The 69,286-nt window shown below is 50.0% G+C and overlaps 4 protein-coding genes and 1 pseudogene across 6 annotated transcripts in view; 2 read left to right on the forward strand and 3 right to left on the reverse strand.

The window, feature by feature from the left end:
• Positions 1–7,980: 7,980 nt before the first annotated feature.
• AEN (apoptosis enhancing nuclease) lies at positions 7,981–19,233 on the forward strand. 2 transcript variants are annotated; one of them, XM_055556124.1, is made up of 4 exons: positions 7,981–8,111; positions 12,389–12,992; positions 15,846–16,046; positions 16,873–19,233. In XM_055556124.1, the coding sequence occupies exons 2-4, from the start codon at positions 12,447–12,449 to the stop codon at positions 17,107–17,109; spliced, it is 984 nt and encodes a 327-aa protein (XP_055412099.1). In that variant the 5' UTR covers positions 7,981–8,111; positions 12,389–12,446; the 3' UTR covers positions 17,110–19,233. The 2 variants fall into 2 exon arrangements, with proteins under 2 accessions (XP_055412099.1, XP_055412098.1); XM_055556123.1 differs by lacking the exon at positions 7,981–8,111 and adding an exon at positions 9,467–9,601.
• A 4,160-nt stretch (positions 19,234–23,393) lies between these two features.
• ISG20 (interferon stimulated exonuclease gene 20) lies at positions 23,394–40,524 on the forward strand. Its single transcript, XM_055556188.1, has 4 exons — positions 23,394–23,533; positions 23,829–24,080; positions 38,841–39,041; positions 40,232–40,524. The coding sequence occupies exons 2-4, from the start codon at positions 23,853–23,855 to the stop codon at positions 40,307–40,309; spliced, it is 507 nt and encodes a 168-aa protein (XP_055412163.1). The 5' UTR covers positions 23,394–23,533; positions 23,829–23,852; the 3' UTR covers positions 40,310–40,524.
• Positions 40,525–47,259: 6,735 nt separating this feature from the next.
• LOC129634313 (myeloid-associated differentiation marker-like) lies at positions 47,260–48,152 on the reverse strand (annotated as a pseudogene).
• Positions 48,153–52,992: 4,840 nt separating this feature from the next.
• Positions 52,993–60,578, reverse strand: LOC129633746 (myeloid-associated differentiation marker-like). The gene is made up of 2 exons (XM_055555662.1): positions 57,831–60,578; positions 52,993–54,075 (listed from the first exon to the last, which is right to left on the reverse strand). The coding sequence occupies exon 1, from the start codon at positions 59,890–59,892 to the stop codon at positions 58,924–58,926; it is 969 nt and encodes a 322-aa protein (XP_055411637.1). The 5' UTR covers positions 59,893–60,578; the 3' UTR covers positions 52,993–54,075; positions 57,831–58,923.
• Positions 60,579–62,203: 1,625 nt separating this feature from the next.
• LOC129634273 (myeloid-associated differentiation marker-like) overlaps positions 62,204–69,286 on the reverse strand; it is a 15,814-nt gene continuing 8,731 nt past the window's right edge. Inside the window, exons 2-4 of one of the 2 annotated variants that reach the window (XR_008705503.1) lie at positions 67,890–68,339; positions 63,535–63,589; positions 62,204–62,338 (exon numbers count right to left, since the gene is read on the reverse strand). The gene's annotated coding sequence lies outside the window, so the exon portion shown is untranslated. Of the gene's footprint in view, positions 62,339–63,534; positions 63,590–67,889; positions 68,340–68,968 lie in introns of those variants that run through there. The other variant, XM_055556379.1, reaches the window with a different exon arrangement.

Consider the following 69,286-nt stretch of genomic DNA (forward strand, 5'->3'; position numbering starts at 1 on the left):
TTGGGAGGCAAAAAGACTCTTGCAAAGTCTTTTTTTTTTTTTTTTTTTTTTAAGAATACTAACACATCTTGCCAATTTAAATTGGGTTCCTTAAATCCTTTAAGGAACCCTAAAATTGCAACCACTGCTGAGCTCACGTTTGCCTCTGCCACATGCCAGCTGTGTGACCTTTGGCCAGGCACTGGACCTCTCTGAACCAATTAGCCCTTCACGTCCATCCAGAGCTCGCTGTCTCAGCTCCTTTGAACTGGCTCTCCTAGTGCCCATTTCCTGCCTCTTAAATTCTCTTTATTCCAATCCTGCCTGAAGCAGGTGGGCAGCCAGTCCTATTAGAAATCTCATTCACACTTGGGAAGGCTGCAAATTGTTGTCACTCAGCAGGTGCGTGCCCTTCACTGGAGGAAAGGGGGCTGGACTGAGTAGAAGGGGACAGAAGTGGAGAACCGGGAGAGGAGGGGGATCAATCTCTCCCAGGCAGTCTTCAGTATCCAGGGCTGCTCTGGAGACAGATGGGAGAGAGATCCTGCCTCTGTGAAACAAACATCTGGCAGGGTGGGTCATGGGTGCTTTCCTGATTTGAGAGATGGACAAGAGTGCTGCTGTTGCTACGGGCAAGGTGCAAAGCAGGGAGCGAGGCACTCCTAGGGGGGTGGGTAGGGATGCCTGGCTTCCAATTCACACACACCCCAGTTCCAATCCTGGATGCATCACTTAGTAGCTGTGTGACTTTGAGGCATCAAAGAGATGTGTGACTTAACATCTCTGAGCCTTAGATGTCTTAATTATAAAATGGAACTGATCATATCCACCTTTTTAGGTTATGATAATTAATCAATAGAGGTGTCATAGGCACATGTAAATACTCAACAGTAGTCTCTTGGCCTCTTGTTTCATAGTTTTTCTCTTCTGGTATCTGAGGGTACCCACAGGTCCCCTTCCTTGAACTAGGAACGAATTAGATCCACCATGTGTTGAAAGTGTAAGTCGCATCTGACTCTTTGTGACCCCATGGACTGTAACCCACCAGGCTCCTCTGTCCATGGGATTTCCCAGGCAAGAATACTGGAGTGGGTTGCCATTTCCTTCTCCAGGGGATCTTCCCAACCCAGGGATCCCATTTAAATGTTTATCCTTCCCCCCAGATCAGTATTTTGCCCACTTCAGGAGGCTCAATATATATCTAAAGAACGACTATAGACCAAGTCTCCCACCTCCCTTTCCCTTCCCCCACTTTCCCGTTTTAAAAATGCAGAAACCAAGACTTGGGTTGTCAGACTTACCTCTAAGTTACTCAGAAAAACAGACAGCTTATTACTTCTTAAGGTAACTTTCTAGGAGTCTCAGAACACAAAATGGTTCTTAATCCAAGGATCAGGTATCTGGGGTCCCTTACCTTAACTGCATCACCCGGGTTTTTTGTAGCTAGCAGCCCGATGAGCGCGCACGTTTCCAAGGATGAGCAGGGAGGCAGCGCCCTCTGCTGGGTCCTTCAGGTATCTGCGCTTTAGCCCCCATTCTCAGTCTTGGCTGCAAACTAGAACCACTTGGTGAGCTTTAAAAAATCGCCAAAGTTCAGTTCACATTGCGGGCTAGTCACATCGGAATCTTGGGGGTGTCACCCAAGTGCCAACATTTTTTAAAACTCCGCAGGCAATTCCAATGTTCAGCCAAAACTGAGGAATAATTACAGGTGAATTTTCTAAGCGAAGAAAATGTAGCCTAGAATGGAAAAACTTATGGTGGAGAGTAAAATTCCCCTGGATCAAACCTTGCCAGTTTTCTATTAAAAATCAGTCATGTGGGGGCTTCCCTGGGGGCTCAGTGGTAAAGAATCCACCTGCCAACGCAGGAGACAGAGGTTCGATCTCCGATTCTGAAAGATCCCACATGCCATGGAGCAACTAAGCCCCTGTACCACCACTACTGAGTCTGTGCTCTGGAGCCGAGAGCCGCAACTACTGAAGCCTGAACACCTTAGAGCCTGTGCTTCACACGAGGGAAGCCACTGCAAGAGGCCTGCGCACCTCAGCTAGAGAGTAGTCCCCGCTTGCCGCAAGTAGAGGAAAGCCGCCACAGCAGCAAAGACGCAGCACTGCCCGAGGTACATAGATAAATGAAAAATCAGTCATGTGAAACTTGACACGGTCCTAAAAATACTGGAAAATCTCAGGAGTTGGGGGTGAGGTAGGAGATAGATGGGCTTCAGGTTGGGAAATTCCAAATCAGCCAGCCTCCTCTTTGCATTTCCTGAGATAGGTGGGCTCCAGTAGAGGAATTTACAATCAGCTCCCCGTTTGCTCTTGGAAATGGAAGTAACAACAGAAACAGGGTAAATAGCCAGTCCTTGTCTCTTGTAAACACCTCCAGGGAATAATCATGGCAAGGATAAAGAGAAGCAAAAACTCTGAGTAAAGGATAAAGGAAATACTACACATGGGCAGAAAGGTTCCTTGGAGTCAAAAGTCAGAGGATAATTCCAGGCCACAATGAGTCTTGCTCCTCCCAGAAACCTTCACTTTGAGATCCATCTTAGTAAGGTGTGCATGTGCACCCCAGGGGAGGGTCCTGAGACAAATTAACCAGAGTGGGGCGGGTGGTACAAAGCAAGATGATTGGCCTGAGGGAAGACAAAGACCTAGAAAACTGTCCCCTTATTTATAAAAGATTCAAACTTCAAAGGTTCGGCTGTCTTTCCGAGGTCGCCCAGGTGTCTTTCCACATGTACTTTTCTTTTCAATAAACTTTTTACTTTACCCTTTACCTTCTGTCTCCTTGCCTGAATTCATTCTTGAGTGACAGGCAAGACTAGGGGCCTAGCCCTAACTGCTGGCTCCTGTGGTCCAGTGGTTAGGACTCCCAGTCTGGAAAACGAAAGACCTTGCTTCCAGCTCCCACTTGCTGCCACTTACCGCTGCACGCCTCTGAAATCAGGGGAAGATACAGGTACCACAGATAGGTCCAAAGTCACTGTTGGATCAAGAATGCTAGTAGAGCAGGAGTGTGCTTGAATAGAATGAGTACGATACTTACATTGGCTCCCAGAGTTGTGCCAGCTTCATACCCTCTAACACATCAGATTTTAAACCTGAGGATGCATCAGGAAGCTGTCAATCAGGTTGTTAAAACAGACCACCTGGGCCCCACCCACCCCTGAATTTCTAAGTCAGTGGGTCCAACCTGTTTGCAGGCGATGCCTAGGCTGCTGGTTGAGGACCACCCTTAGACCACTGCTGCAAACAATGGCTGGGTGGACACCCACCCTCCTGTCTACACCGGGTCCAGCCACATGGGAATCCCCATAGCATCCCGGATAGTCCTCAAAACAGGCATGAGGGATTTCCCTGGTGGTCCAGTGATTAAGACTTTGCCTTCCAACGCAGACGGGCGTGGGTTCAATCCCTGGTTGGGGAACTGAGATCCCCAAGGACTTGCAGCCAAAAAACCAAACCATAAAATGGAAGCAATATTGTAACAAATTCAATAAAGACTCTAAAGATGGTCCACATAAAAAAAGAAAAAAAAGTCTTAAAAATAGGCACACAAGGAAGGCAGAATGGTGCTTCGAGAGTGTGGCTTGATGGTTTGTAAGGGCAAAACACAAGTCAAGTCACAGGTCTCAAGTGCTGCTTGATTGAGAAGGTAGAGGGAGAAAGGGCAGGACTTGGATCATGGGCTTTCCCTCATCAAGCCCAGCTCAAAGGGGTTTGTTATAGAGGAGCCCCACTCTTTGTGGAAGGAGGAGGTAGTTTCATTTAAGGAATGGGAGGGTGAGAGCCCTAAAGTTTGGAGTTCACAGACAAGATATGCCAGTATTGGGCCATCCATATTGTATACTTGTGGACTTCCAACTTTTTTGCTTGATAATGTTTTGTCATAACCCGTGATAGTTACAAAAGATGTATTGGAAATATTGACATCTTTTTTTTTTTTTTCTTAATGTGTCTGTATTCGTTGGAAGGAGTGATGCTGAAACTGAAGTTCGAATACTTTGGCCACCTGATGTGAAGAGCTGACTCATGGGAAAAGACCCTGACCCTGGGAAAGATGGAACACAAAAGGAGAAGAGGGAGGTAGAAGATGAGATGGTTGGATAGCATCACCGACTCAATGGATATGAGTTTGAGCAAACTCCAAGAGATTATGGAAGACGGAAGCCTGGCATGCTTCTGCGGGGTCCCAAAGCGTCAGATGTGACTGAGAGACTGAACAGCAGGGACTTCCCTGGAGGTCCAGTGGTTAAGACTTAGTCTTCCCGAGCAGGAGGTTTGGGTCTGATCCCTGGCTGGGGAGCTAAAATCCCACATGCTTAGTGGCCAAAAAACCAGAACATAAACAACAGAAGCAATATTGTAAAAAATTTAAGAATTTTCAAATAATCTATGTAAAAAAAAGTCTTTAAAAATTTTTAAAGATTTGTTTCAAACTGCTATATATATCATAGCAGTTTGATACCAACATTAACCATTTTTTTAAATACATGAAAAAAACTCTTATTGACAGTGTTAAATTTTATCTGAGCCCTGTGCTCCTAGAAAACATCAATGGTGAAGAAATTTCCCCTATCCTTTTGTGTTCCAGAAAATAGTTACTGCAAAGAAATATGGTGCCCTATATGACTGCAGTAAGACTCCTGGATTGAGTCCTGGCACCACCACTCCAAATTCCTATTCTTTGCCTCTTTGGTGATTAACTAAACTGTTGGACCTATGGATCAATTGGAATAAAATGCTTATAACCAAACATTGGTTAAGCTTCTTTTCTTCCCTTAGGTCCCTTGAACTTTGACCCACCCAGAGCCAGTTTATTATCCCTCTGGACCCCTCCAGAGAATAAGCTGGCCTCAGGGTAAAACAGAGAAGGCAATGGCAACCCACTCCAGTACTCTTGCCTGGAAAATCCCATGGACAGAGGAGCCTTGTAGGCTGCAGTCCATGGGCTCACTAAGAGTCAGACACGACTGAGCGACTTCACTTTCACTTTTCACTTTCATGCACTGGAGAAGGAAATGGCAACCCACTCCAGTTCTTGCCTTGAGAATCCCAGGAACAGGGGAGCCTGGTGGACTGCCGTCTATGGGGTTGCACAGAGTCAGACACAACTGAAGTGACTTAGCAGCAGCAGCAGGGTAAAACAATCTCCAAATCTAATATCTACTGATATAAAAGGATCTGGTCAGTCTTGCTTCCACAATGTATTCTTTCTGGCCCTGTTTTCTCCTCCCTATAAAAGGAAAGTCTTTTTGCCTAACTCTTAAGAATTAGCAGAGCATTTTCTCTATTGCAATAAATCTCTCCTCCCAATTATCCACCCCACTAATCCTTTCAAATAGTTTCTCCTTACTTAATCTGTATTTGTTTTTTTTATTTATATGCAACATTCTTTGTTCTTCAATTTATATTTCCATTCACCTTCTGCTATGGCGTTTTATCCTAGCATCATCTATTTTCATGTTTGGTAATAGTTTCTGGAGAACCTGATCTCATTTTAATGCCGCAAAATTAGGTACATCCATTTGAACTTGTTAACACTAGAAAAATGTCTTGTGACCCATAAAGTTTCCAAGTGTGATTCTTTTTTCTGTCTTGTGACCCATAGGGGTCTAAGTGTTATATTTTTTCCTTCTGGATTGAGATATTGTTGGAATTATTTGTATTGCAAATGAGCAAATGATAAATACACAGCATTACATTGTCCAAAAATAATCTTTAAACATAAAAAGTAGATTTTCACCAGAAATGCCATTGGAAATGTGTCCCTTTAGGAGATGGATTGAACCAGTTATTTTTTCCATTAAGTTTATAAATCCAGGGATGAATATACTTTTTGCGAGAATGAGAAGGAGTTGGGCCTTCCATTTTGTTTTTATGGATGTAAGCACTAATAAACATTGTTCAGATAAAAGACAGAAGTGGAAGGAAGTTTTCCTAGCAATGTCTCTCAATTCTTTTGATTCCTGATCATTATCCAGCCTCAAAACAATATTTGTAATGACCTATTAGCTGAAAACATGATTAAATCCTCCTTGGATCATAGAGAAAGCAAAGAATCAGAAACCAATAGACTTGTAGAAGGGTTTCTTGCCAGTCCTGGATAATAACCCACTGTTATTGTTGTTCAGTCGCTAAGTCGTGTCCAGCTCTCTTGTGACCCCATGTAGCCTACCAGGTTCCTCTGTCTATAAGATTTCCCAGCAAGAATACTGAAGTGGGTTGCCATTTCTTTCTCCAGGGGATCTTCCTGACCCAGGGATAGAACCCATGTCTTCTGCTTGGCAGATGATTCCTTACTGCTGAGCCACCTGGGAAACCCAATTCATATTCAGAATTGGGAGACTCCTTTATTTCCTAGGGTAATGTTGCAGAGCAAAGTTTAGACTGGGTGTGTGTCTGTGACTTTCCTTTGTAAAGTGGGAGACAGCTGGTTATACAAGGGGAGAGGGAAGCTGGACTTTTAAAGACTCCAGTTCCATTCCCAGGTCTAGTCCCATGGGAGTCAAGGATCTGGTAACTGACTCTATTAAAACCCTTCCTGTCCCCAGAGTTGCCTCTGACAAAGTCACCTTGTCTGAAAACAGCTGCTCTGCATTCCTTCCCTTCTCTGTCTGTCCTCTCAATGTTGCCTCCTAGGGAGCTCAGGAATCTGTCCCAAGCTCTTCATCCTCCCTACCTAGCACTCTGGCTGGTCTTCTCACATGGTGCAGTGGTAAAGAATCTGCCTGCCAAGGCAGGAGACACAGAGATGCAGGTTTGATCTCTGTGCCGGGAAGATCTCTGGAGTTCCTTCTCCAGAGATGGCAACCCACTCCAGTATTCTTGCCTGGGAAACCCCGTGGACAGAGGAGCTGGTGGGTTACAGTCTATGGGGTTGCAAAGAGCCAAACACAACTGAGCAGGCACACACACATGCACCACTCTGGCCATTAGGATCTTATCCTGCCTTAGAGTCCACAGTCACCCTGCTCCCACTCCTCTTTCTCCAGGCATAGTCCATTCCTCTCATACTGCAGCCAGAGTGAGCTCCCTCAAATGTAAATCTGCTGGTGAACCAGCTCTGGCTGAAACTCTTTCAGCTCCCCCAAACCGTCAGGAATCTGAGTAGGAATGCTTATCTCTCTAGCGGCCTTATCCTTTGTCCTGCTTCCCTTAAATCTGTATTCTGGTCAGAAATAGGCCCAGGTACCCCTGAGCCTCTGGTTTCCTTGCGATGGCACTGCTGCTTGCAAAATGGAGCTAGAAGGAATCTGACTTCTTAGGTAAGGGTCTTGGTTTGGATTCGCGCTGTTTTTCCTTAATTTCTTTAAATGTCAATCTCCTTAACTGTGAAACAGAAATAATATCTCAAAGAGTTCATCAGACTAAATGGGTGTATTGCCTGGTATATTGTTAATGCTCAATAATAAATGCAAGCTCTTTATTATTGTTTTTATCATTCACGTTGCGGTAAGTTAGCTGTTAACCTCCGTTACTGTGCCGAACTGTGAGCAACTAGAATCTCCACCAACTGAGCTTATTCTATGTATCCCATTGCGGAGCCCATGGTAGGAACTTACTACTTATGAATAAAGTACTGCAAAAGGATCAGTGAAAAAAATAGCGCCGAAGAAGCAATCCTAATTTTAAAAAATCTTTCTTTAGTGCTTATCAGGTATATTATTATTTCACCCGGTCTCCTCAGCACCGGAGGAGGTAGGAGCCACCTTCTTCAAATGTGGGTGTGTACACAGTAAGTCATTCTGTCTTTAGTGGCACGGAACTCATAAGAGTCCACATCCTCACCCAGGGAGGGGGATGAATTGGAGCCTGGGGACCTAGATGGGAGCGGACCCTGGCGAGAAAAAAGGCCACAGTCCCCTCCAGTCGGCTTTAAAATTTTCCGCGGGCGGGGCCCGCCTGGGCACAAACCACGCCCCTCTGGGAGTCCCCGCCCCTTATGCTCCCAGTGCCAACCGGCAGCGAGCCAGGCTTCCGACCAATCAGAAGAGGCCTTAGGCGGGAGCTGCCGTCCAGCTAGCCAATAGGCGGGCGGGCGCGGCGGGGCTTGCCCGGGCGTGTAGCGGCTGCCGGCTGCTTGGACGCCACGTGCTGGCGTGAGGAGACTCGCGGGGTTTTCAGGTGAGCTCGGGGACCCTGCCGGGGATCTCGGGGTGGGGCGGGCTGGCGCGACATGTCCAGGCCGCGGAGGGGCCCCGCGAGAGGTGTCCGCCCCCGACTTGTGGCCGGGGACTCCTGGCCGGGCAGGCTCCGCTCCCGGGGCCCCGGGAGTGCAGGCCCGGCCCGGGGCGCCTCTTGGCCCGCATCGCGTCCTGCTCTGGGGTCTCGGGTCTGAGTGGGCGGCGCTGGGCAGTGGGCCCGGGCCTGGTGGGCGTTAGCCGGGCAGCCGCGACCCCTGAGTGACCAATGCCTCAGTCCCTCCCTGGTGAGGCCGGGCCGCCCGCAAGTCACTCCCCGGGAACGCCGGCGGCCGGGGGAGACTGAGCAGGCTCTCCTCGAACTTTTTTGTCTCATTTTAACTTTTCAGCAGCACAGGGGATCTCATCGAGCCGGCTTTTCTCAAATTCCGACGATTATTAGTGTCCTGTTGCGGGGGGGGCGGGGCCGCGCAGTCTGAAATACAGGTTCCAGGGCCCTTTTCCCCAAATGGCAGTTAAGGTGTGGGGGTAGGCCTGGAAATCAGACTTTTTAAACAGACGTCTTGATTGTTTCTGATAATGAGCTGCTTTTTGGAGGTGGGTTGCCTGGAGAATCCCAGGGATGGAGGAGCCTGGTGGGCTGCCGTCTTGGGGTAGCACAGAGTCGGTCACGACTGAAGCGACTTAGCAGCAGCAGCAGCAGCAACCTAGTTGACGCTGGGTTTAATAAACCCTAGTTTTAAATTAGGTCAGCCATCCCCAACTTTTTTTGGCACCAGGGACAGGTTTGGAAGACAGATTTTCCCATGGACTGGGAAGGCAGGACGGATGGTTTCTGGACGATTCAAGTGCCTTATGGTTCTTTCTAATCTAATGGGGTTGCTGATCTGACAGGAGGTACCGGTCTGTGGCCCAGAGGTTGGGGACCCCTGAGTTAGGAGACAGTGGACCTAGGTGGGAGTGGTCCTGTTGGTCCTGTTCATCCAGCTCTTTAGTGCCAGAGCAGGGTCTAGAACTGCCCATCTTCCTGATGGCCAGCAAGTTGGTGACCCTGAGGCCACTGGCGATTCTGACTTTGCAGTTCCTTTGCCCAAAGGCCTGGTGGCTGCTGATTCAGATGTTGGTTCTGGGGGGGAGAGAGATTTGTTTGCTTCACTGAAACATGTGTTGTTTGAGCGAAGCTTCTCCTAGCTTCACTGAGCCCAAGAAGAGGACTATGTGCCCTTGATGATTAATTGTTGGTTCTGATGTGTCAGCTAAGTCAGGACATGTAGAAGAGGACTGCTTTCATTTCTTGGAACAAAGAACCCCTGAGACTTTTTTTTCCCCCTCGTCCATGCGACTCTGCGACCCCACGGACCTCCAGGCTCCTCTGTCCATGGGATTTCCCAGGCAAGAATACGGAGTGGGTTGCCGTTTCCTTCTCCAGGAGATCTTCCCGACCCAGGGATCCTGCGTCTCCTGCATTGGCAGGTGAATTCTTTACCACCATGCCACTAATTTCTGGCTTCTTTGAAACTTTGTCAACAGGTTTAGGGAGGCCATCGACCCTAGTCCGGGCCTCGGCTCCTGACCTTGCAGGGTCCTTAGTCATCTCAGAGAAGAACAAGGTCCCTCCTGCCCTACAGAAGGCAGTTATTAGCGGGTCTCTGTCTTCTTAGACCTCATTCTCCCAATTACTGGGCCAGGGCAAGTTGAGGTTCTGTATCTGTCAGCCACAGTAGGTGACTTGTGAATATGAAGAAGTTGATTATAGTTGAGAGCCCCTTTAAAAAGGAGAAGAGTTCTTGCGGGAAGGGATCAGGAAGCAGAGGGAGGATGGGTCACGGAGACTCCCCTCTGGCCCAGGCATCACCGAATGGTAGGTAGTTCATCTCTCTTCCCATTTCTTTTCATCTCTGCTGCCCTTGCACAGACTCCTATGTTCTTTCTCCAGGTCTCTTCCTTTAAGGCAGTGTGATCCTGTCCCCTTCTCCTTAAAACTCTGGAGATTGATGGTTCCCACCCACCTTTGGATGAAGCCCCAACTTTGACTTTTCTCCAAGGACAGTTCTCTCTTACTTTCCCCGTCTCCTCGCTCCTACCTCCTTTCTTTCCGGTTGCTGCACCCAAATCCTTGCTTTCCCACCATGAATCTGTCCTGCCTCTTGGACTTTGTGTCCATGTTTTTTTCTGTCTGCATGCCCTTCCCTTCCTGGGCTGACTGGTAGACCTTTCTGAAACTCTTCACTGTCTCCTCCACTGCCAGGCCTTCTCTATCTTAGTGCGTCTGCTTTTTAAATACCTGGCCTGAATGCAGTTGTGGGTCCTTTCATATATTTATGTGTGTGTGTGGGTGTATGCAGGGAGTTTATAATATATACATATAATAAATATAAATATGTAGCGTAATGGGGATTTGGCCACAATACAAATATATACTAACCAGTGGAAAGCCTAGCATATGGCACTGTGCTGACTCCACAGAAAATCCCTTTGATACTATGAAGAATAGTTGATTTGGGAGTTAAGAATGAGCAGCTCAATTTTAATCAGATGTACTAGAAAATAGAATTTTCATGAACACAGTTGCAACTAAAATTGGTCACCTATAAAGATTTTAAAGGCTACATCAAAGTATACAGTCTAGATGAAAGACGGATTAATGAACCAAGAGACTGAAATAATGGGGTGGGGGAGGGAAGGATTGGGAGTTTGGGATTAGCAAATGCAAATTATTACATATAGGATGGATAAACAAGTATAGTGCTGCTGCTGCTTAGATGCTCAGTCATGTCCAACTCTTTGTGACCCCATGGACTACAGCACGCCAGGTTCCTCTGTCCATGGGATTTTCCTGGCAATAATACTGGAGTGGGTTACCATGCCCTCCTCCAGGGGATCTTCACGACCAAGGGATAGAACCCTCGCCTCCTGCATTGCAGGTGGATATTTTTTTAATCACTGACCCACTGGGGAAGCCCCCTGTATAGCACAGGGAACTATATTCAATATCCTGTGATAAATCATAATGGAAAAGCACATGAAAAGGAATGTGTGTGTGTGTGTGTGTATAACTGATCACTTTGTTATACAGCTGAAATTAATAACACTGTAAATCAGTTATACTCTGGTAACTTTTAAACTAACAATAATTTAAAAAAAATACACATGGATTTTACCATTTCCTCTTCACAAGGGAAGGGTGGGTTTACATGCAAAGAACCTGAATTGGTTAGGTACTTATTCTGAGCTCAGTTAGTCCCTGCTCTGACTGCTTCAAAACGCTGGTTTTCTGGTCTATTCAAAATCTACCAGCTGACTTAGCACAGCAAATGAGATGAGGCTTCCCAAGCTACATCCTTGATGACTGGGAGGATGCCGGTCTTACTGCATGGGGTTTGAAAACCCACGTGAACAAACAGCTATTTCCTGTGACCATGGCGTGTGACAGCATCTCCTGTCACCCAGTGTTCAGGCATGGAGAGCTTGGAGGAGGTACCACGGAAGTCTGCAGCACTGTACATCAGGGCTTTTTTCTGTTTCTCCTTTTTAGATTTGAGCTGGTTTACCAGCACACCTATGCCTCTAGACCTCCCTGATTAAACTACGAGTCCAACTATGTTAAATGTTTGTAGACAGTGTTATGACGAGTGAATTAGAAAGTCATATGTCATTTTGGTTAACACATACCAAAAATACAACTGTTGTGGGCTTCCTATGAAATAGTTTCTCTAGGTTCTACTGTGGGTAGAAAACGTTCTACCTTTACATTGCATAAAGCTTTTGTTTGTTTATCCAAAATGAGATTTCGTATATATGTAACACCTCTGTAATCTTTATTTTTTCTCATTTTGTTTATTTTCTCTTACACCGCTCTAAAAGTTTTTCATAATTTTTAGTTTAAGCTAACAATGTTGGAGGTAGGCTATGGCGTGGAATTTGAAAGCCTGGGTTCTGGGTTCACATCAGCCTTTGTCTGTTTATTAATTGGATAAATTACTAAGCCTTGATGCCTCACTTTTTGGACCTACAATACGGGGATAATAACACCTTTTTGAGTTGTGGGAAAGATTGAGTGATTCCATGTAAAGTACTTAAGACAGTGATTTTGCAGGTGATACTGACTCTGTGAGTGCAGTTATCATTAAAACAGGTCCTTGGCTTTGTCTGGGGTCTTGCACACTGTTCAGCAGTTGCTGGCTGGAGGGAGGGGGTGTGGGGGGCAGGGCTGGCCGGGCCTGCTCCTCACCCCGCCCCTCTGCCCTGTTTCTCTCCCAGGCTGCTGCCCTGTTGGCAGATCACCTCCCAGGTCTCCCTGGCCCCGAGCGGTGCACAGATGGGGATGGTACCCCAGGAAGCTCCTGAGTCAGCGCAGTGCCCGAGCCCTTCCCTGGCCAGCCCGAATGCCAAGGATGTGCTTCGGAGGAAGCACAAGAGGAAGAGCCGACAGCACCAGCGCTTCATGGCCCGGAAGGCCTTGCTGCAGGAGCAGGGGCTGCTGAGCCCACTCCGGGAGCCAGGACACTTCCCTCTGCCTACGCTGCCCGGGGCCCCGCCAGGCACAGAAGCCACCAGCAGTGCCAGGCAGCGTCCGAGGGCTGAATCTGGAGGTGCTGCGTGCAGCAGAAAGCCAGCCCCCAGGGACTCTGCCGGCCCCTTGCCCAGCAAGTGCGTGGCCATCGACTGCGAAATGGTGGGCACAGGACCCCGAGGGCGGGTGAGCGAGCTGGCCCGCTGCTCCGTGGTGAGTTACCACGGCGAGGTCCTCTACGACAAGTACATCCGGCCTGAGATGCCCATCGTGGACTACCGCACGCGCTGGAGCGGCATCACCCGGCAGCACATGCGCAAAGCCATCCCGTTCCAGGTGGCCCAGAAAGAGGTGAGGGCAGGGCGGGGGCTTAGCCCAGGTCTGAGTTAACATGTAGCCACTGGAAGCAGAGAGACCTTGGGAACCTTACTAAGCTTCTTCAAACAGTGGGTTTCCTCTCCATAGGAAGGGGTGAGTAGAAATCCTGCCTTACCTGCATGGAGCGATTGCTGGCCATCCCACATGGTGGTGTGTGTGGAAAGGCTGTACCTTTCCCACAAGATGCGAAACAGCTTATACTCCACATTTTCTTCTTCTGTTATAAAAGTACTATGTGTCTGCATAAAATGTGTAAAGTCCATAGCCTTGTCACCTTCAGGTGTTAATATTTTGGGATTTTTTTATGTTAGTTTTTAATTGCTTTGTTGTTGTTCAGTCAGTAAGTCATATTCCCACTCTTTATGGCCCCATGGACTGCAGCATGCCAGACTTCCCTGTCCTTCACCACCTCCTGGAGTTTACTCAAACTCATGTCCATTGAGTCGGTGATGCCATCCAGCCATCTTATCCTCTGTCGTCCCCTTCTCCTGCCTTCCGTCTTTCCCAGCAGCAGGACTTTTTCCAGTGAGTCAGCTCTTCCTGTCAGGTGGCCAAAGTATTTGAGCTTCAGCTTCAGCATCAGTCCTTCCAATGAATATTCAGGGTTGATTTCCTTTAGGATTGACTGGTTTGATCTCCTTGCTGTCCAACGGACTCATTGCTTTGAGGAAAATTAATTTGTGGTTGGGCCCACACTAACATGCCAGGAACTCCCAAACATCCTTGAGCATAGGAAATATACCTAAATCCTTGTTAACAATCTTGGATTCTTGTCCCAGATCCTCTCCGTAGAGATTCTGATCCTGCAAGTCTCTAGGTCTTGGGAGGGAATTGATGTGTGTTTCTAAAAACCATCATGCCGTACAAACCTGCATGATAAATACCCTAGAGCTGATGGGGAAAATGGGGTTAGAGATACAACACTTAAGCTTTATCAATGACCCCCCAGATAAAAAGATAGAAGCCTAATAACAGTGGAAGCACAGTTTTGCACAGGTTCAGTGGTTAAGGAAAGTGTAAATTTACTGATATGGTGCTTTGTGAGCAAACTCCGGAAGATGGTGAAGGACAAGGGATCCTAATGTGCTGCAGTCCTTGGGGTCGCCAAGAGTCAGACCTGACTTGGCGAGTGAACTGAACTGAACTGAACTTGCCTTGAAAAGACCCAGACATGACTTAGCGACTGAACTGAACTTGCCTTGATAAGACCTGGAGCACTCAGGGAAGTAGCTGTCGAGAGGATGGTGGCTTGTGCTGTGGTGGAGCGGTTAAGGGTGTTACCTGAAGTTAGGAAGTGGGAAGCCAGGTGTGGGAAGCATGCAGGTGAGCTAAGCTGGCTGGTAGACTTCTGAGGTGTGGGCACTTTGTGATTTCCCCGTGGCTCTGCTAAACTGAGTATGGTTTCTGCATTCACTCAGTGTTTATCAAGGGCAAAATTTGCATTATTCTCAAGTCACATCAACCAGGTTGGATCATTCTGCATTTTTAAACCAAGCATTGTAGCAAAGCTATACTTAACATTTCTGATTTGTTCTTGGGATGAGGTACATTTAGGGAATACTGATACAAGTCATCTTGTGTCTTCCTTTTTCACAACAGATACAGTGTAAGCATTTCTTTTAAAAGGATATTTCAGGTGAGCTGATTAGGAACAGAGGCAGCAGGAAGGCAGACGGGTGGTGACCCCCAGCTCCTAGGGACATCTCTTGGCCTGCCAAAAGCAGGCCCACGCTGGATCGGCCCACACTCTGAGCCAGTATGAATGGGGTGTGCTGGGTCCCTTCCCACCATGTGGCTTGTGTGTATGTGTGTGGGGTGTTGGCCTATCCCTACCACTGAAGTCTAAATGTGCCTTATCCATGTGCTATGAAAGCTGAATTTAGTGATAAATCATGCGTCGCCAGCAGAGGTGGCTGTAGGAGGCTGGCAGTGGGTGATAAGGAGATGCGAGCCCAGGGAAGAGGGCTTGAGGGGTTTGCAGGCCCGTGGCCCTGGATGTGGCTTCCCTTGGAAGTCAGGAAAGAGAGGCTCACCCTGTGCAGATGGTCTGAGCTGAGCCAAAGAGCAGGTTCTGAGGGTGAGAGGCGGGAGTCCTGGACGACAGAGGGGCAAAGGGACAGAATCCAGAAGACAGGGATTGCTGCGTTAGTGCTGAAAGAGCTGTCCTTGGTTGCGTGTCTCCAGTGCCTGGCACAGTTCTTTGGCTTCACCTGGCACGTCTCCCCGGACCCCGTCCTGTGAGCTGAGCTGTCACTGGGCACCACTAGTCTAGGCACACATGTCCCTGCATTTTACAATGAGCTTACATTGAGGGGCAGCTGAACAGGCCATGCGGAGCTGAACATGTACTTAGACAACATGGTTAATCCCCCAAAGGAGAGAGCAGCAGGGGTCCTGGTGGCAGCCGGGGCAGACTCCTGATGTTTAAAGCTGAGCCCTGATGTGAGAGGAGCTGGTGGAAGTTGGGAGCAGAAGCAGGTGGGAGGGGGTGGGGGGTGGCTAAGTCTTCCAGGCTGAGAAGAGGCTGGGCCAGGAGGAAATATGCTTGTCTGGGATAACCTACCCATCTAAGAGCTCCTTAGTGCTCACAGCCACCCCACCAATGTGGTTGCCAGCTTTCCCATTTTGCGTGTGTGGGGGAAGCTTAAACAGGCCCCTGGTGATAGTGAGTAATGAGTCAAGGGTCTGCATTCAAACTTTGAGCAGCCTGATTAACTGTGGGGCCCATGGTCACCCCTATCTATGCTGCCTCCCCCGACAGGGGTCCCTGGACCACTGCTCAGGGTGTCAAGATGTGGCCCTTCCTGACTCCTCCTCTGTTCACAGATCCTCAAGCTCTTGAAGGGCAAGGTGGTGGTGGGCCACGCCCTGCACAACGATTTCCAGGCCCTCAAGTACATCCACCCTCGGGGCCAGACCCGGGATACCACTTCCGTCCCCAGCCTCCTCAGCCAGCCAGGGCTCCACGTCCGGAATCGTGTCTCTCTTAAGGACCTGGCCCTGCAGCTGCTGCACAAGAAGATCCAGGTGTGTGGGGCCGGAGGGGAGCGGAGCAGGGAGCCAGGGGCCATGGGCAGGTGGTGCGGGGACTGCCACTTCCCCAGCCTGGTCCTGGGACTCCCAGGTGTACACAGAACCCTGGGCATTTTCTCTCCACCCTCCTCCTCTCCAGTAGGTTGTGACTGGCAGCCACCTGCTCCCAGGCTGCTCTCTTTAGATCCATCTCCCATCCAGTTCCTGATTCTGTCCTCTCGTTCACGTGTAGAATTTCATCTCCTACACCCAGGAGTGGTCAGGGGTACCTGTCACTCTTGGTCCTCCTATATTTCACATTCATTATTCCATCTGCTCCGCAAGCCTTTGAATTGGGTTTAATGTATTTATTTTTTCCATAAGACTGCGTCGAGTAGATCTTTGTTGCTGCCTGCGAACCTTCTCCAGTTGTGACGAGTGGAGGCTGCTCTCTGGTTGCGGTGCTCGGGCTTCTCAATGCAGTGATTTCTCTTGTTGCAGGGCGTGAGTGAAGCCCGCGGCCTATGGGATCTTCCCGGACTAGGGAATGAACCCACATCTCCTGCATTGGCATGCAGATTCTTTACCACTGAGCCACCCGGGAAGCCCAGAATCAGGGATTTTTAAACCAGTTTTTATATTTAAGGAAATAGGCGAAAGAGATGGCTTGTGATACCGCTGGTGTTCCAGCACTCTTCTTTGTGACTGGGTCCCATGTCCTTCTCACAAGGTTGTGCACTCGTGTTCTGAGAGTACACGTCCCTGGGCCTGGACCCAGAGCCCGGGTCACCTGACTTCCCCCCAGGACCGTGGGCAGTGACATGTGGGCTCTCGTCCGCAGGTGGGCCAGCACGGGCACTCGTCAGTAGAAGACGCCATGACAGCCATGGAGCTCTACCGGCTGGTGGAGGTACAGTGGGAGCAGCAGGTGGCCAGCAGCCTCCGGGCGCCGCCTGAGGACAGAGAGCCTGACAGCAGCACGGACATGGAGCAGTACATGGAGGACCAGTACTGGCCAGAGGACCCGGCCCAGGGCACCAGCGGAGACCCAGGGGCGGCGCCGGGCCGAAGGGAGTGAGGGAGGAGAAGCTCCCCTGGGGAGCTGGGACGGGAGAGCACCTGGGGCAGGATGCTTGGCTGCCCCCAGGGTCTGAAGAGTTGGGACCACCTGTCCACAGCACAGCCCTCCCCTCTCCAGGGCTGTTGTCAGCCCTTCCTCCCCAACTCCTGTGGTTTTGCAAATGGCACTTTATAGACCTCGTGAAAATGGCAGGTGGGCTAGAACCCAGCAGAAGTAGGGAATGCACCAACAGACGGCATCAGGCCGCCCCCACCCTCATGCTTGCTCTAAAGGGGTCAGCCTCCTTGGGGGTGCTGGGTGGGGGTGTCAATATTCCAGAGTTCCCTTATCTCCACCCAGTGACCTGGGGCAAAGTTTTCTTCCCTGTTGTCACCAGCTACCTCTTCCTCCAGAGTCACTTTCTAGAGAATAAATATACCCTGAGGCTATACAGTTAAGGCCACTCCAAGGCCATTTTGTCCCTTTCTGAACTGGAACTCTGGCAGCAATGGAACAGCAGAGACCTCAGACCATGGGGAGCTGGGTCCTCACCTGCTTGCAGGGAGGAGTCACTAGGTGCTCTTCTGGGAGGAGGGAAGGCAGATAAGCTCGGGGTGGAGGCTGGCATATGTATCTTGACCCAAGGCAGGCATTCCTCCTGCCCACCCAGTGCTAGTCCCTCAAGTAGAAGTCTGAGAAACAGTAGAGCGGTTTAAATTCTGGGACCCCTCTGCAGAATTGCCCACTGGGATCTTTATTTATTGAGAGCAAGACCACAGGTCTCTAGGGGTGCAGAGTGCAGGTCTGCCAGGGTTAGACTGGGCATTAGCAGCTGTGTAGTTGTGCCCGCACTTGGGTGGGTGCCCCCAGCCACTTGTGGTTGGGTGAGTGGGTGGGTTTTCTCTAAATTACTAAAAATGTTCTCTGTCAGGATTCATCCCCCACACCTCTGTCCTTTTTCCCTAAAGGACCAGTTTTGTGGTATTGGAGTACCTTAGAGCTCAAGTCACACAGAAACTCTGAGCCTTATCTTAGCTCGCCACTTAATAGCTTTGAGACCTAGGTAAGTGTGTGACTTCACTCAAGTCTGATCCCTCATCTGTAAAATGGGGATAAGGGTACCACCTACCTCACAGGATTGTTAGGCTCTGTGAGCTGTGTTTTCTTTAAGGATTAGTGTTAGGTTCTTCCAAGTAACACCTGAACACACCCTGGGGCCATTTGAGGGCTTTGACCCCAGAAATTAATATTTCCAGCCTTATCAGTAAACAGAGGAAGTCACAGTCATCAACAATTGCAGATTGCAGCCCTTAAACAGTGAACTGATGAACCCGGAAGAAACTCAGGGCTGAAAAGAATACCTGCCATCTAGCAGTCATCAGACTAGCCACTCCCTACAGGAGAGCCTTGAGAAAACTCAGGATGTGAAACACAGGATACCAGACCCAGAGAGCTGAGGCGCAAGTCAAAGGAATGATTTCAGCTTGAGCCCAGACTCTTGCATCTTCCCATACATAGAAAAGCACTAAACTCCTTAATTCGAGATTTCTGGTTTTAACTAGCATCATATTTTGATGTTTGGACCACTTGCCCTTTGTTTCAAAACTCCTATATAACCTGACTCCACTCCTCGCCTGCTCAGATCAGAGCTCTGAAATGCTGGCTCCTGGGCTGCAGTCCTCATTTTGCACCCAAATAAAACTTAACTCGCATCTCTCACGTTGTGCATTTTTTGCCCAGACAGGACTTGTTCTTGTGGCTATTCCAGTAGGTGGGGCACGGGCCACCAAGCACAGCTCAGAGGTTGTGGGCCCTCACTCTTCCCTGTGCTGCATGGATTTGGTATCAGTCAGCAAAGCAGCAGGGCCAGGGAGTGAGAGACACTCCTGAAAACATAACAGCAAACGCAGGGCCGCACACTGTTCTGGGAGCTGGCTGAGTCACTGACCAGCTGCTGATCGGCTTCCAAGACTTTGTTCTAGGCTCCTGAAAAGCCTAGCTGATGCCACACTCACAGCTGAGCAGTTGCTTAAGGGCTTTGGGCTTTGGGCTGAGGGATGGAGCTGTTCACATGTGGAGATGTACTGGGTTTAAAATCAGCTTTGTAAAACCGTTCTGGAATAAAACTCAACTGGAAAATTGGGTGAAATGGCCTTTTCATTGAATCCTCCAGCCAAGGTGGGAGGGGGCTTGGTGGAGGGGTTGTGGGACCCCAGGGCACCGTGTCTTGCTGGGTGCTTTGGCCTTTGAGGTGGGTGGCTTTCAAGATGGTGCTTTGGAATGTGGCCAGAAAATCTTAGAGCTACAGAATTTATGTAGTTTATTTTTTTATGTAACTGCCCTATCACATATAGAGCACAAGTTTATTAAACTTGTTTCTCTTTGAAGCTATGTACTCTTTATCTTTTTTTTTTTAGTTTTAAATATAAAATACACAGCTTAAAATTTACCTTCTTAACCATTTTTAAGTGTAGAGTTAATAGTGTTAAACACCCACTATGCAACATCTCCAGAACTGTTATTATCTTACAAAACTGAGACTCTATGCTCATTAAACAATAACCCCTCAGACCCTCCTCCTTTCAGCTCCTGGCCACTCCCATTCCATTTTGATTTTGTGTCTTTGATTAGGTACCTCATATAAGTGAAATCTGACTCAATGGACGAGTTTGAACAAACTCCAGGAGATAGTGAGGCAGAGGGAAACTTGGTGTGCTGCAGTCCGTGGGGTTGCAAAGAATCGAACATGACTGAAAAATGATAAGTTAAATCCTACAGTATTTGCCTTTTTGTGTCTGGCTTACTTCACTTCACAAAAAGTCCCCAGAGTTCATCTCTGAGGTTGTAGGATGGGTCATTTCCTTCCATTTTCAGGCAGAGTAACATTCATTTGGATGTCCATGCCATCATTGTTAATAATGCTACTGTATCTCTCCAGGACTCTGCTTGCGATTCTTCTGGATATACACCCAGAAAAATGGGATTGCTGGCTCCTGCTAGTTCTGCTTTTAATTTTTTTAAGGGATCTTACATTGTTTTACACAGTGACTGCACCATTTTACATTCCCAATGGCTACACAAGTGTCCCGATTTCTCCACATCCTCACCAATATATGTTATTGTGATCTTTTTGGTAATAACCATTTTGACAGGTGTGAGGTGGTTACTCGTGGTTTTGATTTGCACTCCCCTGATTTAATGCTGAACATCTTTTTCACATGTTTATTGGTATATAGTTTATTTTTAATTCATTCTTTTTGTTTGTGTATTTAAAAATGTATTCCACTAGTACAGTTAGATGTGTTTTAAGTTGAACCACATGGAATTGCTATATCCGACTGTTTGAGGGGGTTCCATCAGTGGTATGTAATTTTGGAATTCACATACATATTTTAGGGGTTTGTGACAGCTGGATTTCAAAGGGCAGGTTGCCTGTAGGGAGAGGGATGTGACCTACCAATGGGCCAGCTGTGGCAGGGTATGGGTCAGCTAAGGTGGAGAGGTTTGCCAGGAGTGACTCCCTTTCCTGCTGGTGCCTGGGGACTTGGTCTGGTCGATGAGTGACACTAGTTAAACCTGGGAAGCAGCACCACTAGGAACCCTGCAGCCCATCGCCTGGCTGGAGTCAGGCATTCCTCCCCTAGGCTGTTAGCAGTTCTTGTGTCCAACCTCAGCACACGGTTGTTATTCAGTCGCTCAGTCGTGTTCGACTCTTTGCGACCCCATGGACTGCAGCACGCCAGGCTTCCCTGTCCATCATCACTTAGAGGTTGCTCAAATTCATGTCCATTGAATTGGTGATGCTACCCAACCAACTCATCCTCTGCCGCCCGCTTCTCATTTTGCCTTGAGTCTTTCCCAGCATCAGGATCTTTTCCAATGAGTTGTCTCTTGCATCAGATGGCCAAAGTATTGGAGCTTTAGCATCAGTCCCTCCAAAGAATAGTCAGGGTTGATTTCTTTCAGGATTAACTGGTTTGATCTCCTTGCTATCCAAGGGACTCTCAGGAGTCTTCTCCAGCACCACAATTCGAAAGTATCTATTCTTCAGGGCTCAGCCTTCTTTAGGGAGTTACTTTTTCAATGTATGTTCAAGTAGCAAGAATTTTGCATCTTCTAGTAAATCAGGGTAATAATCCTTTATGCATTTGAGGAACAAGAAATCCCCAGACAGTCTGAATTCAAGGAAAAGTTGCTCGTTCAGAATGGGAACCAAAACCTCTAACTCAAATTTGAACCAAGAACAACACACAGCAACAATGCCGTACCCTTCAAACATATTTCAGTATCTGGTTTTCTTTTTGAGGTCTGTTAAATGAAGCTGGATGTCTCTTGGTGAATACATTAAGAACCTGGGGAAATTCCTTTCCAAGCCACAAATCTTTGTGACAATTTGGTGGCAGATTTGACAGCTCAAATCTTGTTCCATCTGGATCTGGGGTAGGAAGTAAGAGGAGGGTGATCAACTCACCCCAGTACCTACAGACAATTTCCTCATTAAAGCTGATTTTATTTTTGCCCCAGTTGTAACTCTCTTATTCAATAGATACTGAGTGCTCCTTACATACTAGACATTGTTTTAAAGGGTCAGAGTTCTAGCCTAGGAGAGCTGTCGACTTAAAAAAATATTCACAACCTAAAAGTTGAGAGTTAACATTTTATTCAGTGGGATTTTTAGGACTTCTACCCACTCCAGTATTCTTGGGCCTCCCTTGTGGCTCAGCTGATAAAGAATCTGTCGGCAATGCAGGTGACCTGAGTTCAATCCCTGGGTTGGGAAGATCCCCTTTAGAAGGGAAAAGCTACCCACTCCAGTATTCTGGTCTAGAGAATTCCATAGACTGTATAGTCCATGGGGTTGCAAAGAGTTGGACACACCTGAGTGACTTTCATTTCAGGCCAGGGAGGCAGCATCTGAAGTGACCCTGGGAGAACTGCTCCAAGGAGGTGAGGGGAGGAGCCAGGTTATACAGAGGTTTTGAAACAAAGTTTTGCAAAAAAAACAAAAGGAAAGTTTTTAACTTTTGTAACAAAAGTTTTGCAAAAGTTTTGGGTAGTCTGAACATCAAAAGATTATTGTTAATTGAAGAAAACCAGATATCCCAAGGGCTTCCCAGGTGGTGCTAGTGGTAAAGAACCTGCCTGCCAATGCAGGTAGCCGTACGAGACATGGCTTCGATCCCTGGGTTGGGAAGATCCCCTGGAGAAGGGCAGGGCAACCCAGTCCAGTCTTCTTGCCTAGAGAATCCCATGGACAGAGGAGCCTGGCCGGCTGTGGTCCATAGGGATGCAAACAGTGTGCCATAGCTTGCATGCATGCACAGTATCCCAACTTAAGGAATTTAGTGTTTTTCTATGCATGGGAAGGTGCAAGAATCTGGGCTCACTGGAGTCATGCCTTTCATATGCATCTCAGCTGTCCCGGGCCAGTATCCTGTGTTCTTTTCACATCCTTAGCTCCCTTGGGCTCACCATACGGAGAGTGGCTACAGTCTGATGACTGTTGGATTGCAGGTACTCTTTACCTTCCTGAGTGCCCTTAGGGTTCACCAGCTCACACTGGAGGGCTATCCTGCTGATGATGGTGACATCCTTGTCTACGGATATGGCAGGAGATACTCCATTTCTCAGAGCATCAGTTCAGTTCAATTCAGTTGCTCAGTCGTGTCCGAATCTTTACAACCCCATAGACTGCAGCACACCAGGCTTATAGTCCCTAGGTAATACAGCCAGGCTGGTGGGGACTCCCCCCAGCCCTGCTTCTCCTTGTCCTCAAACAGTGTCAGCATAGCCGGAGGCAGAGCCCTTCAAAGGCAGACATGACCGTTTCTGAGACACCCCTAAGCTGGTGGAGTCTCTAGGGCTCCCTCACTGCCTCCTTGCCTCTGCTGGGTCAGCAGTTGGGGCTAGCCCCCCTTATGTCCCAGTGAGTAACCTCAGTGTCCCAAGAGCCAGTTCTCCCTGCCCTTGTGAAAGACCTCACAGAGCGTCAGATTTGGTGGCGGCTCCGGAAGTTGTGGGACTGTCTGCGGGCTCCAGTCTCGGGGATGTTTATTCTCCGAGCAGAGGGTGAGAAACGAGACAGATGTTGCAGTCTACAACATTCACATCAGCTGCGTCACCTGAGGAGGGGCGGGCTTGAAGGATTAGGTGGAGGGGCAGGGGCAAAGAAAGATAGGACACCCAGACACGATGTGTCAGCCTCGTCAGTCCTGAGTCAGCCAGCTTCATCAGTCCTGACTCAAGCTACTGAGCTCCCGACAGGCCGGAAGCCCTAGGAGACGAGGCAGCCCAGCCCACGTGCCTGGCCTCCACCCCTGACTTCACTTGATAACAAACTAGAAACTGAAACAGGGTCAGGATTCCCGGCTTGAAGTCAGAGATGAGTCACTGCTAACAGCAACTGCAGTAGCTGAGAAAGGGGCATCAGAGAGGAAGGCAGGTGAGAGCGGGGGACAGGATGGGGGCTTCCAGACATTTCTCCGGGGTGGTGGCCAGGGGTGGTGGTGGGAGGGGGGCATCTTGGTCCTGAGGCTGCCTGGCAGGACCGGGAGAGGCTGTGGGATCGCCAGGTGAAGAGGCTGGTTGGGGTGGCAAGCAGCCAGCTTCTCTCTGTGCCAGGTGGTGGTTGTGACGAAGGGCAGGGCAGAGGGTGTAGGCTGCCTGGAGGTGGCTGAGGACGTCTGGCACCTCGGCCGGCCTTTTGAATGATGGCTGTCCTGCCGCCCCCCATCCAGCACACCTGAGGGTCCCGGTGGAACATGGCAAGGAGCATGGACGTAGTGGCCATGGATTGCGAGATGGTGGGGCTGGGGCCCTTCCGGGAGAGTGGCTTGGCTCGCTGCAGCCTTGTGGACTACCACGGCTCCGTGCTGTACGATAAGTTCATCCGGCCCGAGGGTGACATCACTGACTATAGGACCCCGGTCAGCGGAATCACAGCTCGGAACATGGAGGGGGCCACCCCGTTTGCCGTGGCCAGGCTGGAGGTAAGCGAAGGGCCGGATGCCAGCCGGGCCCCGACACATACACGCTCCTCTGGCGCTTCCCCTGGGTGCTGATCTGTGACCCGTAATTCCAGCCATGTCCGACTCCCCGCCACCCCTGCACCAGGGCATGAGAAACCCACTGGTGTGGCCATCGCATCCCCAAGGATCAGACATCAGACACCCTTAGGCTCGCCTCTGGGAGCAGCCTTCACGGCATCTGGTCCACCTTGCTGGTCTCATGATGGGGACACAGTCCTGCCTAATGTTCCCTGCACTCTGATTTGGGGGCTAGATTCCCTATTCTCTCCCCTACACCGGCGGCCTCCGGGAAATGGGGGATGGATGGGTCTTGGAGGCCCTCACTGGCAGGGGGCCCCTCCCTGAGCCCCCGGGAGAGCTCACTCCCAGACCCCCACAGGCCATCCATCCTTCAAGGTGGGTGGGGCGTGCCGAAGTCTCCCAGTCCTCTTGCCCTCCAACGTGCGACACTTCCAGTTTACTTTCTGTTTCTCTGAATCACTCAGTGAAAAGGAAACTCAACCCCGCCAGAAGTGGCACCAGGGTTTAGTCATTTCTGGGAAGGTGAGCTCAATTTGGGGAAGTTCACAAAGAACACAAAGGCCCAGGGTTCACTTTAGTCCCATGTATTGCTCATGTGTGTGGCTCCCTGCTCCAGAGACGAGGCCAGAACAATAGCCACTGTTTTCTGAGCACTGGCTACTCACCGGATGCTCCCCGAGTTCCATCTGGGAGCTCATTCATGCCTCACAAAGCAGCCTGCCAGGAGCGTCCTCTGGAGCTATTAGGTCAGGGCCAAGAGGGCCAGATTTGAATCCTGGCTTTGCCCCTTACCTGCTAAGTGACCTTGTGCAGGTTCCTTGAACTCTCTGTATCCCATTTCCCCGATGGGAGTGAGAACAGTAGCAATCTCACAGGATTATTGTGAGGATTGAGAAAGGGCTTGGAAAGAGCACCTATCGAAGTATTAAAAACCCATTAACTAGGGACTTCCCTGGTGGTCTGGTGGTTAAGACCCTGCACTTCCAGTGTAGGGGGTGCAGGGTCGATCCCTGGTCAAGGAACAAAGATCCCACAGGCTGTGTGGCATGGCCAAAAAAAAAAAAAAAAACCCACACAGAGAACAGAATAAACCTGCTACTTGTTACGATTCTTCCCTTGTTCCCATATTACAGATGAGGAAACTGAGTCTCTTGAACTAAATGTTGGTTTGCTAGGGCTGCTGAAACAAAGTACCGCAAAGTGGTTTAGACAAGAGAAATGTCCATTCTCACAGTTCTAGAGGCTAGAAGTCCCCGGTCAAGGTGTCAGAAGGCTCCTGAGGGGGGCAGACCTGACCTGTGTGTCTGTCTTGGCCGCTGACGGTTTGCTGGCCATCTGTCTGTTCATTTATTTTGGGCTGCACTGGGTCTTCGTTGCAGAGCACAGGCTTCTCACTGGCTTGGAGCACAGGCTCCAGGTGCACAGGCTCCAGTAGCTGCAGCATGCTGGCTTGCTAGTTATGGGCTCAATAGCTGTGGCTTAGTTGCTCTGTGCCGTGTGGAATCTTCCCCAACCAGGGATCGAACCCACATCCCCTGTGTTGGCAGGCAGATTCTTATCCTGCTGGCCATCTTTGATGGTCCTTGGTCTGGAGAAATGCCACCCCAATCTCCGTCTTCATGTTCACATGGCATTCTCCTTCCGTGCAGGGCTCTGTACCCAGATTTCCCTTTTATAAGGACACCTGTCATATTTGCTAGGGCAGCAGTCCCCAACCTTTCTGGCATCTGGGACTGGTTTCATGGAAGACAATGTTTCCATGGGGCTGGGGGGATGGTTTCAGGATGATTCAAGCTCAGTAGGGTTTGAGCTCCTCTGAGAATCTAATGCTACCACTGATCCGAGAGGAGGCGGAGCTCAGGTGGTGATGTGAGTGATGGAGAGTGGCTGTAAATACAGGGGAGGCTTCGCTCGCACCTCCTCTCACCTCCTGCTGTGGGGTCTGGTTCCTAACGGGCAATGCACTGGTAGTTGGGCACACCTGTGTTACGGAACCAACATACTCCATTATGACATCGTAACAATAACATCTGCCGTGACCCCATTGAAATGGTCGGGGCTGGGGTTTCAACAAGTGGATTTGAGGGGGAACATATTCAACCCATATCACTGAGTATCTCTTACAAGTTCAGATAAATAGAATGTAGAAGGCTCAAAACCTCTAGACCTGTGTGTCCAATAGAGCACCACCTATGACTAGTGAGCACCTGGAAAGTGGCTGGTCTGAACTAAGATGTAAATATAAAATATGCACTGGATTACAAAGACCTGAATTTTAAAAAGAACCATAAAATGCCTCAATAATTAACATGGATTATATGTTTGATGATATTTTGGTATGTTAGGTTAAATAAAACATATTGAAAGTAATTTAACCTATTTCTTTTAACTTTTAAAATATGGCTGTTGATTTAAAATTACACACGTGGCTCACAGTATGTTTCTTTCTATTGGACGCCACTGTTCTAGAGTTGCTAGCAGGATACTACGGAGCCCAGAGGAGGGGCCACAGTACGTCAGGGTGGTTCTAGAAAGGCTGCACGAGGCTGGTACTGTTTGCCAAAGGAGTAGGAGGATTCAGTGCCTGCAACTCAGTGTGCCATAGGGAGCCACTGGAGGTTCTGGAGCAAGAGCATGGCAGGATCAAAACCACTGTCAAGAAAACCTGAACTGGGGTGCTGGGGAGACTGGATGGGAGTGAGGAAGGAGCTGACAGTAGAGAGGAGTCAGAGAGACTGAGGAGCAGTCGCAAGGATCTTAGTCATCGGCAGCATCTAGAGACTGGGCAAGAAGGAAATGTTAGGACAGAGAACAAGAAGGGGAGGGCAACATGAAGAAAAGGTGGGGCTGTTCAGGCGCCGATGGGAGGCCCAGGGACCCTGCATGGAGCTGCCCACACTCAGATCCCCACTGAGCAGTCAGGTGGGCGGCATGGCATCTCTTCTCCTCCTTCCCCGTCCCTCCCCACCCCAAGGTGGAAGAAAGGGCAGAAGAGTCCAGAGCAGGGGAGAGGAGGCCGCAGAGAAATGCAACTCCCTGGACGCCCTCAGGCACCAGCCTGGGAGTCAGGACATCTCGGTCCTCATCCACACTTGTGCTGAAATGCTTTTGTTTCTCAGCTGGAGATGATGCCAGGCCCTTCCGGTGTGTGACATGGGGTGCTGCCCAGAGTAGGCACTTAATAGCCATTCAAGAGGGCTCCCCAGGTGTCTCCAGTGGTAAAGTATCCGCCCACCAATGTAGGAGACACAACAGACACAGGTTCAATCCCTGAGTTGGGAAGATCCCCTGGAGAAGGAAATGGCTACCCTCTCCAGTATTCTTGCTTGGAAAATCCCAAGGACAGAGGATCCTGGGGGCTATAGTCCATGGGGTCGCAAAGAGTTGGACACAACTGAGCACATACACTCACACACACACACTCACAGCCGTACAAGGACGGAGGCGGGAATCCAAAGGCAGGGCAGCTCTTGGGAACCACCTTGTGGTTCACATTTCCTGCTCTGTCACTGACGGTTGGCGTGGCATTTGGCAAGTTACTGAAGCTTTCTGAGCCTCTGTTGTTTCATCAGTGAAGGAGGAGCTAATGCGTCCTCCCTGGCCTTGTGAACGCTGGGTGTGGTGATGTGGTCTGTAGCTCTAAGCACAGTGCCTGGTTCAGGGTTGACCATCACTCCATGTGCCCCTGGAGAGGGCAGGGCAGAAACTCAAATTTTACATCCAGTCCTCTCTCCAACTTCCCTTGAGAACCGCGGGCTTAGATTCTGGTCCTTGTTTTCTGCACAGGGTAAGCTCCCTGCTCATCTCTCCCACCCAGCTGTCAGAGAAACTTCCCCAGGCCTGGCTCAGATCACAGTCCCCACTCTCCCCCACCCCCTGGTTCAAATACCTGCAAAGGCTGCCCGTTGCCTAGAGTCCCTCTAACCCAACGTCCATGGTCCCCCAAACCCCACCTACCTACCTTTTCTGGCATCTCTCTCAGCTCAGCCATCACTCCGCAGTGCTTCAGCCCCACCCTGTGCCCCTCCCATTCCCCATTCCTTCCCATGCCGTCCTGGCAGCCTCAGGCCAGGGGTGTCCTGTGTGATGCTCGTCCTCACTCCTCACCCTCCCCACCCCCGACTTTATCCACTCACTCACCCCCCACTCACCCTCCTTGCTCTAGCCCACATACTTGGCATGCAGGATCTCAATTCCCCGACCAGGGATCAAACCTGTGCCCCCTGCAGTAAAAGTACAGAGTCCTAACCCCTGGACCGCCAGGGAAGTCCCAGAGACCGCACACTTTAGAGCTTGCCTACCCACACACATGGGCCTGCCTAGCTCTGCAGCTCCTGCAGGGTATTTTATCTACCCCAGGTTGGAGACTGTGCTTTGAACATAACAGGTGCACTGAGAATGTTTGTGGGGCTGGAGTTGAACCGATTTTCATAATAGTACAGGAGTCCTGGGGCTTACCAAGTGGTACTAGTGGTAAAGAACCCACTTGCCAATGTAGGAGACCTAAGAGACACAGGTTCAGTCCCTGGCGGACTGAAGAGGGAGGAAGATTCCCTGGAGGAGGGCACGGCATCCCACTCCAGTATTCTTGCCTGGTGGGCTGCAGTCCATGGGGTCACAAAGAGTTGGACACAACTGAAGTGACTTAGCATGCACAGGAGTCCTGGCAGCTGTGTGGGCCAGAACTGCCTCTGCCCTCACGTTGGCCTTTGCTGTCAAGATGCAGTAATACGTGCAGGGGGCAGGGAGCAAGCACACTTGGCTGGACGTGGGTCTAGTCAGTCCCAGCTCTGCCTCCTGATTGTCCCCATGTCCTCCGGCTAAACCTCTCTGTGACATACGGGTGATGTGACAAAGTAGCACAGGTGTATCCAGCAAGATGTCCAGGCCCTGTTCTAAGCGCTTTCAACACACCACTACCTTTACTCCCCACCACAGCCTGGAAGGTAGTCTCATCCATTTTACAGATGAGCACACTAAGGCACAAGGCTGAGCAGACTCTCCAAGGAAGGGGAGGAGCAGAGACTCAAATTCTGTCCCCAGGACTTCCTCTGCGATGTTCCGATCCTGTGATCAGTGTGTGAATCCTGTGAATTCACTTAACTGTGAATGCTAAGAGCCTGGTGGTGTTTTTCAGTCATCAAGTTGTGTTCGACTCTTTGTGACCCCATGGACTGCAGGACACCAGGCTTCCCTGTCCCTCACTATCTCCAGGAGTTTACCCAAGTTCATGTCCACTGAATCGGTAATGGCATCCAACCATCTCATCCTTTGTTGTCCTCTTCTCCTTCTATCTTCAATCTTTCCCAGCATCAGGGTCTTTTCCAATGAGTTGTCTGTTTGCATCAGGTGGCCAAAGTATTGGAGCTTCAGCTTCAGCATCAGTCCTTCCAGTGAGTATTCAGGGTTGATTTCCTTTAGAATTGACGGGTTTGATCTCCTTGCTGTCCAGGGGACTCTCAAGAGTCTTCTCTGTGCCTGGTGTACACACAGCGTCAGTGCAGCATGAGAGTGAAGCTGAGGGATGAGGCAACTGCCATCATTTTCTTTTTTTAAAAAAGATATATATATATATATTTAAAATTTTTATTTATTTATTTATTTTTGACTGTACTGGATATTCACTGTTGCAAGGGTTTTTCTCCAGTTGCAGCAAGCAGGGTTACTCTTTAGTTGCAGTGCACGGGGTGGGCTCTAGGGTGAGACGGCTTCCGTAGTAGCCGCTCCCGGACTCCAGAGCACAGTCTCAATAGATGTGGTGAACGGGCTTAGTTGCTCTGCTGCCTGTGAGATCTTCCCGGATCAGGGATCGAACCTGTCTCCCCTGCACCAGTAGGCAGATTCTTCACCACCGAGTCACCAGAGAAGCCCCCGTCATTTGTTTTCATGAACGAAGACATCGAGATACATTGACCCCACTCGTCATCCTCAGTATTTTAATCCCAAAGGCTGAGAACCCGAGATGTACGGGGGGACTCGCCAAAGGGCAGAAGTCTATTAGCCATTTATCAGACCCACAAGGCCAGGTGACACCTCTCAGGTGAGTCGAGGTTTCTTGCAGGGCATTTTCCAAAGGCGGCTCACCAACCTGTCTCTTCCTCCCATGGGAATGGCGAGTGGACCAGGCTAGCAGTCAGCCATCGACCAGGTCATAGAAGCCAGGCGGGCTCCGAGGAGCCACTAAGCCTGCTAGCCCACCTGGTACACCCAGGAGCATTGTGGCCACAAGGCACTGAAGCTTTGAGTGGACTTCCCTCACACTGTTCTCTTTTTTATTTTTTGTAATGGTATTATATTGCTTTTATTTACTTATCTTAAATATTTATTTATTTGGCTGTGTTGGGTCATAGTTGCTGCACTCAGGATCTTTGCTGTCACATGTGGTATTTTTTTTGTAGGGGCACACAGGCTCTAGAGCATTCGGGGTCTGTAGTGGAGGTGTCTGGGTTCAGTGGTTGTGGCACATGGGCTTGGGAGCCTCACAGCATGTGGGAGCTTAGTTCCTGACCAGGGATCGAACCCATGTCCCCTGCATTGGAAGGGAGACTCTTAACTACTGAACCACCAGGGAAGTTCTGACACTGCTTTTATAATGCAAGGTAATTGCCTTGTTATCTTCTGACACCTGTAGGTCTGACTGTCATCTAATGCAGTGGTTCTCAGTGCACTGTGATTCTGCCCCCAAGGGGACATTTTTAGCAACATCTGAAGGCATTTCTGATTGTTGTAAGTTAGGCAGGGAAGGCTGTCACTGATATCCAATGGCTTGAGGCTAGAGATGGTGCTAGACATCCTATAGTGCACAGAACACACACTCACACCAAAGAAGTATCGGGCCCCAAATGTTCGTAGTTCCAAGGTTGAGAACCCTGGTCTACAGAGAGCCCCATAAACCAGGCTGTCAGCGCAGGTGGGAACCTGTGAGGAGACTGAGGTCCAGAGAGGGGCAGTGACTTCCTAAGGACACACAGCAGGCTGGGCTACAGCTCAGTGCTCAGATTCAGAGCTCTCACCTGACAGGTCAATGCTCTTTTTTTAAAAAAATATTTATTTATTTGGCTGCCTTGCCTCTGAGTCAAGACACACGGACTCTTCATTGTGGTGCATGGATCTCTCTGGTTGTGGCTCGCAGGCTTGGTTGCCCCTCAGCACGTGGAATCTTAGCTGCCCAACCAGGGATGGAACCACGTCCCCTGCACTGGAAGGCAGATTCTTAGCCACTGGACCAGCAGGGAGGCCCCTCAACACTCTTTTAATTCATATTTTAATCTAATGATGATGGTCAGTAACTTGTAACTCACTTTAAAAAAAACCCTAAGTTTTCTATTTATTTGTTTTATTTTTGGTTGCACTGCATCTTCGTTGCTGTGTGTGGGCTTCTCACTGCAGTGGCTTCTCTTATTGTGGAGCGCAGGCTCTAGGCACGTGGGCTCAGTATGTGGCACATGGGCTTAGATGCTCCGTGGCATGTAGGATCTTCCTGCAGCAAGGATTGAACCTGTGTCCCCTGCATTGGCAGGCAGATTCTTATCTACTGCACCACCAGGGAAAGTCCATAACATACTTTTGTAAATAAATGCTCTTCTAATGTTAACCTGGTATAGTGAGTAGCATCCACCCCAAGACTGGGATTGGAGAATGAGAATGATGCTGTTAGTTCGCACATAGAGAAACTGAACCTTATGAGTCATCGTAGTTTAGGTGGGAAACAGAAAGGAAGCCATGGTGGGTTGTGAGCAGCGAGTGGTTTCAGCTGTAGCAGTGACATAGCCCTTGCCTGGGTCAAGGACCCTGTTGGGGTCCCGACACCTGGCATGTCTTTCTGGGGCTCAGCCAGGTGAAGGAGGACAACTTTGTCATCCAGGTTTTCCATGGGTTAAGCAGTCTTGTGAGAAGCAGACACAAGCTAGGGGCCAGGACACCTGGAGAGCCTGGCAGGGGACAGGAGGAAAGAGGGGGTCCAGGGCCACTCCTGATGATGACAGGATGACAGTAGGGGACCTCCACAAGGGCAGCATTCTTCAGAGTGCCTTATAATCACCTCTCCTGGCACCCAGGCATGAACGCATGGACAGATGGAAAGATGGATGCATGATGGGAGCAGCAGGCTCTGAGGGGCTGGACAGACATCAGAGCCAGCATTTCCAAACTAGGCAGATGGGAGGAATACCCTGGAACATTTGCTAATGCCCCTTCCTGGTGATGATGCTTCAGCCGGTCTGGAGTAGGGCCCCGCCCTTTGGTCTTTTAACAAGGGCCCCTGGTGATTTTTTGATCAGGCCCATCTGGGAAATACTTGGACTAGAGGGGAAACACAGTGGAAAGAGGATGTGGGCAGATTCCTGCACCTGGGCCTGTCATTCCCCTAATGAGTGACATGGTACACACCACCCGGCAGCCCCTGTCCCTGTGGGTAAGACGCTATGACAATCCCCGCCTTACAGGGCCCATATTCTGGAATCAGAAATCTTTACTGAGGGCTGTCATGGATTCAGCCGTGGAAATTATTCATTAATTTTTTCTGTTATATAATATTTTATTTAGGGTTATTGCATCACTTTTTTTTTTTTTTAAGTTTTTATTTTGCATTGTTCAGTTCAGTCGCTCAGTCGTGTCCATGTCTTTGCGACCCCATGAACTGCAGCACTCCAGGCCTCTCTGTCTATCACCAACTCCCGGAGTTTACCTACCCAAACTCATGTCCATTGAGTCAGTCATGCCATCCATCTCATCCTCTGTTGTCCCCTTCTTCTGCCTTCAGTCTTTTCCAGCATCAGAGTCTTTTCAAATGAGTCAGCTTTTCGCATCAAGTGGCCAAAGTATTGGAGTTTCAGCTTCAACATCAGTCCTACCAATGAACACTCAGGATTGATCTCCTTTAGGATGGACTGGTTGGATCTCCTTGCAGTCCAAGGGACTCTCAAGAGTCTTCTCCAACACCATAATTCAAAAGCATCAATTCTTCTGCATTCAGCTTTCTTTGTAGTCCAGCTCTCACATCCATACATGACTACTAGAAAAACCATAGCCTTGACTAGATGGACCTTTGTTGACAAAGTAATGTCTCTGCTTTTTAATATGCTGTCTAGGGTGGTCATAACTTTCAAGGAGTAAGCATCTTTTAATTTCATGGCTGCAAGTCACCATCTGCAGTGACTTTGGAGCCCCCCAAATTAAAGTCTGCCACTGTTTCCACTGTTTCCCCATCTATTTGCCATGAAGTGATGGACTGGATGCCATGATCTTAGTTTTCTGAATGTTGAGCTTTAAGCCAACTTTTTCACTCTCCTCTTTCACTTTTATCAAGAGGCTTTTTAGTTCCTCTTCACTTTCTACCATAAGGGTGGTGTCATCTGCATATCTGAGGTTATTGATATTTCTCCCATTAATCTTGATTCCAGCTTGTGCTTCATCCAGCCCAGTGTTTCTCATGATGTACTCTGCATATAAGTTAAATAAGCAGGGTGACAATATACAGCCTTGACGTACTCCTTTTTCTATTTGGAACCAGTCCTTTGTTCCATGTCCAGTTCTAACTGTTGCTTCCTGACCTGCATACAGATTTCTCTAGAGGCAGGTCAGGTGGTCTGGTATTCCCATCTATTTCAGAATTTTTCACAGATTTTGTATTGGGGTATAGCCAATTAATGGGGCTTCTCCAGTGGCTCAGTTGGTGAAGAATCTGCCTGTAATACAGGAGACCTGGGTTTGATCCCTGGGTAGGGAAGATCTCCTGGAAGAGGGCATGGCAATGCACTTCAGTACTCTTGCCTGGAGAATCCCATGGACTGAAGTGCCTGGCAGGCTACAGTCCATAGGGTCACAAAGAGTCAGACACGACTGAGCATGCACATAGGCAATTAACAAACAATGCTTTGACAGTTTCAGGTGAACAGTGAAGGGCCTCAGCCATACGTATGTGTATATGTGCACTCAGTCGCTCAGTCATGTCTGGCTCTTTGCGACCTTATAGACCATAGCCCTCCAGGTGCCTCTGTCTATGGAATTTTCCAGGCAAGAATAGTGGCTTGGGTTGCCATTTCCTCATCCAGGGGACCTTCCCAACCCAAGGATGGAACATGCATCTCTTGGGTCTCCTTGCAGATTCTTTACCACTGAGCCACCTGGGGCTAGGAAGCCCTAGCCATTCATATATCTATTCTATTCCCCAGACATTATTAATTTCAACTCTGAAATTAATAATGATAATACAATCCCTAGATTCTCAATAGATGGTAATAATAACAACTGTAATAATAGTGACAGGTTCAGGCAGGTCTGGACACGGCATCTCAGCAGTCAACTCACCTGCTGTGTGACCTGGGCAAGCCTCTTACCCTCTCTGATCCTCAGCCCCCCCACTATAAGATGACATTAAGAACACTCTTGCTGTGAGGCCTCATCATGCGGTGATGAGGAAAGTACCTGACCCAGTGCCAGGCAATGAGAACGGATGGATGACTGTCTCTTCCCCCCACCCCCTCCAGTTCTTTCCAGGAACTTGAGCTGCAACCCAGTGTATTGGACACATTTGCCTCATGACACTGATTCAGGGCAGGTCGGCAGCCAGCAGGTCACACAGCCCGGAGGCCCTGCCAGCTGGCACGTCCACACCACCCTGGATTTCCCTCTCTGCCTTGCCTCAAAAAGTCCGTGGAGCTCACCTCTCCAGGCTCTCCCTTTACAAAGAGGGAAACTGAAAGCCAGAGATGGTCCTTGACCTCCCTGAGACCACACAGCAAGTCCCAGAGTCCTGAAGAGTTGACATCTCTCTGCTGAAGAGTCAGATCTCCTCCTTTTCCTGCTTCTTCATCCTTCTACTTCTTATCCACTTCATCTTATTTTATTTGTCTCATGATGAGTCTCATCTTGAGATGTAACCATGCCCGACCCCCCACCCCCCGTGGGGACCCTGGGCTTGGGAAGTGATGAATTTCCCGGGAATCCATCCCATGATGACTTGACCCTCTTAGCCTGGGACCGGCTACTGTGGTTGACTCTGGGATGTCACAGCCCCCTCAGGGCTTGTGTGAACTAGAGCTGAGTCATCTCCTAGACAAGAAAACAGGCCCCACTGTTCAGAAACATAAAAGACGTCAGCAAGGAAAGGTATGTGATCCCCAGTTGCCCAGCACGGCCATACCCTCTGGCCCTGGGCCTTGAGCCCTCCCCTGCATGCTGCCCGAGCCCTTTCCTTCACATGTAGGGTTCTCCCCCAGCCTCTGCTCAGAGGTCATGTGCCCTCATTGCTCAGGGGTCCCCAGACCTCCAGCATCTGCACCACCTGTTAGAAAGGCAGAATCCCACAGTCGAATCCAGATTTTGGTGAGGTTGACTAGCTGATCCCTAAGCCCAAGTGTGACAAGCACTGGTGTCTCTCAGGAGTGTCCCAGCTTCATTCTTGGAGCTTTTTCTCCAGTCCCTAGGTTGGGCAGGAGTCTGTCTGGAGGAAGTGTTAGTTGCTCAGTTGTATCCAACTCTGTGTGATCCCATGGATTGTCTCCTTTATCCAGGGGATTCTCCCAGGCAAGAATACTGGAGCGGGTTGCCATTCCCTTCTCCAGGGGATCTTCCCAACCCAAGGATCAAACCCAGGTCTCCTGCATTGCAGGCAGACTTTTTACCGCCTGAGCCACCATTCCCAACAAAACCTCAGTAATGGAGGGGCTGATGGTAGGATGGACCCACCCTGTCTCCAGTGCTGTGACTGTGGACAGGTCCCCTCACTTTTTAAAAAATTTTCTTATTTGCCTGCATCGTCTTAGTCACAGCATGCAGGATTTTTGTTGCATCATCCAGGATTTATCCTTGCAGTGCATGGTCTCTCTCGTTGACACATGCTGGCTTATTTGCTCCATAGTGTTTGAGATTTTAGCTCCCCAACCAGGGATCGAACCCACTTCCCCTGCATTGCAAGGTGGATTCTTCACTGGACCACCAGGAAGTCACTTCTGGGAGACTCGGCTTCTCTTCTGCAAAGTGGCCACAAGGGGGAGCAAGTCAACGGTCCCACTTGATGTCTGGGGAGGCAGCTAGAAGCAGAAGCAGGACTCGGGAGGGTGTTAGCCACCTAGAGATTCCTTCCTGGGCACAGAGGAAGAGACGAAGGCTGCTGAAGAGCTGTCCAAGGCGGGCCTTGGATGGCTATGAGCTGCTGCCCAGACGGCACCTGGGACAGCTTTCCCCAAGCACCCTCCCAACTCCATCCTCCCCAAGGGCAGCCAAGAGAAGGAAAGGTGACCCCTCTGTGTGGTCAGTGACTGAGGCTGTCCATTTGGCCACCGTGGGAAAGGAGGTGAGAACAGAAGCAAGAGGGGTGGCCTGGGCACACTGGCAGGGCACCGGGCTGGGCACTCTCCGGGTCGCCCCCTGAAGCTTGCCCGGGGGGCTGACAGAGGCTGGGAGCAGGAGGCTCTTCCATATAACATGGTATGACCAGCAGGCACTGGAGCCATGCCTGCTGGCTTTGAGGACTGGCCCTGCCACGAACTAACTGTGTGACTGTCCCAGTTATCAAATGATGCTTAGCAAGTCACCCCAAAACCAAGTGTTCCAAACAATGTCAATATTTATGTCACCCACGTATCTGCAATCTGGGCAGGGCTCGGACAGGGACAGCTGATTGGCTGAGGCACCTGGCAGGCCTGGGGTTGGAATCACGGGATGTCACCTGTCGTGTGGCTGGGGCTCCTTGGGCACAACTCCGTAACTCAGGGTGGTCTCTGCAGCATGGTGGTTTCAGGGAGACTCAGGGATCCTGGGACACTGGCTCCATCGAGAGGTGAGACATCACACAGCCTGGCTCATATTCAAGGTGAAGGGAACCAGATGGCATATTTTCTTTTCTTTTAAAAATGTGACTTATTTTTGGCTGAGCTGGATCTTCTTCATTCCTGCCTCCCGAGTGGGCTTTCTCTAGTTGTGATGAGCAGGGGCTGCTCTCGAGTTTTGGTGCACAGGCTTCTCATTGTTGTGGCTTCCCTTGTTGCAGAGCACAGGCTCTATGCTCAGGCTTCAGCGGTTGGGGTGCCTGGGCTTAGCTGCTCTGCAGCATGTGGGATCTTCCCAGACCAGGGATCGAACCCATGTCCGCTGCATTGGCAGGCAGATTCTTAATCGCTAGTCTACCAAGGAAGTCCTAGGCTCTGTCTGTTCTGAGAGGAGTGTCAAGGAATCTGCAAATATTTAAAAATCATCAGAATCACCTTGAGTAAATTACTCCACTTCTTGATAGCTCAGTGTTTTTCAACTGCAAAATTCAGTTAAACACGGCCCTCCCTCATAGCTGTACTGGTTTTCTACAGCTGCTATAACAAAACCATAGACTGGGTGGTTTAAAATAATGCAAATTTATCATCTTACAGTTCTGTGGTTCAGAAACCCAATGGGGGTGTCATTCTTCTGAGACTGAAGTGTCCACAGGGCTGTATTCATTTCTGGAGCCTCCGATGTGTGTTAGTTGCTCAGTCACGTCCGACTCTCTGTGACCCCACAGACTGTAGCCCACCAGGCGCCTCTGTCCATGGAATTCTCCTGGCAAGGACACTGGAGTGGGTAGCCATTCTCTTCTCCAGGGGATCTTGCTGACCGAGGGCTCGAACCCGGGTCTCCTGCATTGTGGGTAGATTCTTTACCCTGTGATCCACCAGGGAAACCCCAGAGGAGGCCTGGTGAAGGATTCATTTCCTTGTCTTTCCCAGCTCCTAGCTTCTTGTGTTCCTGACTCTCGGCCCTTTCCTCCACTTCCACAGCCAGAGACAGACCGTCAAGTTCTCAAGTCAGATCTCTCTGACCTTCACATATAAGGACCTTGGGATTGATTATGCTGGGCCCCTCTGAATCATACAAAAACTCTCCCTACCTTTATTTTTGGTTGCTCTGGGTCTTTGTTACTGCATGTGGGCTTTCTCTTAGTACCTGGACTAGGAATCAAACCCGTGTCCCCTGCATTTGGCAGTTGAATTCTTAACCACTGGACTACCAGAGAAGTCTCAGAAACTCCCCCTCTTTTAAGGTCATCTGATTAGCAACCTGAAGTTCATTTGCAGCTTTAATTTCCCTTTGCCATGTAACATGTTTATAGGTCCTGGGGATTAGGAAGTGGGCATCTCTGGGAGGTTATTAGTCCACCTGCCACAGGAGGGTTGTTGAAAGGGTTAAATAACATAATGTATGTGATGAACATCAGTGAGTGCCTGGCTCATGGGACCATTGGCATTGCCATTATTCAAAGTAAACTATTAGTCGCTCAGTTGTGTACCACTCTCTGTGACCCCACGGACTGTAGCCTTCCAGGCTCCTCTGTCCATGGGATTCTCCAGGCAAGAACAGTAGAGTGGGTTGTCATTCTCTTCTCCAGGGGATCTTCCCAACCCAGGGATCGAACCCAGTCTCCTACATTAGCAGGCAGATTCTTTACTGTCTGAACCACCAGGGAAACCCCCAAGGCAACCACCAAAGAAGCTGGGATAGGTCTTCGGGCAGAACTATACTGTTGAAGGTGATGAAGGGCCTGCTCCAGCCTCTTTTTCTCCCTGATAGATATGTCCCAAGCCCAGAGAGGGATGGTGGTTTGCTCATGCTCACACAGCAAGTCCAGGAGGGGCTGCTCCAGGCCCGCCCCCTTGATGGCACCGAGTTGCCCCAGACCCACCTGGAAGGGCCCTGGCTGACGTGTGGGGCCCGTGTCTTCCCGGCCAGATCCTGCAGGTGCTGAAGGGCAAGCTGGTGGTGGGCCACGACCTGAAGCACGACTTCAAGGCGCTGAAGGAGAACATGAGCAACTACGCCATCTACGACACGGCTACCGACCGGCGGCTGTGGCGCGAGGCCGGCCTGCAGTACTGCCGGCGGGTCTCCCTGCGCGTGCTGAGCCAGCGCCTCCTCGGGCGGCGCATCCAGGTGAGGGCCACCCCGTTACCTGGCGGGGGTGGGGGGCTGGCCTTCCCTGCAGGACTCTAAAGTCCCCCAGTGCCTCCACAGCACATATGCAGCCCCAGAGATGCTCTGCTCACCCCAACTCCCCCACGTAGTCCCGAGAGGCTGTGTGCTCTGAGAGGCGCGGGCTTTCCCCAGAAGGAGGGCGGGCACCGCGTCCATCTGAGAGCTGACCCGGGAAGCCTGTAGGGTGAGGCCGAGAGCCAGGGAAGGGAAGGCAGCCCATCAAGGTGATTTAGTTTGTTTTCAGTCAGACCAGTTTCCCTGTGGGTAACTGAGGCTTCACCCTCCAGCCCACCTCGGGAAACAGTGTATAGCTCAGACCTCGGGTGTCCCCAGGGAGCCGCACCGTTTAAACACAGCGCCCATTAGGCCGTGGCTGATACTGATCTCGGGGCCCTAACTCCGAGCCCCAGGTGGGGGCAGGAATGCTGGGAGCTCACCAGGGCCCAGGGAGGCTGGCTGGACAGTAGGAACTGCGGCCACTTGGGCTCAGCGGATGTTTAAGAAGCACCTGCTTGGGGCCAGGCTGGACCAGAGGCTGAGGACCTGGGTGAGGAAGATCCCGCTGGTCCTTGAGAATCTCTTGGTTGAAGGGAGAGAGGCCCATGACCTATCAACACATCTGAGTGGGGAGGGCAGGCGTCCTGAGCAGGGATGGAGGACGGGGGCAGGCAGGATACCAAGTCTGAGTGGAGGGTGAAGGGTATGTCTTAGTGGAGGAGGCAGGAGAGGGGGGCCTGGGGAGGGGAGAGCCTGAGCCCCAGTCTGAGGAGTGGGGGCAGCTTGTCTGGGGAGCAGGAATGTGCAGGAGGCAGGGGATGGGCATGAGTTTGGGCCCCTCTGCAGGGCTTGTGGCACCAGGGATCCAGGACAGAGTGTCAGCTCCTGGACTCACTGAAGAGCCCTGTTCTCAATGTGCTGAGCAAGGAGCACTCTGGAAACATCTGTGTCCATGTTCCCCGGGCCCTGGGCTCCTGTGAGAACTGCTTGAAGCTAGGCCTGCTCCAGCCACCATCTGAGTCTGTGTATCAGGGACTATGGAGACTCACCCTGACCCACTTCAGCCCTGGACTCAGGCTGTGAGCAGGGAAGGCCCTGGTCCCATGGTGCCTGAATTCAGCCCCCAGCCCCTCTCTGTCCTGTGTCTGCAGGACAGCGTGCTGGGACATAACTCGGTGGAAGACGCCAGGGCAGCCATGGAGCTCTACCGCATCTCCAGGAGAATTTGAGAGCAGTGAGGGCTGCATGCCTGGTGGAGTCCAGCCCCCTCCCCAAGGACTAGAGGCCTTTTGTCTCTTCAGAACAAAAACTTTGTTGCTTTTGTAAAATGCATTTTTAGCAGTAAAATAGCTCTATATTTTCTCTACTCCCTTGGATCCTCTTTTTCTTTCTTCTCTCTGAGCTGGGCATTGGTGGATCCCACCCAGCACTTGAGAGGGCAGCCAACATGAACTGGGATGGTGGCTCAAATGTTCCCATCACTTAAGGAATGTCAATGTCAAGGAGGGTCAGTTTCCTTAACGTCTTGAATCTGCGAGTCTGCAAAGAAGTCCATGTGACAATACAATTAATTACCTCCAACTGCCTTTCTAGCTGCATTTATACCCAGAAGGGGGAACTGTTTCCTGAGGATAACACCCAGGTCCAACGTTGTGCAGTAGAATCATCTGCAGAGTTGTTATTTTAATCCCTGACTGGGTCCCTCTTCAGCTTCACTGAACCAGAATCCCTGGATGTGGGGGGTGGGGGTGGGGTGGGGGGGTAGGCACCTGTTAGTATTTTGACCTCCAGAGGTGTTTCTGATGTGTAAGACATTCAAGTCACATAAGGTACCTTTTCATCACCCTGGTACTTGAGCATCACATGGGGGCTGCTGGGCCCCATCCCAGAGTTTCTGATTCAGCAGGGCTGGGCGGGGGAAACCCAGGAATCTGCATTCCCGGCAAGTACCCCCTTGATGTCTTGTGCTGATCCAGGGACCATGCTTTGAGGCGCTTCCCACATCAGGCGACTGTGCTGTGCAGCCAAGGATGAGCCACTGGCCTAAGGTCTGAGTACCACCAGGGGGACTGTGGTCACTGGTCCAGCTTCACCCCTTCCAAGTCCCTTGGCTGCCTGTTCATGCAGAGAGAGGGCACAGCCTTGTTGGATGTGTCCTCAATAGCCCACTGCAGGGATGAGGGGCTCCAGGTGAGGTTAAACCCAAGGGATTCAAATCCAGGCCCATCCGACTCCAAACTCCGGGGCTTTACACTCAGTTCTGTTTTACAATGGCAGCCTCCCGTTTGTGCCACTGGCCTCTGAAAGCCTGGCTAGGGAAGGCGAGGGGGAAGAGGTGTTTGATCTGTCTGGATTCTCCCCTACCTTGTCGCCTGCGTTTTGGAGTCCAGACCTCTGCTGATTGTTAATGAACTTTGGAACCTGTTGGGTGCAGCTGCTTGTCTGGCTATGAGTGGCCACCAGGTGGAGCCCTTGAACCATTTTACTGACTTGCAGGTAGAACCAGCCTGAGGGACCCTCTGGCAGGCTGTGTGAGGGGCTGGATCTTTAACATGGATGGAGGGCGGCTCCAGGGACCCTCTAGATGCCCTCATCAGCTCCTGAGCTGAGGCTCAGGGCAGCCAGGGCAGTGGTGCTGCCTGGCCTGGAAGGTGACCCCCAGGCTCCGTGACTCCCAGCCCAAGAGTCCTTCCAGGGCTTCAGGCTTCCTGGAAAGAAGAGGAGCCAGGATTCCCAGAGGAAAAGCTTTCCCAAAGGAGATCTCTAACCTGACGTCCTGCTTCCCGGCTCTGGGGCTTGGATGCCCCAGGGGAGGAAAGAGCTGGGTTGGGGGGCTTACCTCCTAGGTGGCCCCGAGGTGAGGGTCAAGACCCCAGAGGACAGCATGTGCTGTGGCCCTGCCCCCACCCCTGGCCCCTGCCTCCTGCACAGCCAGCTCTAAGTGGATGAAGCCCAGTCATGAGGAAGGACAGGCTGATGCTCTAGAGAGACCCCAGCTTCAGTCAGCCCACCTGGCTCCGTGTCTCCCTCTGTGAGATCAGGGTCTCGTCCATCAAAGGGCTGAGAAGGGGACTGAGACCCCATAGACAGGGTGCCCAGCATCGGGCTGGGGGAGGTGGGGACCCATGAACAGCACTGTTACCACGGGTCCTAATAAAGGAAGAGACGCTCCTGAGGGCCCTCTGGACCCCTGACCTGCCTGGGTCCCCACACACCTGTGGTCGTGCTGGCTGGATTTCTCTCTCCTCCTCCTCACTCTCCTGTGAGATCCTTGAAGTCAGGGCTGCTCCACTGTGATCTCATTATCCCCAGAGCTTGCCACAGGCCCTGGTGTCTGCCAGTGAGTGAGGAGATGGATGGAGTGATGGAAGGAAGGAAGGAGGGATGAATCCATTCTTACCCGATGCTGGAATAAGACATCTCATATCTGACCTCAGCATCCTCCTCCTTGAGCTCCCCCACCTGACAGAGCTCCTCTCCTTCCCTGAGCGAGTGCCCGTCACACAGCCCAACACAGCACCAGGACCAAGTAACACAGTGGCCGGCATCTATCAGGGCTCTTGAGGCACCAGGCACCATTCTAGGTGCTCCACATGTGTGATCTTGTGTGTAGTAGGGGCTGTTATTCTGCTCACTTTGTGATGAGGAAGTTGAGGTACAGGGAGGTTGAATAACTTGGCCAAGTCATACAGGGATTAAGTGATAGGTCTAAGACTTGAATACTATTAGAAGAAAAGATGCTTGCAAATTTCTAATCATGTAGGGAACTGACAAATAAAATCCCTTCTCCTTCTGCAGCAGCACAAGTCCCATCCCAGGTTTGACTGGCTAGCCAGCCGAAGAGGGAGCCTCTGGCTGCTGCCTCAGGAGACAGGGAGCTCAGGCCAGGCAGAGAGCAAGGGAAGGGCCTGAGGCTTGGGCACTGGGGGCTTCTCCATCAAATGTGTGTGCTGAAGGGCTGGGGAAGGCCCTGGTCACCAAGGCCTTGGCTTGGCTTGGAAGCCACAGCACCCCTCACTGCCCCAGATCCCTGGACCCAAGTTGCCTCCCTTCCCTCTGCCTTTGGAGACAGGCCTGTGTGGGCATATCTCAGCTCCTCCCCTAGTCCGTCCATCAAGGCTGCAGAGAACATGGAGACCATCTGCCAAGCATCCTTCCCCTTCTCCACTTGGTACATTTTTTCAAACTTCCGCTTTGTTTTCTTAAAAATATAATATATTGACATGTTTCAAAATAAAGATATTCTTAAAAAGCCACATACTGAGAAACCTGGTTTTACCTGCGGCTTTATCCACTCTACCTCATCTCCCCTACCCCTCCAGGACCGCTGATCCACTAAACTCTCCAGAGTCCTTCTCAAGCTTCTTAATACAAATCAAGCAAATACAATTGTATTTATTTTTATTTTTTCCTTTTTTATTACATAGAAAATAGCATAATGCACGTAGATTTGTATCTTACTCCTTTTTTTTAGCATATCCTGGAAATATTTATGATCATTATTTGAGAGCATCCTTATATTTTTCCAGCTGTATAGTATTCCCTCTCCTGTCTGTACCTTGGCTTATTAACCAGTATCCTAAAGATGAGTACATGGGTTGTTTTCAATCTTTCCTATCTTATTCTCAAATGAGATCTTGAGTAAGAGATTGATTCAGGCAAGGCTGCTCTGGTTAGAGAAAGTGTTAGGTGAGGTCAACACACCTTGAAACCCCACTGCCTCATCAGAAACCTAGGGCTCCAGAGAACACAGCTTAAAAACCACCACATTAGTCCAATTTTCTCATTTTACAAATGGGAAACTGAGGTTCAGATCGGGTTCAAGACTCATCTGTGGTCGTGACTTGTCCTGTGGCAGAACTGAAACTAGATGCCAGATTTCTTGGGCTCTCCAACTACTCAAGGTTCATCCCTGGGGGACCAGACCAGAGCTGTGGGGCCACTTAACAGGAGGCAGGACCACATATGACTTTGGATCCATCCATGGACATAGAATCCTCCTCCCTCTCATTCTGGGCTTCGGCTTCCTCTTCCGCTGCTTAGGATCAGCCTATCTGTACAGCAGAAAGGATTTTGCATTCTCTAAAGGAAACACTAGCTCTCCAAACAGGGCAAGACCATTCGGGCTGCTGAGCTGGACTCTGAAGAAGTGGAAAGTCAAGGAATGTGCAGGAACAAGGGGGTCTGGGAGACCTCAGACTGTGGGGGCACCTGGAAGCAGTTCAGGTGTTTCTTTTTTTTTTGGTTAATTTATTTTAATTGGAGGCTAATTACTTTACAATATTGTAGTGGTTTTTGCCATACTTTGACATGAATCAGCCATGAGGGTACATGTGTCCCCCATCCTGAACCCCTCTCCCACCTCCCTCCCCATCCCATCCCTCAGGATTTTTTAAATTCTTTTTATTTATTTACGTATTTTATTTTTGGCTGTGGTGGGTCTTCGTTGCTGTGTGGGCTTTCTCTAGTTGTGCTGAGTGGGGGCTACTCTCTAATTGCAGCGTGCTGGCTTCTTGATGGAGCGGCTTCTCTTGTTGCTGAGCATAGGATCAGTAGTTGTAGGCCAAGGTCTTAGCTGTCCAGAGGCATGTGGAATCTTCCTGGGCCAGGGGTCGAACATGTGACTGCAGGCAGATTCTTAACCACTGGAGCACCAGGAAAGCCTGAAATTTGTGTTTCTGACAAGCATCACTGGAGACTTGGACCACAGGCAAGTTTCGGCGGAAACACGTGACAAGAAACATGTTCACCGCCAAGCATATTTGGCAGAGGTCATGGGGATGGAGGGTTCCTGTCTCCAGGGGATCTTCCTGACCCAGGGATTGAACCTGGATCTCCTGTATCGCAGGCAGATTCTTTACCATCTGAACCACTAGGGAAGTCCAACATGAACCTTAATCCTCTGGCCCATCTGTCTTTATTAGCCTCTTCAGCCTACAGGAAATGGTTCCCTCCTATTGCTTCTTCCTGTATCTAGAGTCACACTCTTACAATCTTATAAAGCTACATATTATATGAATCGTTTGGAGGAATCTAGTCACCGTTATTTTTTATCACAGACTCAATCCTAGATCTGTCAAAGAGAAACAAGAATCTTGTAAAATAAGCAGAATACTGGTAATACAGTTACTGACATCAGCCAGGTGCTCAGTAAGCACTGTTACTTCTAAGGAGTTACATGGCTTGCACGAGGGAAATTCATCTTTATGGTGGTCAGGGATTCCTGCCCTTGGGGAGTGTTGGTTAACACATAGTGCAGATGCACAATGCCCACGAGAGGGCAGGGGCGAGGCCAAAGGGCAGAGAAAAATTTTATGTTGGAATTTTTCTTGCCTTGCTTTAATATATGAGTTTTATTTCATTGCTTCTTAAGTTTTTCCTGAGGGCTCCTGGGAGCCCTCCCCCTCCACCTCACCTGCTTCTGGGTGAAGATCACACGCTTCATCCCAGTACAGGAGTGAGGGGCAGCAGTGTTTGGGTGGGGGTCCTTCCTCTCCCCTCCCCTCCCCCACAGCTCTGCTTGCCTGGAGCCCCTCTGGCCCTGGTGACGCCAGGATGCTGGACTCTGAGGCTTTGTGGCTGAGACCGGGAGATTTGTGGGGCCTTCACTGCCACCAATTACTGTAAAGGGTTTTTGGTCTCAATGCAGGGGAGCACATGGGCACCCACACATGTACACACACACACACACACACACACGTGTGCTGAGCATGCACACTAGAACATATCTTTCTAGAGAGGCATCCAGGTGCTGTCACGGCCCCTTTAAGAGTTAGGGGAAGGAAGTTGGCACTGGGTGGGGCCCAACATCTTGTGTCACAGGCTGGCTCACACCCATCTGCTCTGGTTCAGGGGTGGGTGGGAGTCAGTGGGAGGGGCTGACTCCAGGTTTGGGTGAGGGTGGAAACTGGCTAGGACTGTTCTGAGCTCTAGGCAAATCTGGGCAATTAGAGTATGCAGTTTGTTTTGCGGGGTTTATATTTTCTTTCATTTTTATGTTGAGGTTAAAAAGGACATTGTAAATGGAGAAGGGAAGAGGGTTTTCTACAATTGACAGCACCAGAAGCTCCAGGAAAAATTTTAAATTATATGTAGTTTATAGATCACATTGTGTCTGAGTCCCAGAGAATCAAGAAGCTGCAGCAGGAAGCAGTCAGCTCACAGAAACTCACATGTGTGTGCCCCTCACACTCGAGCCATGCAGTTTCTTTGACAATGGAAGCAGCAACCCCCACCCTCTACAAAGAAACCTGCCCAAGAGAACTTCAAGAGAAATTTCCCCTTTAAGAACAGAGTCACCCAGTAATTTTTGCCCTCCTGATCAGAAGATAGGAAAAAAAGAAAAGAAAAAAAGTCCCAGGCTAACACACCTTGAGGCTGCAGTGGCCATGCTCTTCTCCCTGCAGAGGCAGGACCTGTGTTTTGATCACTGAGGCAGTAGGGCCATGTCACTGCCCCTCACCAACACTGCAGACAGTTGTCTTAAAGTTTTTGCGTTGCTTCACCAACTCCTACTTTGATTCCCCAGAGAGTAGCTGGGATGGACAGTATCTACCCCTGGCTTCCTCTAAGATGGCCTCTAGGCAGCGGGTGTTCAGTGAGCTGGCAAAAATTCTGGAGCCAATCTCAGGTGGGGCTGGAGCACCCCACCTGGAGCATCAGGTGGGGCCCAGGGCCCAGGGTCTCTGCTTCAAGACTCCTGCCACTGAAAATTATAGACCTCCAGAGATTTTAGTTTAAGTTAAAGGGCAGGTGCCCTGTACACTCCCCTCCCAGGGGAGATGGGGGCCGAATCACACAGAGGGCTGCGTGCTGTGGAGTCAGCACCTTAGGAGGCGGGAGGAGACTGTGGGCAGAGAAGGAAAGAGTCTCAGGTCCTGATGGATCAGAAGAAGGAAGATGGGGAGAGGTGGTCAGGACACAGGAGACGAGAAAATCAAGGATGACCAGAAAAGGGGCAAAAAGCAGAAAATGTAGAAAAGATGAAAGAAGCAAGAGAAAGAAGCAAAACAGGACTTGGGCAACCACACTAAGCAGCAAGGAGACAGAGCAGAAGGAGGGAAGGAAACAGAAAAGAGATTAAGATGAGTGGGCAAGGATGTGAGGAGGGAGAGAGGAGCCAGGAAGAGGGCATCACAGAACACCAGAGCTCGGTGAGGATACCTTTGTGAGCAGAGGATCAAGAGTCCCTGGGCTGGTCCTCAGTCCCTACAGAACCTGGCAGGCCCAGTACCCCAGGTCGGCCACGTAAACCAGCAGGTTGGCGGCTGTCAGGACGGCCACAGCCAGGTGCTGGTCCCAGGCGCACATGTCGTGGGTGAGCTCGTCCCTGCAGTCCCCATCACTGGACCTCTGGGGCTGCCCGCCGAGCTCCTCGCTGAACTGGTAGAGTGGCCAGAAGACCAGGGCACTGACATACAGGAGGACGGAGAGCAGGGTGAGCACTAGCTGGAAAATGGGATACGGTCTGGGCAGCCTGTAATTTCCATTCACCCAGGTTCAGCAGGATGGCCAGGGCTGCTGGGATGAAGCAGATGGAGTACACGGCCACACACCACTCCAGGGCTGGCTGGTGCAGGTATAGGGAGGTGTTGATGATGCAGGCAAAGACGACAAAGGCCATGAAGGTCTCCAGCACCTTCAGCAGGCCTGGCATGGTGAGCACATAGCAGGGGATCTCCTTGAACCCATAGGCGACCCACGTGCAGGCCACATCTATGGCATACAGCACTGATGTGACACAGGAGAAGGCAGAGGTGGCGATGACCCGGTCCCGGTAAGGACCATCAGGCAGAAAGTGGACGTAGGTGATGGAGTAGATGATGGAGGCTGAGAGGCAGAGGAGGGTGGCGTAGCAGGCATAAGTCACGGGAAGTTGAACCAGAAAAACGGAAAGTGGGAATGGAACCCATAGAACTCAACAATGAATACTGTGAGGGTCATGGCGAAACAGAAGCACCAGATGGACGTGGACCAGTTTCCTGCGGCTCCCTGCTCAGTGGCCCTGCCGGCCACCAGGGAGATGGCCACACACATGGAGAACAGCTGCGGCAGGTGGAGGCAGAGGCACATGATGGCCATGACGTTCAGGTCCGGGGATGTCCACCGGGTGGGCTTGGTGCTGTGATGGTCAGGCAGGTCACAGTCCCCAGTACAGCAGTGGTCTTCCCTGAGGACCCACCAGAGAAAGGTCCAGCTCTGAAAGTGGAGAGAGTCAGGCGCCTGGAAGAAGTTCAGGGCCCTGTGATGGCTGAGGCTCTGGATCTGTGGAGTTCGAGCCAGTGGCCCAGACACTCGGGTAACAGCCTGGTGGCTCAGTGGTAAAGCATCCACCTGCCAGTGCAGGGGACACAAGACACGCGGATTTGATCCCTGGGTCAGAAAGGTCCCCAGGAGAATGAAATGGCAACCCACTCCAGTCTTCTTACCTGGGAAATCCCACGAACAGGGGAGCCTAGAGGGCAGCAGTCCATGGGGTCTGAGTGACTAAACCATCACCGTGACCACAGCTGCTCCAGGATGATTCTCCCCACCCATCACCCTTGACCTCATCAGGAGACTTGTCTAATCCCAAACCTCCCAGCTGGGCTGGGTTTGGCCTCAAACATGAACCTTTTGTCTCTCTCTGGGGTTGTGTGTGCTGTTATCTATGGAGACACAGTATGGTCCTTGTCTTTAATCCCAACCTTCAAATCTCAACCCTCATTATTTCAAAACTGAAAAGAAATATTTAAAAATCCCAACCGTCAATATTTCAAAATTGAAAACAAATACTTGAAAAATTGCTTTTTTTAACAAAATCTGACCTGAAGACACATGAGACAAGTTATGATCTTTGTTATTTCACTTGTGACTATTCAAATGTTCAGTTGTAGAAACACTAATGTGTCTGATTACAAGATGCTTTCAGACCCCAGAGGGGTCTGATGTCATAGAGAGTGGATACCATGTCACCTGTCTGAAGCTGAAAAATTCCAAATTCTAAAGAGTATCTGACCCCAAGGGTTTTAGAAAAGGGACTGTGGATTGCGCTGCTAACTCCATTTTACAGATGAGAAAACTAAGGCTTGGTGAATCAAGTGCCTTCCCTAAGGTCAAAAGATTGGAAGTGGGAACCCCATATGGAAATGCCAAAGCTGTGAGTTTGAACACTTTGCTCTACAGCCCACACATCAGGGCCCGTGGATGGGAGCCCAGGACCAAAGCCCTGGGCTCTGGGATGCAGGACATGCCTTCAGGGCCACGGCCTCCTTCCACAGCACCTGAAGACACATGTGTCCTGGCCTGTCCTCCCTGCAGCATCACTAGAAGGAGCTGCCGACTGAGGGGACACAGCCCCCACCAGAGGAGGGCAGCTTCAAGGGTGCACAGGGAGGAGCCCTGGGATGAGAGCAAGGCTGTGGGGACATGAGAAGTAGGGACTGATGTGAAGCCCCTCCAGCCATTTTTGCCTTCACATGTGACTCTTCCTCATTGAAGGGAGACCCCAATCCAGCCTGACTCCAAGGTGGGGCCACATTGCGGAAGCACAGAATAGATCACAATAGTTGGGCTCCAAAGCTGCCATCCAGGTGGGAGTCTGGAAAAGATCTAGGGGAAGTCCTACCTGAGCAGGATTTTCCTGGCCTGGGAGACTGGTCAGCAGCTTCCAGGGAAGAAGGGATTGGAAATGAACAAGGACGCTCTGTCTGAGGCTGACGTGGAGCCTTTCAGGGCATCTCAGGGACGGGGTGGGGATGGATGGATGATCACCCCCTTTCAAGGGCAGGAGCTGAAAGAGGAGGCCCCTGCAGGACTCCTGGGAGGGGACAGCCCTGAGAATGCACCCGGGACTGGGGTGGGGGCGGGGGGCAGAGTGGAGGTGACTGGGGGGATCCCAGGTTCCCAGGGGCCCTGAGGCAGCCCAGTAGGGGTCTTCTGACCCAGAAGGGATGCAGGCATGGAGCCAACCTTCCCATGGAGGAGGGGCCAGGACTGGAACTGAGACAGGAGAACAAGGGCCTGAAGGGGTTTCAGGGCTGTGACAGGGACACCTTAGGCTGCGTCCATATCTTGGCTACTGTAAACAGTGCTGCAGTGAATATTCAGTTCAGTCATTCAGTCATGTCTGACTTTGCGACCCCATGGACTGCAGCACGCCAGGCTTCCCTGTCCATCACCAACTCCCAGAGCTTGCTCCAACTCATGTCCATCGAGTTGGTGGTGCCACCCAACCATCTCATCCCTGTGGTCTCCTTCTCCTCCTGCCTTCAATCTTTCCCAGCATCAGGGTCTTTTCCAATGAGTCAGCTCTGCATATATGCCCAGGAGTGGGATTGCAGGGTCATTGTTATTGTTCAGTTGCTAAGTCGTGTCCAACTCTTTGCGACCCCATGGACTGCAGCATGTCAGGCTTTCCTGTCCTTCACCAGGGAGTGTCAAAGGTCAGCAGCTGCAGCAGCACAGGACTCAGCCTCCCCAGAGGCAGATGGCAGATGCCTTTGAGTTGTTGTTGTTCAGTCGCTCAGTTATATCCAACTCTTCCCAACCCTATGAACTGCAGCACACCAGGCCTCCCTGTCCTTCTCCACCTCCCAGAGCTTGCTCTAACTCGTGTCCATTGAGTCAGTGATGCCATCCAACCATCCCAACCTCTGTCTCCTCCTCCTCCTGCCGTCAGTCTTTCAGAGTCTTTTCCAATGAGTCAGTTCTTCACATCAGGTGGCCAACATATTGGAGCTTCAGCCTCAGCATCAGTCCTTCCAATGAATATTCAGGGTTCATTTTCTTTAGGATTGACTGGTCATACTCCTCTGTCCAAGGGACTCTCAAGGGTCTTCTCCAGCACCACAATTTGAAAGCATCGATTCTTTGGCACTCAACCTTCTTATGGGCCAACTCTCACAGCCATATGTAACTACTGGAAAAACCATACCTTTATGGTCTACGGACCTCAGTAGAAACCCAGGCAACTAGCAGTCACTTAGAGAGAAGCCTCTGGAATTTCCCTTCAGATAGGAAAGTGGTAGATATCCATGAGAAACATGTCAAAAAATGAGAGAAGGACCTTGAACTCAAACACACAGGCCCAACGGCAGCCCCCTTTCCACCACCCCACAACAGGGGCAGGCATGTGCTGGGTGCGGGGAGCTCACCAGAGTGGAGAGACCCAGGGACGTGGGCTGGACACTGGGAGCTGCGGCCACACATGGGGCTTCCAGCTCAGCGGATGTTTGTGAAGCACCTGCTCGGGGCCAGGCTGGACCAGAGGCTGAGGACCCAGGTGAGCAATGCCGGGCAGGTCCTTAAGAAACTCTTGGTTGAAGGGAGGTAGGGCCATGACTGGACCATCAGCACATCTGCAGGGTGTGTCCATAGAGGGAGGGCAGGTGTCTGGAGCAGAGATGGAGGATGGGGAGCAGGCAGGACACCAGGTGTGAGTGGAGGGTGAAGGGTGTGTCTTAACTGAAAAGGACACAAGAAGGGAGCTGGGGAGGGGAGACCTGGGGGCCCAGCCCGAGGAGTGAGGGCAGCTTGTCTGGGGAGCAGGAATGTTCAGGAGGTGGCAGACGGGGCTGAGTTTGGGCCCCTCTGTAGGGCTTGGGGCACCAGACACTGAGGACAGGATGTCAGCTCCTAGACTCACTGAAGATCCCCGTTCTCAATGTGCTGAGCAAGGAGCACTCTAGAAACATCTCTGTCCCTGTTGCTCGGCCCCTGGGGTCCCTGTGGGAACTGCTCCAGCCCCTCTGGGTCTGAGAGCAAGCCTGCAGCGTCCCATCCCCACGCAGCAGATGGGAGCCCCTGGAGGGCACACGTGGCCTCAAGACCTGGATTCTGTGCCTGGCTCTGCCTGGGCCCCAGGCTCATGGGTGAAGCCCAGCCTGCTCCAGACACCTGCCGAGTCCAGGGTGTCAGGGGCCTGGGAGACTCACCCCTGACCCACTTCAGCCCTGGATGTCAGGGTGTGAGCAGGGAAGGCCCAGGTCACCTGGTGCCTGGATTCAGCCTCTAGTCCCCTCTCTGTGCCGTGTGTGCAGTACAGCGTCCTGGGACACAACTCGGTGGAAGACGCCAGGGCAGCCATGGAGCTCCACTGCATCTTCAGGAGATTTCAATTGCAGCCTGAGAATTTTAGTTGCAGTGTGTGGGATCTAGTTTCCTGACCAGGGATTGAAACTGGGCCCCTGCGTTGGGTGTGTGGCGTCTTAGTCCCTGGACCACCAGGGAAGTCCTTACCTCTTATCTTTACATTTCATAGGAAGGAGTCAGTAAAAAATATTCCAAAGAAGAAAAGAAACAAGCACCAATATAAGCATGCTGTATTGAAATATAGCAGTGACAACCATAAAAGAGAACTAAGTGAGCTGAAAGTGCCTACATTTGGGTAGCAATTGTTAAGGACGGGGCATTTGGCCTGGAGAACAATTGTTTTCTATTATAAGCTTTGGTACATTATTTACTTAAAAAAATTATTTGGGTGTTATTTTTAGAAGAACTTAAAGTGCAATGGGGCAGATAGGTAAATTGGATTGGAAAGAGAGACACAGGGAGCTTCACCTTTGTAAGGTGACAGGTACACAAGTGATATATTATTTATATGCTTCTGAATATCTAAAATATTTTATAAATTATTAAACAGCATCAGTAAAGTGATGCTGTTCAGAGAGGGTAACTGAAGGTCCAGGGTTGTGGAATGTAGGATACAGGGCAGAGCATAAAAATACAGAAGTCAATCATGGACAGAAGGAGGGACAGTTATGACCACGCCAAAAGAAGAGGAGTTAGAAAAGGTGGAGATACACAGATATTTTGAATTATAGTTGGGAGAAGTTGAGAAATTACAAACCCCGCTGCAGGCATACAGCTGTAGTTCTGGGTTTCAGCAGAAGATAGGAGAGTTATGGGAATATACTATAGGAAGTCCCCTACATACGAAGCTTTATGTTGTGAACTCAAAGATACGAATGCACGTTTACAAAAGTTCGTTCATTGCCTGGTGTACAGCGTCACGTGCTTGCATCCTCTCAAGGGCCTGTGCTTTTGTGTACTTTACAGTATAGTACTGCACAGGGTACAGTGGTGGAGTTGGTGATGGTTTAGTCACTAAGTCATGTCAGACTCTGGCGACCCCAGGGACCGTAGCCTGCCAGACTCCTCTGTCCATGGGATTTCCCAGGCAAGAATACTGAAGTGGGTTGCCATTTCCTCCTCCAGGGGATTTACCCGACCCAGGGATAGAATCTGAGTCTCCAGCATTGCAGGTGGATTCTTTGTTGCTGAGCCCCCAGGGAAACCCAAGGTACAGTAGTACATTATCTTTATTTCAAGTCCAGGATGTCCAGAAGCAAGCGTAAATGCAGCAAAGATGTACTGGTACTTGACTGTTCAGTCGATGCCAGCCTCTCTAATACCAGTCGTTTTACTGAACTTTTCAAGTTTTACAGTACCTTTCAAGATACTGTACTGTAAGATTAAAAAGGTTTATTTTTATGCTTGCTTTTTATGTATGATTATGTGGCAAGTATTATAAACCTGTTACCGTACAGTACTATATAGCCGATTGTGTTAGTTGGGTACCTAGGCTAACTTTGCTGGACTCACGAAAAAATTGAACTTACAAATGTGCTCTCAGAACAAAATTCATTTATATGCAGGGGACTTACTGTAGTCTCCTAGGGCTGCTGAAACAAGGTACCATAACCTCGATGGCTTAAAATAGCAGAAAGTTATTCTTTCACCGTTCAGGAGGCTAGATATCTGAACTCAAGGTATCAGCAGGGTCACACTCCTCTGGAAAACCTGAGGAAGAATCTATTCCTTGTCCTTCCAGCTGCTGGTAGCTGCTGGTCTTCCGTAGTGTTCCAGGGCTTCTGGCAACATCACTCCTATCTCTGCCTCTGTCTTCACACCACCTTCTCCTCTGTGTGTTTTGGGCTATGACCTCCTTCTTTATTGGCCACACCTTGAGGCATGCCGGATCTTCCTCGCCAATCAGGGATTGAACCCGCGCCTCCTGAAGTGGACACGCAGAGCCTTAACCACTGGACCACCAGGGAGAGTCCTACATCTCTTTGAGAAGGACACTTATTATCGCATTCAGGGCTCACCCAGAAATCCAGGATTAGCTTCTTAGCTCAAGATTTTTATCTTAATCAGATCTGCAATGTTCTTTCCCCCAAATAAAGTAACTTTCACAAGGTACAGGAATTTGACATGGAAATCTCTCTGGAGAATTTTTTTTTTTTCAGCCTACAAGAGGGACTTACAGGATTTAAGGAAACAGTATATTTTCTCACTATTCACCAGTAGATGGGGACTTTCAGTAATCAACAAAAACAGGAAAGAAATTGCTGAATAAATCTGAAAGTGAAACTGACTTGAATCAACAAGCATGAATTTCTTAGTGGACTTGTTCAGCAAAGTTGATAGGCTCCATTTTGTGTGAATAAACCCCTCAGTTTCTGTGATTCCCTTATCCCTTCATTTGGCCAGAAACCTGGAACATTTGTGTAGATTATGAAAATTTCAGATGTGGCAGGGAATAAAGCAATGTAGAGAAGATTCTTCGGGTAAATGTAAATCAACTAAAGCCTGGGTTACAAATTTAAATTTTGACAAATAGAATTGAAGGTCACAATCATCATTTGGGATAAGGAAATATGTTATGAATATTGATAAAATGAAGATAGATGAAGAAGATATGACAAACACAAACATATATGCATCTGACAACGTAGCCTCAGAACATATGCAGCAGGGCAGCCCAGGAGACCGTTCCACAATGATGGAAGAGTCCAATACCTGCCCTGTCCAACACAGTGCATCTGCAGTCGCTCAGTCGTGTCTGACTCTTTGCGACCCTTTGGACTGTATCCCTCCAGGCCTCTGTCCATGGAATTTTTCAGGCAAGAACACTGGAGTGGGTTGCCATTTCCTCCTCCAGTGCCATATAGAAACTGCTAGCAACATGTGGGAATAGGTACTGAAATGTTGCTGGTAGGACTGAGGGGTTGAATTTTTAATTCTGCTTAATTTTAATTAATTAAAAGTGAAGTAGCAAACATATCTACTGGCTGCTACTAATATATTGAACAATGTGGATAAAACAAGAACTGAAGAACTGTGAGGCGACATCATACAGCAGTGACAATATCTGGGAATATCAGTGTGCTCCGCTCAGAACTGGGTTTATGAAGGAAACAAGAAGGGTGACTCTGAGGTGGTAGCCACTGGTCTCACCACAGTAATAACTTTTACTGTCTTCTTTCTCTTCTCCTGTTTTGACTTGAAAAGAGTTGAATGTTCACACTATTCAATAACATATTCTTTATTTACTAGCAGATTTCATCCACTGTCATTATGATTCATGCTTTGTCATGTTTTGGGCTTTAAAAAATATTTTCCCCTTTGGACCTTGGATCAGTATTTGGATGTTCCATTGGGTTGCAGTTAACCTATAGTAAATGTCCTTCTGCAAACTTATCATGTAGGTTCCCTTGACCGTTGCCTCATGTCCACTATGACCCTATCTCTCCTTCCCCTCACCGACGCTAGCTGGCCCAGGAGAAACCTGTATTTACAGTCTTTCCATCTCTTTCTCAGTCTCAAATGCACTGGCTTCTGTCCTGAGGCTCTCAAAGATTTTCAAATACTCACATCCAATGAACACTTTTCAGTGCTGATCCCACATGAGCTCTGCTAACCTCCGCAGCATGTAACCATGTTGACCACATCCTCCTGACACTCTCTTCTCTACTATTATTTGAATGACAGGAGCCTCTTGATCTTTTCCTCTTGATCCTGCCTACTTCTTGGCAGATTCTTCCTCTGCCTGCTGCTTAAATACCAGTGTTTTCTCAGTTCTCCCTTCTCAACCATCTCTGCTTCTCACTCTGCCTAGTCTTTCTGGGAAATTGTACTCATGTCGGTAACTTCAATTATTCCTTTAGGAGATGACACTTCGTGCATGCTAAGTCAGTTAAGTCGTGTCTGACTCTGCAACCCTACAGATGGTAGCCCACCAGGCTCCTCTGTCCATCGGATTCTCCAGGCGAGGATACTGCAGTGGGTTGCCATGCATCTCCAGGGCATCTTTCCTACCCAGGGATTGAACCTGCGTCTGTTTCGTCTACCTGCATTGGCAGGCAGGTTCTTTACCACAAGCGTCACCTGGGAAGCCTCATGATTCATTAGCCTCTTCTTAAACTCCTAACCTGTCCAGCTGGACTATCCTCAGGAACTTCACAGTCAGCCTGTCACACAATTCTGATCTCAGTGAGGCAGCAGTGAGAAGTGGTGTGAAGTGAGATCTTAATTCCCTGCCCAGGAATTGAACCTGAGTAGCCTGGCTTCCCAGTGGTAAAGAATCCACCTGCCAGTGCAGGAGATGAAAGCGACACTGGTTCGATCCCCTGGAAGTTCCCCTGAAGCAGACAATGGCAACCCACTCCAGTATTCTTGCCTGGAAAATCTCATGGGCAGAGGAGCCTGGCAGCTACAATCCATGGGGTTGCAAAGAGTTGGACATGTCTAAGCAACTGAACACACACACACACACACACACACACACACACAGCCTGGATGAAAGCCAGGAATCCTAGCCACCAGAACAGTAAGGGCTAGAGGCTAAAAGCTATTTTCCCCTGGCTCTTGCCCGGAGTGAAAAATGCATTTCTCATAGAAGCAAAAATCTTAAATGCAGGTACAAAGTTTATTATCGGAGACACAGAAGAGCAAGAAGTGGAAGAGGACGCTGAGAAACTGTTAGTTTAGCTAAGACAGAAGCAAGGCAGAGATGAAATCTCGGAGAGAAAGGGTGTCGGCGTACCCCTTAGAGAAGAGGAGCAGAGAAAAGAGGCAGTTCAATCAGTTCTTTAGGGCAGGTCTTTGTCTTCCCTCTGGCCAGACATCCTGCTTTGACCCCTGGCTGATTTGTCTCAGAACCTTGCCCCTAGGTGTGCACACACCTCTCAACCAAGAGGGGTCTTGATAAAAAGGCTTCTCGGAGAAGCAAGACTCTTTATGGCCTGGCACCGTCCCCTGACTTTTGGCCCCCAAGGAACCTTTCTGCGCGTGTGTAGTGTCTCTTGCCCAAAGTGGGGGAATATCTCTTGATCCTTTACTCGAACAAGGTTTAGCCCCTCTCTGGTCCTGCCATGACTATTATTTTCAGGTGTCCACCGGAGACAAAGCTGCTTTTCTGTTTCTGTTGTTACTCCCATTTCAGAAAGCAAACAGGAGGCTGAGGGTAAATGCCAGCCTGGAGCCCACCTAACGCCCGTCTCAGGAAATGCAAACAGGAGGCCGGTTGTAAGTGTTCAGCCTGAAGTTCAACTTGTTCTTGTCCTTAAGAAAACCGGAGACCAGTCATAAATGCCTATCTCTCTCCTGCCTCAGCAGGAAAATAAAGGGGAGAAGAGTGAGATGATCAGACTTCCAGCCGCGACATGCGTGAGGGGCTAACCTCTCTCTCTCTGAGCAGTCTCCAGTCAGGCGGAGCCCATGGAGCACCGTCTGCATGGTGTGCGGTGAGCCTCTCCCACTTTCTCTTAATCACCTGTCAAGGTGAGCGGTTGCTGGCCGGAGGGAGCGGGTCTCATGATTGAGAGGAGCTGAGGCAGCTGTAGCTGCTTGATATCCACAGGACAGAGAGGGGAGCCAGCAGAGAGAAAAGTGGAGAGATCTCAAAAGAGGGAAAGGGAAAGGGGAGGGGGGGAGAGTTGCCTGAATGAGGGGACTGAAGGCCGCCAGGGCCAGGGACAGACTTACCAAACTCAGTGATGTTGACACAGGAGGGTCAGACAGCCACTTGTCACCCACAGGGAAGCTGCTTTCGGTGGTCTACGAGGTGCCAAATCTTCTCCCCAGAAGGGGACAAACGCCCTATGTTGGGCACCACAAAATAGATACCAACCAGGATTCTTGGCCCCCTCAATCAATGGAGACTGATTAGAGGCCAGACAAGAAATTCAGGCAAGACTTTACTGGGGCCCCTGTAGAAACAGGGGGAAGTGAGAACAAGTAACAGATTCCTTTGCTCGCTCCATGAGGCAGAGAAGGTGGGGAACGCTTGCTCCTGATATGCGGTGAGGGTAGGGGTGTGTCCAGGGGTCAGGATGGAGGGGTGGCAGAGGTGGTTTGCCCACCCCTTGGGTGGTGGTGTGTGCAGGGGGCATGCTCAATACCCTGCTTTTCTCTCAAGTCCTTCTTTTTGCTCCAGGCTCTTCAGAAGTGGCAGTTGGGTTTTTCTTTTTTATTTTTTGGTCTCTTTGTATCTTTGTCTGGAGTTGGCCCCAAGTGCACAAGCACAAATTTCTTTGCATTTTGTTGCTGGAGGAGACATGTGTCCATGTACAAGCATTGCAGCAAAGGGTCTCAGGTCCCAGTCTGTTTCATACTCAGGAGGGATGTGACCAATAAATAGGACCCAGCAGCCAAAAGGAAACAAACAGAGAGGGTGGACAGAGGGGAGGGAGCCAGCTGCCATTTCCACGTCTGAGTCTCCAAGACCGACAAGTCCAGGGGCTGTGGCAGGGCTGGGAGGGGAAGGAAAGAGAAAAGAGCATGAGATGAATGGGGAAGGATGTGAGAAGAGAGAGGAAGCCAGGAAGCGGGTGTTAGGGGATGTCAGAAATTGGTGGAGAAACTGCAGTGAAGAGAATTAAGTGTCCCTGGGCTAGCCTTGTGTTAAAGTGAAGGTGTTAGTGGCTCAGTTGTGCCTGACTGTTTGCGAGCCCATGGACTGGAGCCTGCTAGGCTCCTTTGTCTGTTGGATTTCCTAGGCAAAAAGCTGGAGTGGGTTGCCATTTCCTTCTCACAGGGATCTTCATGACTAAGGGAGCAAACTCTAGTCTGCCACATTTCAGGCAGATTCTCTACCATCTGAGCCACCTACAAGAGCTTCTCGGACTAAATACACCGTGTCAGCCACGTAAACCAGCAGGTTGATGCCTGTCAGGATGGCTACAGCCAGTCGCTGGTCCCAGAAGCAGACAAAGATGTTGAGTTGATCACCGCAGCTCATATCACTGGACCGCTGGGGCTGCCCCCCCAGCTTCTCGTGGAACTGGTAGAGGGGCCAGACGATCACTGCCGTGAAATAGAGGAGGACGGAGAGCACCGTCTGCACCCACAGCAAACGGGGGAAGCGGAGGGGAAGCTTTTTGTCATTGTCACAGTCACACCCATTCACAAGGAAGTTCACGACCCCCAGGACGAAGCAGATGGCGTACACGGCCACACACCACACCAGGGCCGGCTGGTGCTGGTACAGGTCAGTGTTGCTGATGAAGGCGAAGATGATGTTGGCCACATAGTTCTCCAGCCTCCTGAGCACACCTGGGAAGGTGGGCCAAAAGCAGGACATTCCACGGGGTCGGCGACAGACCCAGACCACTTCGATGGCATAAAGCAGAGCAGCCACGCAGGAGAAGACGGTGGCGATGATGGCGCGGTTCCGGGTGGGGCCTGGAGAAAAGACCTGGATATAGGTGCGGCCGTAGATAGCAGCAGCTGAGAGGCAGACGATGGCGAAGTAAGAGCAAAAGGCGTGGAGAACGCCACCCCAAGACGAGTGGAGCTGGAGGAGGGGCTGGATGTCACATAACGGCAGTCTGAAGAGATTACACAACTCCAGTATTAAGCCGAGAAGGGTCAGGCTGAAGCAGATGCACCAGATGAACAGGCACCAGTTGATTACACCCACCTCCTGAATGTCCTCATTGGTCAGCAAGATGGGCACGAGGGTAGAGAGCAGCTGCCCCACGCGGAGGGAGAGGCTCCGGCCTAAGAATGAGCAGAGGAAGAGGCTCCAGCCTGAGGACGAGCTCATAGTACTCCTGATGGTCAGGCAGGTCACGGGCTGCGGTGTTGTATGTAACCTTGCTTGCTTTCCACCCAAAGTCTTGTGAAGAGTTAAACACGGCTCCGGAGTTGGATGTTCTGTTTCCTCTTTCGCTGGGCTGGTTCAGCTCTCCTTCTGTCCTTGATTTTTCAGAAGTATACAAACACTGATCTTTAGAACAGACGCACTGATCTTAACAAAGTAAGGACCACACTCGTGTTCTCAGTCCCCAGCAAGGCGCCCGGTAGTTAATGTCAAGTCTCCAATACCCTCAGGGTATAGCTCACATCCGTTTCCTGCCCCCCTCTTTGTATAAATGGGGGCTGAGCCTTGCAGTGCTGGGAGTTGGTTCTCTTGCACAGTGATCTGCCTTCTCCCCTGGTGGCTGGCTTCCTTAATGTAAAGCTACTTTTCTTCTATCCAGTGCTTGTCTCTCTGTATTGGCTTCTTCAGCGAAGAGCAGCCTGAGCCTGAGCTGGGGGACAGTGTTGGGCATCCAGGCAGGAGTCAGATCCCTGGGGCTCCAGCCCTTCCAGCTCCCTCTGTGACGAGGAGAGGAGTGCAGCTGGGAAGGCTGAGGAGGATCTACAGGGTTGAGCCAGCAGCTGCTGAATTGTTAGTTTCCAGAATTTCCTCTGTCCCTCCCCACTCCTTGCTCGTAGCCTGCTTTCACTTTCTGTTGAGAGAAGCAAACTGGCCTCTGAAGGAGCAGCTGAGCTCTTGACTGAGTGAGTAGAGGGTGTGCGCCCCAGGAGCCCCCCATCCCCTCCTGTTTGGGCAAAGCATTTGCCCTTTGGAACTTTGTGGTCAGTTTGGACACCACAGGAGTGGGACATGGCTTGTTTATGACCCTGTGTGTGCCTCTTCTTGAAGAAGAATTTGTTTATTTGAAATATGTCCTGGCGGAGCAAGCAAAGTGAAGTGAGGGGGCCATATCTATCCCTTCTAGAAGTCCACTGGGACGCATCTTGGCCAATTGGCAAAACTAGAGTATGACTCTGTAACCAAGAAGAAAAATGAGTTTTAAATTTTCATACGTCCTAACCCATGTATGTTTTCTAGTCTAAAGAAAAGTGTACCCCTTGAATGGGTCTCTCAATTCCTCCACTCTTTTGCAGTTTGAACGGATTTGTTAATATTTGGTAAGTGGGAGGAAATGCCATGGGCAGCTTTCCTGTTACTCTATAATAAAGGTTCTTCCAACAAGGGCACTAAATTAATGCTATTGATCTCGGGTGGCCTCGACCTGTGTTTTCAATCTGAACCATTCTCTGGGGAATAAACAACGGACTGTGAAGAACCCCAGAGTCTTGAAGAAAGCTGTCTGCTGTGTTGGTGAGGGGCAGCGATGTGGCCCTCCCGCCTCAGTGATCAAAACAGCAGGTCCTGCCTCTGCAGGGAGAAGGGCATCGCCACTGCCAGCATTAAAGGTGATGTTAGCCTGGGTGTTTTATTTTTCTTTAATTTTTATTGTCTCAAGGACAAAAATTACTAGGTGACTATATTTTTGCATGGAAAGTTTCTCTTCATAGTTTTGTTGATGAGTGGTGTTGGATGGGTGGGTTGCTGATGCCACAGTTCAGGAAACTGTATTGCTTGAGTTTGTGCTGCACAGACATGTGTTTCTATGTGTCAGCTGTTTTCTGATGCTGCTTCCTGCTTCTCCAGGACAAACACATAATATGATCTAAATAGATGTAAATATACATGGATTTTTTAAATTGTCTGGAATTTCTGGATACCATCAACCCTGCTACCAATCATAGATGAAGCCTTGCCCTTTCTCCTACAACTGTAATGTTCCTTTTTAACCTCAATACAAAGATAAAAGAAAAAACCCACAAACCTGACATACGTTAATTGCCCCAAATTTTCTCAGAGCTGGGAAGGATGGAGGAGATTTTTATTCTCACGAAAGCCCCCGTCTCTGGGAGCCCTTCCCGATGTCTCCCCCTCGCACCTTCCCCGGGCCCTGGGGGCATGGCCCAGCCCAAGACAACTAGCAGTTGTGTCCCCAACACTAGACTTTCTGTCCCCTTAGCTCTTAAAGGACCAGACCCCGGAGAACTGTATTTAAAGGTGTGTGCCTGCGTGCACGCCCACCGCGTGTTTGCCTGTGTATGAGCCTGTATATCTGTGCTCACACGTGTATTGGGACCAGCAGCCTTTATAATAACTGGTGGCCAGGAAGCCACCAATATTGTGCTTAGTCTCCTGTTCTCAGCCGCAAAGCCTCAGAGCCCAGCATCCTGGAGTCAGCAGGACTGGAGGAGTCAGGCATCAGAGCTGTGGTGGGGGCGGTAAGGGGGACAGGGGAAAGCAACCCACTGCTGCCCCTCGCTCCTGTACTGGGATGAAGCATGAGTTCTTCACCCGGGGGCGGGTGGGGTGGATGGGGAGGGCTCCAGGACATGCTTCCCGTGGCAGGCAAATCCTAAGAAGCAATGAAATAAAATTCATATTTTAAGGCAAGACAAGAAAAATTGAAACAAAATTCGCCTCTGCCTGTTTGACCTTATCCCTGCCCTGAAGTGTGCAGTGTGCATCTGCAGTACGTGTCAACCAGATCTTCCGAAGGGCAGAAATACCCGACCCGATATAAAGACCCATTTTTGTTCTTCTAACCCCAGCCTTGTGACTTTACATGACACTCCTCCCTATGACCTTATTAATGTCACTCGCCATATTACTCTTGTCTAGCACTTTACAAGGGTGTTGTTTCTCGCATTAACAAATGTGTCATTGAGCCTCTGATAAACATGGTGATGACCAGGTGACCTTACATACAGTTTTATAAGATCCATGACTCGAAATATGGGAAGAAGCAACAGGAGGGAACCATTTCTGAGAGCCTGACAGACAAGTGAGACAATTATTCCAGAGGAGTTTGGCTACTGTTACCAGAACTAGAGAAAGAATTGCACACCCAGTGGCCCATCAATGGAATCCTCCCCTGACCTGGGAAAATTCCTCCCAAACCTTGATTGGAATTAAGATGGAAACAAATAGATTGTGTGATAAAGAATGTTGCCCACCACTGAGGTCTTCCAAAATCAAGTCACTAGCTGCTGTAATTCACTGACCTGCAATCCACTCTGGAAAGAAGTCGTGAAAACTGTCAGGATTGCACTTTGTACTCTGAGAAAACTGGCAGAACCTGCCCTCACATACTTGGATATTTCAGGAGACTTTTCTATGAACCCAGTTTCCTGCATCTGTCCATGCTAGGAAGCACTAAAAGCATGAACCATGATATGTATTCTTCCTGAGTGAAGTAACCTTCTACCAAGGCGTGGGCTGGTTTCATGGCCTTCCCCAAATCACATCAACATTGACCTCCAACCCTGATCTCCTCAAAACAGCTCTTGGAGCTTCTTGAGAGACTGTCTCCCCAGTTAAACTTCTCAGGTTGGTTCCAATAAAATTTCCAATTCTTTCTTAGGTTGTCTGACTATTGGCTAATTTTTTAACCACAAAAGCAAGTATGCGTTGACCTCCACAAGTCTCAGTGCAGAAACCTCAGATTCATATATTTTTCTAAATCAAATTGAACACAACCCTGGGACCTCATTTCCCAGGAGGATGGAAATGTCTCTGCTTCAGTAAAAGAATTATCTAGGGTGGGCTCACCTGAGGGGCTCGCTGTCCAAGCCTGGTGGTTCATGGGGCAGCTGGTCAATTCCTCCTGTTGAGAGGTTAAGGGACATTTGTCACAATTCCAAGGCTGCTGCAGTCCCCTCACTGTGGCCCTCAAAAGAAAGTGTAATGATCCTGTATTTAGTCCAACCCTCTAGTCTTAGGGTATTCCTTGGTGGCTCAGATGGGAAAGAATCCTTCTGCAATGCAGATCGACCTGGGTTTGATCTCTGGGTTGGCAAGATCCCCTGGAGACGGGTTGTCAACCCACTCCAGTATTCTTGCCTGGGAAATCCCACGGACAGAGGAGCCTGGTGGGCTGCAGTCCATGGGGTCGCAAAGTGTCAGACATTACTGAATGAGATACACTTAGTCTTCTCATCATAGAGGAGGAGCAGCTGGACCCCAGGGAGGGGCAGGACTTGTCCAAAGTCGCCCTGTGTGTGGCAGAGTCAGAGTCAGGACCAGGTGTCCTGTCCCCAGGCTGGCTGTCTGTCCACGGCCGCACGCTGCTTGTTATAAGTGTGGCAGCAGCGTCCTCCAGGCTGGGATTCTGCCCCGTCCACGCAGGTCCTGCACAAACCTGCCCTGTAAACCCGAGGAGGGCACTCACTGCTGCTGAGTCAGTTTCCTCATCTGCTAGATGGGGGAGGGGTGCCAGAGACCCCTGGTCCATCCCACCCCCTTCTTCCCGGGGCCCTTGGATTTGCCAGTCCTGGAGACTCAGACGTGGAGATGGAGCCGGCTCCCTCCCCTCTGTCCACCTTCTCCACCCTCTCTGCTTGTTTCCTCTTGGCTTTTGGGTCCTGTTTATTGGTCACATCCTTCCTGACTAAACACACCCTCCTTCCCCACGACCTCTGCTTGGTGGGGAACATGCTTCTCTTTCATAACATGAGTTTCCTTAATCACTTTCCAGGGGTCCAACTCTCCAGTGATTCTTGTCAAAAACACACACTGCTTCCAGGCACCCCCACAGTCTGAGGTCTCCCAGACTTCCTTGTTCCCGCACATTCTTGACTTTCCACTTCTTCAGAGTCCAGCTCAGCAGCCACAACGCTCTTGCCTTATTTAGGGAGCTTGTGTTTCCTTTAGGAAAAGCAAATTCCTTTCTGCTGGGCATATAGAGGGCTGACCATAAGCAGGGGAAGATGAAACAGAAGCCCAGAATGAAGAGAGGCAGATCTGGGGTTTGCGACTGGATTCACAGTCACATCTGCTCTGACTCCAAAGGAGACAGGCTGGGGGAGGAGCTTAGAGATGCCCAGACAGGCCTGTCTCCAAAGGCAGAGAGAAGGGAGGCGACTTGGGTCCAGAGGTCTTGGGAGGGGGAGCTGGTGACCTGAAACCCACCTACTTGGTGACCACGGCCTCCCCCAGGCCTTCAAAACACACAGTTGATGGAGAAGACCTCCCAGTACCCAAGCCTCAGGCCCTTCCCTTGCTCCCTGTCTGGCCTGGGCTTCTTGTCTCCCGGGGCAGCGGCCAGAGGCTCCCTCCTCAGCCGGCCAGAGCCTCCTCTGCACAGGGTGACTCCAGCTGACGCCCCCAGACTATGGCCTGAGCCGCATCCAGAACACAGGACCATTCTCTGGTCCTGGAGCAGCTTCTTGGAAAAATCACAGCATCAGCCTTCTTAAGTCTTCCTCTGAGTGCAGAGAATTGGGGCCATTCCCTCCTGTGGCCTCAGGCTTATTTCCCCTGGGTGCCAGTGCAGACGGCCGATCATGCGGCCCTTGTCTGTGTGGTTGGCTCCTGTCTAAAAGTGCCTGTTGGGAGGCAGGTGAGCTGAGGAGAAACAAGGGGGCTTTAATCAAGCCCTGTGAAGTTTCTCCCTGCTGTCTCCGGACTTTTCTGGCTGGCTACTTCCCTTTTCAACAGGCAATAGGTAGTCTGGCTGAGACAGGGGTGCTGCTGTAGGACCTCTGAATGAGGTACTGCAGCCAGAGCAGGACAGACAGGAGCCAGGAGGTTATACCTGGATCTGAGAGAAGGGGGAACGGGCTCAGCATTTCCTGAGGTTCTCGCTGAGCTTTGAGGGAGACAGATCTGTATTCAACGCAGGCTCTCTCAGAGAGTAACTGTGTGACCTTGAGGAAAAAACATAACGTGCTCTCTGAGCCTCACTTTCATCATCTCTTAAAGGGGGATGACAATAATAATATCCCTGAAAATGAAATGAAATAGAGATAATAAGTCACCTAGTCAGACTGGTGGTGTGTTTTGTCACTCAGTCATGTCTGACTCCATGCGACCCCTTGGAATATATCCCACAGGCTCCTCTGTCCAAGGGGATTTTCCAGGCAAGAATACTGAAGCAGGTTGTCATGCCCTCCTTCAGGGGATCTTTCCGACCCATGGATCGAACCCAGGTCTCCCACATTGTATGTGGATTCTTTACCATGTGAGCCACCAAGGAGGTGCTGGGCTGTTCGTGCTAAAAAATGTTGGCTGTTTTATCTTTCTGGAATACAAGGTACAAATTCATGACAATCCGAGTATAAGATCCTGCATCCACATGACTGGGTTCAAATCTCAGCTCTGCCACTTCCTACTTGTGTGATCTTGGTCTAGTTACCCACTGTGGGTCTGTGATAATGGGGACACTGAGTGCATAGTTCATGGGCTGCTGGGAGGAACAAAACATCCAGAACAGTGGTTAGCCTGCAGTGTGTGCTCTGTGTGACACCTCTCTTAACTTTTATGTCAATACCTGCCCTGTTGGCCCACGGCAAATGTTTCTGAAATGAATACAACAAGTGCTTACAGCTCAGACTATAGCCTGGACCTACCAACTGGGATGTATTCCATCCCTTCTGCGTTTTGGGGGAATATTTGAGAATCTCTGAGTCATGTTTTGTCCCATTTAATCCTCCTAACAACACTTGACCTTCTGTGATGGATATCTCCAAGGAGGGAAATCACTGAGGACCTGACCTCATCACCACATTTGAGGACAATCCCATAATGTGTGCACCCTGGGGAGAGACTGGGCCTGACCCTCAATAAGAAAGAAAAGGAAAGGAAAGGAAAGTGCAGTCGCTCAGTCGTGGCCAACTCTTTGCGACCCCATGGACTGTAGCATCCCAGGCTCCAGCGTCCATGGGGATTTCCAGGCAAGGATACTAGAGTGGGTTGCCATTTCCTTCTCCAGAGTATCTTCCTCATCCAGGGATTGAACCAAGGTATCCCACATTGCAGGCAGATGCTTTACTGTCTGAGCCATCAGAGAAGCCTCAAGAAAGAAAAGGCCAGATAAATATTGCACCTGCCCCACAACTGGGGCCTGGACACACAAGAACAGGTATACACGGAAACAAAGAGAGACCAGAATTCCTTCTGCAGGGCCTGCAGAGCATCCAGTGTGCTTCCAATGGCCACGGTGCCGGGACCAAGTGCCCTTGGCTGTGAGCTGGCTGTCCAGCACCCTCATTTCTGGTCTGAGCCTGTTCTCAGGCTGGTCCCTTCTAGCAGTTCTCCAAGCTATCCAGTATCCTTCTAGTACAGTTCTCTGCTTATGCTGCCAGAGATGTCTCTGGAGGGTGCAGTTAACAGCCTTTAGGAGTAAAAGCAGGAGCTGTTATCTCCATTTTCTGGATGAGCAAACTGAGACCTAGAGTAGCATAGACTGAGCACAGGACTACTGTGAGCCCGGCTGAACTCAGGTCTCAGTTGAGGGTTGGGGGGTGGTGTGTAGACATATAAGGTGAAAGGCTCTGAGATGACCAAGAGAACTGGAAACAGTTGTCAGTGGCTGGAGGCACAGGAGGAGGCTGGAGAGGAAGAAAGGGGTCTGATCTTGCAAGGCTTTGCAGGTGGGTGATGTTGTGGAGTCTGTGTTCCATCCTAAGGGAGCAAACAGAAATCTTCAGAGTATCGTACTTTGACTTTACTCCAAACCAGTCTTTGAGGGAAAGGATGGAAATAGAGGAAGCATCTAGAAGCTTATGGCAGGAGTACAGGTGAGGGGATGGATGGATCTGGACCAGGTGGTCTAAAGATGAAGAAGAGTGGGTGGGTTCAGGAGCATATTGTGAAGAGCATCTGGGAAGGTGGTGCCATTGACTGAGATGGAAACATGAGGAAGGATCAGCGTGTGATGGGAGTGGGGGATTGAAGAGGTGGGACTGGACATACTAAGTGTGACGTGTCCCGAGACATCTGGGGGGGGAGATCAGGAGGCAAGTGTATATGACTCTGGATCCCAGTAGAGATCGGCTCTGGAGACAGGAACTGGGGAGCTGTCCTCCCTCGGCCTACACTCTTCTTTCAGTTTCTTCTTAAACGTCACATCCATGGAGCAGCCTTGCCCGCCCGCCGCCAACAGGCCCTCCAATAACCCTTCTTACCTGTGTTCCCTTTATCGTGGCATTAATAGCCCACTGACTGATGTTATGTATTGATGTGCACGTCTCCTGTACTAGAGTGCAAGCTCCATGAGGCCGGAACTCTTGGTTCTGTTCTCTGCTCTCTATCCAGTGTCTAGAATAGGGCCTGGCACACACACACTTAGGGAACAAGAATATTTATTGATCAGTGGAATCTTAAAGTCATCGGACTGAATGAGGACAAAAAAGGCTCCCAGAAAAAAGGTGGTCTGGGCCCAGGTCCTGAGCAAATGGTTCCTTCCTGTTGCTTATTCCCATATCTGGAGCTGTTGTTGTGGTTTAGACGCTAAGTCGTCTCTGACTCTTTGAGACCAATGGACTGTAGCCCACAAGACTCCTCGGTCCATAGGGTTTTCCAGGCAAGAATGCTGGAGTGCGTTGCCATTTCCTTCTCCAGGGCATCTTCGAGACCTAGGAATCAAACCCAAGTCTCTTGCATTAACAGGCAGGTTCGTTATCACGGAGCCATATGGGAACAGTCACTGCATTACAATCCTGGATCTTATAAACTATATACATTATATGAATCATTTCAAGAGGCCTAGTCACCATTAATTTTTCATCACATTCTTAATCACACATCTGTTAATACAAGAAATAAGGCATGGATCCTTAAAATAAGCAGAGCACAAGTAGTACAGTTAGAGACATTGATCAGGTCCTAAGTAAGTTAGCAGTGCTATCTTCTAAGGACTTACACGGATACCTCTAGAAACTGTCACCCTTGTGGTGAAATGGGTATTTCTTCCCTTGAAGAGGTCTGGTTAAGGCACAATGCAGATGAAATATGCACACTAGAGGAGAGGGAAGAATCTGAAACAGACCAATAATGTTCAATTTAAATTTTTCTCGTTTTGTCTTAAAATAGGAATTTTATTTCATTGTTGCTTAAGATTTTCCTGCCACAGGGACCACCTCCTGGAAGTCCTTCCCTTCCATCCTTCCAGCCCCCTGGTGAGGATCACAGGCTTCACCTCAGTACAGGCGTGAGGGGCAGCAGTGGGGTCCCTCCCCTCCCCTCCCCCGCAGCTCTGCTTGTCTGGCCCCTCTGGCCCTGGTGACGCTAGGATGCTGGGGTTGAGGCTTTGTGGCTGCGAACAGGAGAAGAAGGCTTGTGGAGCATTTCTCATCACCAGTTACTATATAGGGCTGTTGGTGTCATTGCAGGGCGGCACATGAACTTTTATGCAGAGTACGTCATGAGAAACACTGGGCTGGAGGAAGCAAGCTGAAATCAAAATTGCCGGGAGAAATACCAATAACCTTAGATATGCAGATGACACTACCCTTATGGCAGAAAGTGAAGAAGAACTAAAGAGCCTCTTGATGAAAGTGAAAGAGGAGCGTGAAAAAGTTGG

The sequence above is a fragment of the Bubalus kerabau genome, chromosome 19 (assembly GCF_029407905.1).
Source record: "Bubalus kerabau isolate K-KA32 ecotype Philippines breed swamp buffalo chromosome 19, PCC_UOA_SB_1v2, whole genome shotgun sequence".
In the NCBI taxonomy this organism is placed as follows: Eukaryota; Metazoa; Chordata; class Mammalia; order Artiodactyla; family Bovidae; genus Bubalus; species Bubalus kerabau.

What these genes read in the sequence shown, in the direction of transcription:
- ISG20 (XM_055556188.1), top strand. Translation starts at nt 23,853, where the DNA reads ATGGCAAGGAGCATGGACGTAGTGGCCATGGATTGCGAGATGGTGGGG. An exon ending in TTGCCGTGGCCAGGCTGGAG is followed by an intron (nt 24,081 to 38,840) that starts GTAAGCGAAGGG and finishes CTTCCCGGCCAG; the next exon opens with ATCCTGCAGGTGCTGAAGGG. An exon ending in TCCTCGGGCGGCGCATCCAG is followed by an intron (nt 39,042 to 40,231) that starts GTGAGGGCCACC and finishes CTGTGTCTGCAG; the next exon opens with GACAGCGTGCTGGGACATAA.
- LOC129633746 (XM_055555662.1), bottom strand. Translation starts at nt 59,892, where the DNA reads ATGAGCTCGTCCTCAGGCTGGAGCCTCTTCCTCTGCTCATTCTTAGGC.
- AEN (XM_055556123.1), top strand. Translation starts at nt 9,507, where the DNA reads ATGGGATTTCCCAGGCAAGAATACGGAGTGGGTTGCCGTTTCCTTCTC. An exon ending in TCCAGGTGGCCCAGAAAGAG is followed by an intron (nt 12,993 to 15,845) that starts GTGAGGGCAGGG and finishes CTCTGTTCACAG; the next exon opens with ATCCTCAAGCTCTTGAAGGG. An exon ending in TGCTGCACAAGAAGATCCAG is followed by an intron (nt 16,047 to 16,872) that starts GTGTGTGGGGCC and finishes TCTCGTCCGCAG; the next exon opens with GTGGGCCAGCACGGGCACTC.